This window comes from Uloborus diversus, chromosome 4 (assembly GCF_026930045.1).
Source record: "Uloborus diversus isolate 005 chromosome 4, Udiv.v.3.1, whole genome shotgun sequence".
In the NCBI taxonomy this organism is placed as follows: Eukaryota; Metazoa; Arthropoda; class Arachnida; order Araneae; family Uloboridae; genus Uloborus; species Uloborus diversus.
Genome location: NC_072734.1, coordinates 64278535 through 64342051, shown reverse-complemented (window position 1 = coordinate 64342051; position 63517 = coordinate 64278535). Strand labels below are relative to the sequence as shown.

The window sequence follows — 63517 nt, the reverse complement described above, 5'->3', positions numbered from 1 at the left end:
ACCTATGCGGTAATCAACGGAGTACCGTGGAGGAAAAGATAGGGAAAATGAGGGATTTTTTTATGCTTGTTTTCGCTTTTTCTCCGATTGCGTAAATGCGGAGGAGGGGGAGGGGATTTGACAGAAATTAGATGCAAAATCAAACCAGTGGGTGACATTGGAAAATCCAGCATTGGTTCACTCTTTTGTAAATGGATTTCAAATCTTTGTAAAACCTTTTTCTCTTTTTTCCTCCCTGCTGCGCTGCAGCCATCCTAAAAAAGCGTCGAATTATCTGCTATCTCAACCCTTCACAGTCGACCCCGTCAAGGGCGGCTGTGAGGCTGCAGCCGCCCCTAGACCAGAATTAAAGTTTTTTTTTTTTTTTTTTTTTTTTTTCAGCAGTAGCACATACAGAGAAAAAAAAACATACAGAAAGAAAATTCTAAACTAAAAATTTTGATTTGCTTTTAAATTACAGCTCTTATTTAAATAAATAATTACAGTGATATTTTTACATCCTAATTTGTTTTGGGAGAGACTAACTCATTTCTCGATAACCTCAGTAATGGTTAGGATTATTTGGATATTCATAGAGTCCCTATATGAAAACGTAGTTTTCAGAGTTGCGACAACAGCTACGCTCGGAAAGCGCAACCGGTTACAGGAGAAAGATAGGGTTGCCGCCGAGCTGCAAGATTGGCTCCTTGTTCGCTTTCGAGTTTCATTACAAAAAAATAGTCACAAGCGGGAGCGGGAAGAGTGGCAGAAACGGGTTCTGAAGGATGTAAGCACGCGGATTCGAAAATGCATGCTGTCAATAAATGAAACGCTCGATTTTGATTCAAACATTAGAAAAAGACAAAATGGCCCTGTGTTAGCAGAATTTAAAGCAGATTTTTTCTTTAACCTTATTCTCTTTAATACGATTAATTTTAAATTAATCAAAAGATTCTGAGACAACGAAAATTATATTATAGTTTGAATTGATTCAAAATGAATGAAGGAATAAAAACTGATTAAGAAAATGAAAATAAATAAATAAGCAACAAATAACGAACATAAAAAATTGCTTGTTTTTGCTACATTAGTTAAGTTTTATAAAGATTTTTGAACATAGAAATATTTCTTCAATTGATATCAAAAGCATTGCTTATTTATTTTTTTTTTCTATAAAAGGAAAAAAAATACAATTTTCTGATTTAAATGGAAAAGTTTAGCATTAGCTTAAAAATTCCGAAAGGAAATATATGCCTGGGATGTCCACCTACGGGGGGGGGGGGCACCCATGTATATGCAAAGGAATGTTTGAAAGAGTAATACTAGAAATATGCAGAAGCTTAAAACAAGGTATCCTATCCAGGCCCGGATCTATATATTTTGGGCCCCCCAGCAACAAAATCTCTATAACCCCTCCCCAGAGTCCATCAGTGTGTATTTGTAACATTAAATAAGTCTTAGTGCTAGGTTTTTTTCAATTTTTTTTTCTTCAATTTCATAGGCCGTTGGACCCCTTAAGACCTGGGACACCCCACACTGTGGGGATCCTATCTCGCTCCCCCCCCACTCCAAAAAAAATTAAGAACCTCTGAATATTTCAATGGTTTAGTGGGCACACCTAGTTAATAGATTAATTTGTATTTAGTTGAAAACGAAATTATATTAATCAGAGGTCATTTTTATTTGAAACTAGATGCAGATAGAAATATTCAGAAATGAATTGGGAAGTTAAGGGAGGGGGGCGTGTATTTTGACATATATTTTTTTAACATTCGTATATGCATAAGAAACAGATGTCTCCATTGTTTTATATTTATTTCTTGAAAGTACACTATCTATTATTTAAAATTTTCAACAACATTTTTATACCAAAACAATACTAGAATGAAAGGTAGTTAGGTAGTAGACATTTTTTTAATGAAACAAAATTAAAACAATTCAGAGCACCAAAAAAGGACTTGTACTTATTTTGAATTTTTATGAGAAAACAAAAACTAAAAATTAAAAACAATTTAGCATGAGGAAAACTCATTTATTTCATGCATGAAATAAATGAGTTGATGATGATTAATAGCATGATCTTATAGTTGTTATCTTGTTGTTGTTGTAAACAACATAGATCTCTGTTGTTCAATTTATTTTTTGGTGTTATTGTATCTATAAACTTTATTTAAAACACAAAATTTCCAGCATTTTCATCCGAAAAAGAAAACATTAGTTTAATTAAAAACTTCAGTCACTAATGGGCTAATCTTCAAAAAGTGCAACTTTGCTGTCACATGCCTTTTACAGTTAAAGCTAAGGAATAGTTTATTAGTTTTTAATTTCAGCAAAAATATATCCATTTAAATCTGCCGACAGTTTTTTTTTTTGTAATAATTTTTATTTATTTATTTATTTTTGGGAGTTTGCAGCATGTGAATTCTTACCTCCATGTATTAGAATTTAATTAATTCAAAATAAATGAAGTGATAAAAAAAAGGTAAGAAAATGAAAATAAATAAATGAACGACAGATAATGCACGTCAGAAATTGCTTGTTTTTGTTTCGGAAAGGCAAGCGTTATAAAGAGTTTTAAATCTAAAAATATTTCCTGTAACCATCTAAAAAGCAATATTACTAATAAAAATGGTTTGCTATTAAAAAATTGCGTGTTTAAGTTTACCCTGTACAATTTTCTGATTTAAATGTGATTAAGTTAAACATTAAATTAAAAATCTGAAAGGTAAATATGCAAAGGAAAATTTGAAAGCTTAATACTAGAAATAGGTAGATGGTTAAAACGAGGTAACCCCCCCCCCCCCCCCAAAAAAAAGAGAAAGAAAAAATACCAAGAACCTCTAAATATTTTAGTGGTTCAGTAGGTAATCATGGTTAAAATATTAATTTGAATAAAATTTAAAATTATTACTTTAATTTGATGTAGATAGAAATATTCAGAAATAAATTGAGGAGTTGAGGGGGTGTAATTTTAAACATTACTTATTTTCAACTCATATGAATAAGAAACAAATGTATCTATTGTTATTTATTTATTTCTCTGCATCATACATCTGTTACTTAAATTTTGAACAATATTTTCACATCAAAACATTATTACAAAGAAAAAATCATTCACAGCACCAGTAGAGAGAGGACTTGTACTTATTTTCAATTTTTGTGGAAAAGCAATGTTTACATTTAATTTTGACAGATATTTTAAATACAACTTAGCATAAAGAAAACTCATTAATTCCATACTAAGTCTTCAGGTCATTACCACATAAAAATTACAACCAAAGTATCTAATGTTCAATTTATTTTTTGGTGTTGTTACATCTGTAAACTTTATTTCAAATACAGAATTTCCAAAATTTTTACACGAGGAAAAAAAGAGGAAACAAAGACATTTTTCTCAACTAGGCAATCAAACTCAAATTGAGGGTACCGAAACAGGATTTGTAGTTTTTATAGATTTTGGGACACACTATTATTATCAATAACTGCTTAAGTAACAAAATAGGCAAAGATTAATCTTTGTGTTTTCTGAAATGCAACATAACCTCAAAATATTTAGATGTTCAAAATGTAGTTATTATTACCAAATTTTTAAAAATTCCTTACTCCAAAGTATCATTTCCTAAAATTAATAATTATGGACAAAACATTAGTTTAATCAAAATTTTCATTCACTTATAAACATAAAGAAAATAAATTTTGTTATAGGCTTTTTTCCCATCTACTCAATCAGGGAGTTTCGATTAGACAGGGCAAAATATACTGATGCTTGTAATTTATTTTCTCTTACACTATTCGTGAAGTGAATTTTTATGAAAAAAAACTCCCTTGATTGAAATAAATTGAATTTTTTGTTCAGATTTTTTCATATAGATTGTTATTCCATTCATTACCCCATATCATGGATGGATGAACATGACGTATGTTCTAATATCCTGAAAAATGCTTCCAGAACTCAGTCAGAAACAGAACAGGTGCACTGACAGTCAAAAGTGGACTAAGATAACAGTTGCTACCAATCCCTTCCAAAATTGGAGCTATTTACAGTTATTGAAATTCTGTCCCGTAGTTTAAGTGGGGAGAAAAATCTCTTTTTGAGAGGGGGGAGGTTCTGGATAATTACAGGAACAGAATAAGCAGAAATGAACTGTTTATTTAATGCTGAAATAAGATATAACAATAAACAAACCTAAATACATCTTTCATAATTTTATGTATATCTAAATTTTTTAGCCTTGCTTTAAATACCAAAAAATTTATTATAAATCTGAATTGAAAACAATATTTTTTCATGACAAACAAGCATAAACCTAAAGAAAGCACTTGATTTACAAAACAAATTCAAAACTCTAAATTTAGAGAATCAAAACAGAACACCAGCTACTATTTCAAAATTTCTGTTGCAAAAGTATTGTTTGTTTAACCTCTTTACATTTCAATATTATTATACTAATGAATGATAATAAATTTGATAATAACTGTAACAAATCAGAAATACAGCATTGTCTGTATGAAGAAGATCAAAATTTCATTTAATTACACTATTTAGCATTTAAACACAAAATTTTCGTTGGTTTGTATGTCGTTGTTGAAAATCCAAAGACCATTTCGGCAACAAATTTCCTGAAGTTTACAACATAACAAACATGAATGGCATATTATACTTGGAAATTTATTATTATTTTTTAAACAACTTCATTAAAATTAGTTTTGATAAAGCTGTCAAGCTAAGAAAACTTCGAAAATGATTTCTGGACATCCTTGTAAACTTAATACTGGAGATCATTCTATTATACAATTTTTTAAGCAAACAGTACAATATTATCATGAGTTTTCTAGAACATCTGCATCAGGGCTACAATTCAATTAGTAGTTGAGCTTTCTTTAAGTTGCAGAATATCTGGAAGAAACTTAAAAAACATTAAGGGCAAATAAATTTTAAAGCTGAAGTAAAACTCTTCAAATGTGCTAAATCATCAGTACGGCTGATGTTTTGAATTGGCAGGAATGTTTTTTAAAGTAGTTCATAAAATTATAAATGGAAAATAAATAAACACACTTTAATTGAAATAGAGCTGTATTTCAACTACTTTGCACTAAGTGTGTTGTAAAGTTTAATTTCAAATAACAGGGTGTTCTAAAAACGCATGAAAAAGTAAAACACATATTACAGGGAATATTTTAATTCACCAATCTCTTTTGACTAGCATAGATTATGTTTTTCATTAATTTATGTACATAATATTATGTACATATTTTTTAGTGTGCATCATCTTTGCTCTTAAGAAGAGAAATCATCAGTTTATGATGACTAAAATAAGTAATGATTGTTCGTGATTCCAAATTTTATAGGAACCGTGAGAAAACTTGCTTGTTTTTTCTGCATTTCACTTAGGAATATCCACAGCAAAATTGTAGGGGTAGGTGGGGTATGTTGGACAGTGAGGCACGTTGTTCAAGTCCCAATTATTTTAATAATATTAATATTTTTTATTTTATTTTCTGACCAACAAATAGCTCCTATGGTCCTACAAATCCTATCACGAAATCACATGGCACAGTTATATTGAACAAATTTTTTTCCAGAAAGTGTTATTTCAGCAGTCCTGAGTAATTTTCAGAAAACTAAAAATTAATTTTTTTAATGGTTTTAGTCAAGATTGAGGAGAAAAAAAATTAAACTCCTGTCTTAAACTTTCACGTGAATGCCACTACCTCATCAAAGAGCTTACTTGTGCTTGTGATTGAAAAAATGTGAGTGCATACTGTAGAAACTATTTATAAACTGTTCTTGTTTGGCTTTAACATATAAATTTAAGTGAAGTAAAAATATAGAGAATGCAATATAACTGATGCTTAAATTTATTCTTTAAAATAAAGCCACATTTTTCAGTAAATTCATTTATCTATACCAGATATTTCAGCTGGCCACATGAATCAGTTTTGAAAGCCATATGTTTTCAAAATTGTCCATTTTCACCATTGTCTTAGAGCATTTGAATTCCCCTTTATTTCAATGTTCTATTTCCTGACAAAAGTATTGATTTTCTAAAGCCTTTAACAAATTAAGATAACCTCTGATAAATTAAATATTTTTTATTCATACATTTATTTTTATGAGTGGTTGAAATGAACTCAGATGCAATTGAATTACCTTTTGAGTGGGTGAGGCAAAATCACGAACATGTAATAAATGAATATAAATAATGAAAGAAACATTACTTTTAAAGTGGATGCATTTATAATAATAATAATATAAGAGAAATAAACAACTCTGATTTAAGGAAGCAGTTACTAAAGACTTTATTTTGCATTGATTGAAAACATCGGATAAATATAAAAATATCCAATATATATCAAAATATCGGATATTTTCGAACCCTGATCTTTACGGATAATCTCAAAAACCCATTATGACAGCCTTTATTTTAAAATGCCACACTAGTTAAAATTTAACTCCACATTAATCGAGATAGGATTATTTAAAAATCATTTTTCCACCAAATATCGAAATTTTTACGAAATTGATGTGGGGGTGAGAGCTTCATGTACTTTATTTTTCTGCTGATCTAGAAGAGTAGAATTCTTCTAAAGTTTGATTCCAAGAAACGGGTTGTGTCATAATGACAAACGATAGACGCGAAACATGTTAATTGTTCATCAAACACTTTTGAATAGATTGTATTTCTTATTCATTTTCTTACATAAAATTATATACATGTGTCCACTTATAATGATCATCTTCTTCCTTCTTAAGAAGAGAAATGATCTGTTTACGATAACTAAAGTAAGTAATTACAAATGTACATATTGATCTCCGCGCTGCCTAAACGTAGTACATGCAACCATACAAAATGAGAAAGAAAGCGAGAAGAGCGGAAGGTCTCACTTTCCTCCAATATCTGAAGGCAAGCAAGCCACTATTTTCCTTCTAACCGACATTGCTTATCCCCACCACTTTTCATCACACAAAAAAGTTGGATATAACTTCAAAGCCCTTGCATAAAAAGTTTCACTTAAAAAATCTTTGATTCAGCATTTTATTATAAAAGTATTGATATTTCAACTCGCAAAACTTTAAATGTACCTAATTTCTGACAAACAAGAGCTTTGTGGCTGGGAGGACTTTTACAATCTCAAAAACCCATGATAACAGTCCTTACCTCAAAGGTAATTCAAAACTTGTTAAAACTTAACTATGTATCAATCATGGCATAATTATTTAAAAATCATTTTCTCAATAAAAATAGAAATTTTTACGAACCTGAAGTGGGGTGATAGCATGCACTTGATTCTTCAGGTGATAAAGAAATAGCAGGTAAAGGAAATAACAAGGCAACCTAAAAATTAGTAAACCCTAATTAGAGCATAATAAAACGTACCAACACACTACTTGAACCGAACTGTTGAACACCTCAGTTTTCTGTTTATGATGGAACACACAGCGACTGGCATGCTTGTTGAATAAAAAAGAGTAAATTACCAAAATAACCAAAACTACCTACAATTCATTAAATTTTTAATAAAATAATACATTTTAAATTGGCTCGCTCAACCTAAAAAATAGATAAAAACTGTACTGTGTGTCAAGCAAGTGTTGCACTTCATATCCACCTCAAACGCTTTGGCAAATTCATGTGGTCACATTAATTTCATAATCGAACTGATATTTTTTTAAACAAATTTTAACTAATAAACATTTAGCAGAATATCATAACAAAACGTTTCCATAAATCAAAATGTTATTAAAAGATACTGCCAGCAAGCACTGAAAGTCCTATAATTTATAAGCATTTTATTTCCTCTGCATCTCCTTTCAAAAAAACAAAAATTTGACACTGTAAATACTTACGTTGCATAAAGAGAAGATTTAACTTGGAGTTTTATAGCTTGAAGGAACATTAAAAACGATACATTAGTCAATTTTTGTCTAAGAAATGATCAGGAAAAATAAAAACCTTAACATTAAAACATAAGTTAAAACGGGTTTTAATATCAAGTCACATTCATTTAAAATAAAAATTTCCGCAGCATAAGGCATTTATAATACAAATCACAAGTTAAGATCTCTTCACATCACAAGTGTATGTTTTGTTTACTTTCACTCGTCGCCAAGCACGAAATTGATCGCGCCAAACCGAATACAGAGATCTATCGTTAAAAAAATTTAATTTACACAATTAAAACATTTGCCTTGTCTTAAAGTGTTGTTTTTCAATAAAGTTGTGATTGGAATCATCTATTTAACAGAAAAAATAACTATAAAAGACCCAAATAAAGTGTCATTGTGGAATTTTAGCACACCGGAACACATGTTCTTGATATAATTACGCGATAGTTAAAGAAATAGGAATGGACTCACTCAAGTAAAGCTACACACGTATAATTTGAACATTGTAGAACAGTAATATGAGCATTAAAATCCTGGACTCACCTTTAATTTTTCAGATTCTGGGTTTTTCCACATCACTGTCATACGCTCCATGTTAATCCTACGGGAGAAGAAGAAACCTTGCCTCAGGCGGTCTTCGACCAATAGGAAAATGATACCGCGTTGTCGCAACTCTGAAAACTACGTTTTCATATAGGGACTCTAGATATTCATGCGGAAGGTCACGATGTCACCAAAGTTCTGTCTTTGATGTATCCCTACCAACAGGGTCATTCGAGTGTCAATCAAAGCTTCAAAGCTGTGACGCCTGTAATGTTGCTAGTCGTCTTTCGTACTGTGTTTCTTGTTTGTAATCTGCTAAATACGAATAAGCATTTGCAAATGAGATCTTTATTTGAATGTTGCTGACAAAAACAACATTCTTATTTCCAATCAATTTCATCCTTTGCAAAATAAATGAAAGCTGCCTTTGAGAAACTATGCTTCGAAATAAAAATAGGTGGCGCCATCTTTAAGCAAAAAATGCATGTTTTACGACAATGTGTTAATTTAAATTGAATTTTTTTTTTTACATAATCCCCACGGTAACTTATTTTGTTAATTAAAAAGCGAATTTCGCAATTTTTCATATTCTTAATGATATTTAATGCAATTTAAACAGCTGTTCGTAAAGAAATTATTACCATTTATGTTAATAACAAATACGTATTGTGAATAATTTTATACATGCAAATTTTAATATAATTTGCTCTTGTGCATGTAAATAAATTGTTTATCGTATGACTTTTTTTTCTCGTTGCTATATCTATTGTTTCACACTGTATCTGGCTGATATATTATGTACATCTGTTCTACAATATTTACTTTATTTTTATGTGAGTTTAATATGAATAAATTATGATTTTATATTATTGGTTTTCAAGTACATGTGACTGGACTAGAAAGCCATAGTATTATTAAAATAATAATTCTTCCCCATCATATGAAGAGAAATTACATTTTCATAAAACAGTTGCGAAACGATTCAGAACCAAAGAAGTTTTGTAACACACACCCACACAGTCTTTTATTAATAAAATATGTACATCAAAGGGGAAATTGCAAATTATGAAAGTGTGTTCATCCTAATTTTCAACTTTTCAAGTACTACGAGAAACACAGAGTTGTAAAACAGCTTGCTTTAAAGACAACTTAAGTTTATTACAAAAAAAAAAAGAAATATTTTCACAAGATGTTAAATTTAATTTTTTTTAATACTTTAAAATTTTTCAATTAATGTATAATATTAAGTGTATTTGAATGATTACATTCAACTGGTTTCAGAACTATTCATGAAACCACGAAGGTCTTATCGACGATAAAAGGCCGAAGGTTTTTGCTACTTTTGCTGAAAATATTAAGCTGCTACTGATCTCTTCATGGGCCCAGTCTAAAAAAATAAGTTGCATTTATTACAATACATTAAAAGTCATAGATTGATTTCAAAATTGTAGCAAGATACAAGTTTTTTGTACATTAATTATTCGTTTAATTAAATATTTTTTTAAGGGTTTTTTTTTTCTTTTTAAATAGCGCAGAGCATCATTGTATTTTATGAGTAATGAAATTAGTATGTGACGTGACAAGAAGGATGTGTTCGCCAGACTCACTCAATATTCAATTGGAAGTCTTATTCTCGGATGCTAACTCATATTCAATAGAAATTAGCTAGAAATTAACTGGCACAAGATAAAACTATATTTGAAATTATTCTGTATCAAATTACTCACTAGATGTATTAGATTATTAACTTAAATGGTAATCATTTTTTCTTAAGAAGAGCTGTTTAAATTGCATTAAATATCATTAAGAGTATGAAAAATTATAGAATTAGCTTTTCCATCAAAAAAATAATTTACCATGAGAATTATTTTAAAACCAACTTCAATTTAAATTAAAACGATGTCGTGAAACATGCATTTTTTGCTTAAAGATGGCGCCACCTATTTTTATTTCTAAGCATAGTTTCTCAAAGGCAACTTTCATTCGTTTTGCAAAGGATGAAATTGATTGGAAATAATAATGCTGTTTTTGTCAGCAACATTCAATTAAAGATCACATTTGCAAATGCTTATTCGTATTTAGCAGATTACAAACAAGAAACACACTGCGAAACACGACTATCAACATTGCAGTGGCGTCACAGCTTTGACGCTTTGATTGACACTCGAATAAGCCAATGAGAGAGCCTGGAATTTTCCTATGCCCGAACAGGAGTAAAGTTCGCTTATATGCCACCGGATCCACGATGTTTAAAGGATCATCGATCACCTGACTTGAAGATTTTTGTAACTTTAAATAACTGTACAGATCCACGGAAGTTAGTTCTTTTCTTTAAATTTTAATTTTATCCAACCATAGAGGCATAATTTTTAAAGATATAATTTACGAGCTTAGTAGTTTAGTTTGAAAAATACACAAGAATAATTAAAAATGTCCATCCACCAAGTTCTTCCTAAGGTAATAATATTTAATTTTACAATAGTTGAATGCTTAGTTCAGTAAATGTTCCTCTTATACACTACGATTGTTGAAAGGGTTATCAAACTGGTTAGTGAGTCGGTGGGTAATTTGGGATGAGACAAGATATGGATTAATGTAAAAAATTTTATGCTCGCGATCATCAGTAAAAATTGAGTCACCAATCGAACTTCACACTTTGATTCAAACGTAGAAACTTGTTTAAAACAATATAGTTATTGTGAATGTAAGTTACTTAACAAATATATAAGTAAGGTATATATGACTATACTCTTCTTGAAAATTGCAGGGTGGAGTACAAAGTACAACCACCTACTTGGGGTAAGTTCTGGGTAGTTAATGCAATAAAATATGATTACATTTCCAGAAAAGAGCTGTTTAGTGAACATTTAGCATTAAAAAAAAAAAAAAAAAAAAAAAATCTGGGACTTAAAAGAGGAAATATTGCAGTGTGCAAAATAAGATAAAAACATCGAGTTTGGGCAAATTTCACGTAAATTTGCGGCTCATGAGTCATCTAAAATTTGTAAAAGAATACAAATATTTTGAAAGATTTATGAAAACACTATTAAAAGAAAGCATTTAAACAGTACTAGAACAAAAAATTAACATTTTAATTTTTATAAAAGTATTTGAAAATTGACCTTTTTTACCTTTTTTTCAAACTTTGCTGCCAATGTGCGATCTGAAGACATAAATATTAATACTTTGATATTATTTTTCCCATGTTTAGGATGGCAATACACAACCTTTTATTGCTCTTAGAAGTTGCTTATCGAAAATTTTCTTTTTTCGGCCCTCGGCCCACCCTAGTAAACAAGTTGACCTGTTCACTAACTGCCGTAGTTCGAAGCTTCAAATCTTATATTAACGGAAGAAATTTTTTTATAGCTATAATAGTGTTTCTTGATTGGTAGTCTTTTGCGTTGTATAGACACCCAACTGTAATCCAACTCCTTTATGTTTTGCCTTTAGTGTATTGCCGTGACCAATAACAGTTTCTAAACAATAACAGAGTAAGCATTTCTTTGAATCATTGGATCCACGATCGATGTTTGGAAGATTATCACACATCTGACATGTAGATTTTGAAACCTTAAATAAGTGTACAAGTCCATGTTTCACAGAAGTTTGCTCTTTTCTTTCAAATTTTAATTATATTGAACCATAGAAGCGTAATTTTTAAAGATATTATTTACGCGAGTGCCTTCATTCCACTACTAGTTTAGTTAAAACTAGTTTAGTTACTAGTTTAGTTATTATACAGCCCCAGCACTCCGTTAGCACACGTTAACGAAAGCTAATTACTAAAACGTCTTAGTTTTGTGGGAGCGAGATCAAAGTCACATTTTCCTTCCTGTATTACATTAACAATATCCATCACATACTTTTTCTCGCTTTTTAAGTCAGTCTCCGAAATTTCGAGTTCTTTCTAAGTTAACAATATTTAATTTTACAAAAACAGTTGATGCTTTACCCATATATCAGTAAATGTTCATCTTTTACACTTCGGCTGTAGAATGGCTTATTAAACCGGTTAGTGAGTCGGTAGGTAGGGTGTCTTGGAATGAGACAAGATATGGAATAATGTGAAAACCTTTATGCTCGCGATCCTCAATGCAATAATTGAGTCACAAGTCCACTTCAAATCTTAATCGAAACGTAGAAACTTGTTCAAAACCAAATAGTGATTATGATTGTAAATTAATGACTAAACATTTGTTACTTTACATATGTACATACATTTGTTACTTTACAAATGTATGAGTCCTGTCAAAAACCATTCCTCTTGAGAACTGCAGGGTAGAGCACAAGTGCAATCACCAACTTGGGGTGGGTTCTGGGTTGTTAATGCTACATAATGTAATAGTAGTTCCAGCAAAGAGCTGTATAGTGTACATTAACTGTAAAAAAAACATAACTGGGATCTAAAAGAAGAAATGCTGCAATATACAAAATAAGCTAAAAACGTCGATTTTTGGTTGATTTCACGTAACTTTTGCGGCTTATGTGCGAACTAAAAACTGTAAAGGAATGTAAATATTTTCAAAGATATATTAAAAGACTATTAAAAGGAAGCATTTAAACGGAATTAGAACAAAAATTTTGAACATTTGGATTTTTATAAAAATATTTGAAAATTGACTATTTTTTACTTTTTGAGCAATTACGATTGCTTATTGCTTTCATTTGACTGTATTTGGCGTGCTATCATTTTTCCCACCGGCGCGGCGCCACCCTCTGCCAGCACCACTCGTCGCGTCGGCCGGCCTCACGATGCTGCTCCTCTAGCGAAAACCGTCTCCAGGTTGCGTCCATATCCTACACACACACGCATACATACACGCACACACAAACACATACACAAACACCACCATACACACACATACCCCTACACACATACACACACGCATGCATACAGACAGATACACATAGAAATACACACAACTGCTCACGCATTCATGCCTGCACACAGACAAAAACACATATGCTTACACACACACACACAAATACACATACCCCGCCCCCACGCACACAAACACTCATACACACAACTACCCACACACTCATGACTGCACACAGGCACAAACACACATGCCTACACACATACACATACCCCCCCCCCCCCACACACACATACAAACACACACTCGTGATTGCGAAAAACATAATTTGAATTCAAGATGACAAAATTCAAATTAATTTTTTTTTTTTTTCAAATTTTGCTGCTAATGCGCGATCTGAAGACATAGATATTATTTTTTTTTTCATTATTTCCCCCCCATAACTAGGAAGGCAATACACAACTTTTTTTTTTGCTATTAGAAGTTGCTTCTCGAAAATACCCTTTTTTCGGCCCACCCTAGTGTTTACTTCCTCCGCTTCAGTGATAATGTGAAAAACAAGGATATTTTATCCTTTCTAGAAATTATACATTTGCTTGAGTATGTATTCTTAAAATTCCCATATCACACACGGGAACACAGTGTTTCGATTAATACAAGCTAGCTGAACAAAAGTCAAGTTCAGAATTCATTATTTCATCACACAAAATTAAAGTGTTCCTAAATTCACATGATTTAATTGTTCTAGAGGGATATTATTTATACTGGTAAGTGCTTTTTTTTCTCTAATTTAATTACTCTGTCTGATAGTTAAACAATATTAAAAAATTTTTGAAGATAAACGAAGGAGTTTTTGCTCGTTTAAAACTTTTCAAGTGATGGTAATGATATTACCCGGTTGTACCCGTGCCAAATTCTCTGTATATAATAGTTGCACTTTTCCCATTATTAATAAGGCGTATTATAGTCAGCTAGCTTTCTAGAGAAATAAAAACTGACTTGTTGCATTTAATAAACAAAAAAGAAGAAAACATTTTTTAAAAATTATTCAAAAAAGTATTCTATATGAGTTTTTAACTATACTTGGGGCAAACATAACCGAGTAACATTGTTAAGACTACGCTGATCCAAATCCATTATGACATTGCCAGGTTAGGTTTGCCCGAACTATACTTATGTTGAGTTTTATAAAGATGCATTATTAAAGAAGAATATTTAAGATTCTCTTACTTCAATTGGCTTAAAAATCGTTATCGTCGTCATTCCCAATCTCCTGACAACATCCAGTATTTATAAAGTCGTGACTATCTGCATCATATTCTTGTTTGGCACATAAGCTAACAGATGTCAGAACATGGCAGGTTGACAACCGAGCATGGAAATACTCCTTGTTACCACTAGAAGACGGTTTAGAGTCAATTGCGGTACGTTGTAGAAAATAATGTACTCGTTGAACTCGAATACCCACAAAATACAACGTCCTTGCTCCGCAAGGTTAAAATCCCTCAAAGGTTTGACATTCAACGAAATTGGAAAATCATCTTCCAAAAGATAATTGAATGCATCAGTTGCCAAATCGATTAACTTCATTTTTGAAAAAAATCCTCATTTCTACTTTAATAGTGCTTTATCAATGCTTAGCATGTGCATTTATATTAAAGTGTTGGTTCAGCACATTTCTGACCATGTGATGGCAGAAAATGTAACACGAGGGCCTATTCACTCCTATGGATAGCAACATCTTCTTCATCACTTTTCTCGACTTTTTGTTTTATGGAGTTAACCGATTTGGCAAGTGATGCATCCAATTTATAGTCCTGGAAGAAGAGTTGATATAGTTTCTGACAAGTATAAAACTAATTCTGTTAAAGATTTTGAGCTAGCTCATCATCAAGATGATACGATTCTAGCATTGTATGTAAATATCAAAAGAGGTTTCAAATTTAGATCTTGGCTACAGTTTCTTACATTGAGCTCCAATAAAACTAACTTGATTCAGTTCCTGTTGAATTCGTGGAAAACACCTGCATACCAGTGTCAATTACAGGGAAGACAATTATTCTTTGCTAGTGATGAGAAATGCTGGAAAATAACGTCAAAAGGAACTACTGAATGCATAGAACTATCTTGCGACCTCGAAGAGGCTGACACAAGAAGAGCAATACATGCCTCACATGTTGGTTAGAGCAACATCCTTGCAGTACAGTTGTTCATTCGGACGGAAAGGAAGTCCTTCTCATTCTGATGGCGTTCATTCATCAACTGAACTGCTAAGTTTATGTTCGAATGGGAAAGCAAGATAAAGACCGGATGATCTTCCCTCAGAATGTTGTCAGAATCAGCTAAGCTACCAGATGGATGCACCAGTGTTGGTCTGATGGAAGTTATACTTGGATTTCTCAGCTTCAAAGGTTGTGACAGCATTTCGGCGTTTATGGAAAAGATAAAAAGGAACCATTTAAAATAATGGCCACTGCATCATTTTATACTGAAACCTTTAAAAACCTTGGTGAATAATGGACCGTAAGTGAACGCTTGAATGCAAGCCTTGAAAGCTTTGTATGTGAAATGTACGACGGTTCAAAAACTGGAGACATGAACAAAAGCTGAGGTATGATTCATATTGCTCTAAAGGAGGCCATGTTCTGCCTGAGCTCTTGCCTCCTTGTATTTACAAGGAATAGAATCTCCATGTCAAGAGAGCCAACTACCAGGCTGCAAATGGAGAAAATCTTTTGTTCAATATCAATTTCTTCCAACGCCACACGAACATGGTTGGAATGCTGAAAACGATAAAATTGTTATAACTTGGCTTGGGAGTCGACCCTCACCCAAGGAAGTCATTGAAATGATATCGTGCAACAAATGTAAAAAGCTTGCCAACACAAGTAGTATGTCCATGCTCGGATGTCAGCCTGCCATGAACTGACATCTGTAACTGCTTATGTGCCAAACAAGAATATGATGCAGATAGTCACGACTTTTTTAATACTGGATGTTGCGAGGAGATTGCGAATGATGACGACAGCGATTTTTAAGCCAATTTTAGGTAAGAAAATCTTAAATACGTTTCTTCTTTAACATTGCATTTTTTGAAAACGAGACTTAAGTATTGTTCGGGCAAACCTAACCTGGCAATGTCATAATGTTGAGATTAAGATCAGCGTAGGGTTCACAATGCTACCAGGATAGGTTTGCCCCAAGTATAGTTAAAAACTCATATAGCATACTTCTTTGAATAACTTTTAAACAATGTTTTCTTCTTTTTTGTTTATTGAATGCAACATGTCAGTTTTTTTTTTTTTTTTTTTTTCAGAATTTAACCACCCGTTGCAGGCGGCGTTGGGCCACTGTAGGTGACGAACGGGGGTTAGCGAGCGAATCGAGCATAGGGCTGAGTCCCCTGTATGTAATTAATTGCTGACTGACGTTGCATTTATTAAGTGTAACAAGTCAGTTTTTTTTCACTAGAAATTGCCAATCGTTGCAGGCGGCATTGAACCACCGCCGATGGCGGCGAACGAGAGTTAGCGAGCGAATCGAGCAAATGGCGGAGCCCACGGTATATAATTAAAGACTGACTAACTTTCATTTGGATTTTTTTCAGGTAAAAGTCACTCTAATTGACAAAAAGTCGAAACTTCAAAAATTGATGATTTTGATGCTTTTTTTGGCAATTACTGTACAAAAGCTACCGATTTCGATTTCCGCCTTAGCATATTCGTAATCTACGCAAAAAACCGAAGAAAATGACTGCTCACCCAGCTTTATCGCAGAAATGACGCTATTTTTCGGTCTAGCTGATAGTAACTTAGCAGCTTATGCACGAACTAAAAACTATAAAGGAATGTAAATATTTTGAAAGATATAATAAAAGACTGTTAAACGGAAGCACTTAAATGGAATTAGAAGAAAAATTTGGAACATTTGAATTTTTTATAAAAGTATTTGAAAATTGACCACTTTTGACCTTTTTTTCAAACTTTGCTGCCAATGCGGACTGAAAGACCTCTGAAGACTGAATAATAAAGATATTAATTATCTTTATTATTTTCCCATGTTTAGGATGGCAATAAACAACTTTTTTTTATATTAGAAGTTGCTTCTCGAAATATCCTTTTTTCGGTCCACCCTATTAGCACCCATGGATTAAGGGTAATGTAGTTTTTATTTCCTTTTACAAAAAAAGGAAGTATTGTATTCGCGAAAAAAATTTCACTCAAATATAGGCCTTCGTTTCCATTTTGCTCACCCCCAAATGAATGTTGAGGTTTTTTTTTTTTTTTTTTTTTTGACCCGATCACACGTACATATGTACCTAAGACCGTATAGACGCCCGAAATATCCATTTTGACGTTTCCCGAGTTAATTACAACGAGTTTTCTCGTGACGTCTGTATATACGTATGTATGTGCGTATGTGTATATGTGTATGTATGTCACATAACTCAAGAACGGTATGTCCTAGAAAGTTGAAATTTGGTACGTAGACTCCTAGTAGGTTCTAGTAGTGCACCTCCTCTTTTGGTTGCTTTCATGTGTTTCTAAAGGGGTCTTTTGCCCCTTTTTGTGGGGAAATCATTGTTAATTTCGATGTAAACTCAAGTGGGGTTATGATTAGGCGGACACTTGGCGATATATCGCCAGCGTTTTTTTCGCCCAGTTTTGTCGCCAACTTGGCGACAAATTTGACGGATTTTTTTTAATTTTTTTATTTTAAATCTGGTTTCAATTTGGCCACTGTTGGTGATATTTAGAGAGTAAACTATTGAATCACATTAAAATTGCCAGTAATGGGGAAATGACATTAAATTGGAGTAAAAGGAAGTCATGTGATGCACACATCAGCTCGTTAAAATCAGCTCGTTAATATAAGTCTATTTTTCATGATGTATGGAGAAAGGTCAGGTTTCGGGGGCCGGCCACAAAATAAGTTTTGAAAATAAAGCTTAAAAACCAAAATATTCTGTCATTACATACGTATTGAGAAGTTTTCTAGCTCTTCGGCTGTCCAGCCTAAAAATGCACCTTTAGGTAATGTTTGCTTACATTAAAGGAAGTGTGAAGGTGCTTAGAATCCTTCCTTCCTGGAAATATTTTGCCTTTGAGGCTTCAAAAATTTGATTTTTAACTATATTTATACATATTTTAGAAAGGGATGGAAGATTTGTGAGCTCCTCCAAAAACCTCCTTTTAAAGCTATCATCACGTTATAAACTAGGGAGAGAGGGGGTCCTATCAAAAATCGTTTGTAATTGAAGTCCTTAAAAATATTATTTAAGTTGTGCTTTTAAGCAAGTTAAGCGATAAGGGCTGGATAAGCTAGTTTCCGTTGACATTTTTTCCAAATAAAAGACGAACAATTTTTTGCTACATATCAAGGCATTTGTGAAAGGGCATGGGAAAATGAGATTCTCTCCCTAGTTTCGAAATTAAAGTTATAAAAACGAAAATTTAGGCTCTCTTTGATCTTGTGAACAATAGGTTATACTCTGAGAACAGCAGCATTTAGAGATCGTCCAAGTGTCTATAGTTGGAATCAAGAAATGATGTAAAAGATGGAGAAAAATTTTGGAAATAAAAGTTTTGTTTTGAGGATAGGGATATAATTTATCTTCCAATTAAGGCCTATACATCTTTTTCAGTAAAACAGATATGTTAAATTTTGTTATCTTCTCATAATATTTTTTTCTTGTTTTTTTCTTAAAAAAATTCCTACAATCATAAGGGGGCCTATGAATTTCATGAAAAGTGATTATTTTGAAAAATATGTTTAATTATTAATGTAAATTTGGAAAAAGATGAAATGTTTGTTTACTATGTGGATATTGACACTGTGACTACGTGAATGTTTGATCGATCCCTATCCTAACTGTTGGCTGTGTGAATACTTGATCGATCACCAAACTATTGACTATGAATATTTGATGGATCACCAAAGCAATTAACTTTGTGAATATTTGATCGATCGCAAAAACTACTGACTATGTGAATGTTTGATCATCACCAAACTATTGACAATGAATATTTGATCGATCACCAAACAATTGACTATGTGAATATTTGAAAGAACAAAAACTACTGACTATGTGAATGTTTGATCCATCACCAAACTATTGTCTATGATTGTTTGATCGATCATCAAAAGGTCTAATGAACTGTGGCTACCAACAATGACTTTTACGAGACCAAAATGATGACTTTGCTCACTGATAGAGACAAGGTAACTCTGATGACTATTCCCTGATGATGTTCATTGATGATAATGACGATTACTGTTGACTAGCGGTCGAATGACTCAGAATTAACTGCTTCTGAGCCTCTTCAAAGCTCGTTTTCTTGCCTAGTTTTTCACTTCTTGCTGCCTTTTTCCACAATAAACACATGTTTCGAGGGAAAAAATTGATTAGTTAAAATCAAGATAGACTTTTTTAGAAAGATTTGTAGAATTGAATGCAAATTCCAATCAGAAATGTGATTGCATAACCGATGAATCTCAACAAATGTAACGCAATGAATTGCTCAAAATAAACTAGTTTTTGACAAGAGATTTGTCTCTGTTGTTGTTATAATGTAATACGCGACGTAGTAATAGTAACGATGAAAGAATGTTAATAACTTTGTTTCAGTGTAGAATCAAGAAGGTATATAATAATTTCCCGTGATAATTTCTTTAAGGTTTTCAGTTCTCCAGTATGAACAAGTTAATTAATCAATTATCTTTTTTAAACACTTTTGTGTTACTTTCCTTTTTAATCATTATTTATTTCATTTGCAAAAGAGGTTAACCTTGTTTAACTTTAATGCTGCAGATTAAACGTTAACACAAATACAGCAATAAAGCAGAAGTTATTCCAAAATATAAGAGACTTCTCTTCCCATTCACCAACATTGGATGTGTAAAAATAGCCATTATATGGCTCTGGTTCATGGTCAGGGAGGGAGGGGGGCACGTGTCCCTCTGTCATTGCTTACAGACAAAATCACTCACTTCAGAAAAAAATATCAACTAAATTCTTGGTTTCGAAATTCTAAGCTCTCAGTTTCAAGTTGATCTGTTTTGAAATATTACTTTTTATTCTCATTGTAGTCAGCTACAAGCAGAACGTAGGCCAATACTGTGCCTCTTCTAAGTACAAAAATTAGAGAAGTGTTATACTTGTATAAAAAAACATCAACAACATAACCAATTAAAATAATTTTAAATAAACCAATAAAAATATATATTTTTAAAATACTAAACTTCGTTAAATTATTTTTTAAATGGTCAAATCCTTTGTTTTTAAGCATGCTCTTTCAGAAAAAAATACTTTTAACATTTTGGAAAAGACCCCATTCCCCTGGATGCTAAGCACTGCCGGACTATTCAGCGATTTTTTCAGTATTGAATTTTTTAAACAAAACTTCATTTGGCTGAAAAGAGAGTGTGGGAATCCCACAATTCAGAAAAATGTTCAAGATGGGACAAAATTAAAGAGGGAGAACATTGTGTTGATGCACATAAAAAAAAAATTTAGTTATTCATTTTGTGTGTGTGTGTGTGTGAGTGTGGATGGGGAGGAGGGGGGACGGGTTTAACCCCTAAAACGCTCCTTGTGGTCACGGCCTTGTTACACTACAACCCTCTCCGTTCCATCAATATCGTATGACAGTTCTAAGATCCATTACTCAGTTATTAGCTTATTTGCATTCGAGATACATAGTTATTTCTGTTTTTAAATGTTGTGTGAAATAATTCATAACAGTGTGACGAAATTCCCGTCCTTGTCAACAATGAAATTCACGTCATTCGCTTTGAAGAATACGGATTTCGAGAGCGAAATCAAAAAACAAGAACTCGAAAGTCATTGGAAAAACGCCTACCATTAATCCGATGGGAAAATCGGCACTTTTCGTTCGGAGGCGATTAGATAACCGGTCATGGAGAGGCATAGTCGTCGTATTTGGTCTTGAAGTTTTACCTTTCGGACATCAATTTCGGAAATGACTTCAAAAATATTGAATATTTTATGCAAAACAACGTGGATGAGCAGCTTCATCTTATTAACGATGTCGAAAGCAGTGCTGTGGAGAGGTATGAGTAACAATTCCGATATTGGTTTACATTTTACTGTATGCATATTATTTAAGATTTATTTTATGTATAACTAGCTGTGTCGGCCAGCTCTCCTCTCTCTACCTCGAAAATAAATGTTATGTCAAGTGACGCGTGTTCAACAATCAGGATTAAACAAAAAAAAAAAAAAAAACTGTAAAATTTCCCGACGGATCGCGAAAAAATAACCAAAAAGGAAAAATTTTAAATCCCCTGATTACAGGAAATGCCTCAAAACAAAAGAAAGAGTTTTATTTGTTCGCAGTCGAGATAAAAAAAAAATGACCACGGATCTTTCTTCTCAATGATTTTATTCACGCGAATTAAAACTGAGCTCGCGGCAAACGACAAATTTCCGGTTTAATATTGATGTTCTTCGGCTTAAAAATGTTTAAACTTTTTTCTTGTCGAAAGAAGTAAATCTACTTCAGGGGTATTTTTCGCGGGCTTTCGATTGAAACTGAAATTAAGACAATTGGATAATTATTTAGTGTAGAAAGGGCCATTTAATGCCATTTTCGGTACCTAAATTTAAAATTCTAACGGTTCGGTACTTTTTTGAGTTTGAAAGTCTCCCCTACGTTCCTTCTTGGGTACCTAAGTTCCTCCCTGCCAAATTCGGTCGAGATCCGACGTAAACTGTGCATTGTTTTGAGGTTTATCTCCTCACGTTTCATTCTATTCTAAAAATATGTTCAGGAAAATTTACAGGAACCATTACTTTCATCCCTACCATTTCCGTGGGATACGATCGGCCTCCCCCCTAACGAATTTTGAGCCAAATTTTACGATTATAAAGATGGAAAAAGAAATGTGACCCATAATGGAGGAAAATGTAAATCAGTAAAGAAGACCGGAACAAATGTTCAAAAATGCACAAAAAATGTATTGGAAGAATGAGGGGAAAATCATTAAAAGCTAAAAATGCAAATGAGATACCAGATGACGAAACCAACAACTTTTTCATCTTCAAAAACGCCTAACACCGAAAAAATGAGACAACCCAAAATAATGGCCAACAAACAAAAGTGATACTCATAAGTTTTATCATTTTTTAAAATTTGTGAGCGTTTGTTACAGGCGTTCTAATTGACTTAAAAACTTTGAACCAAGATCATCTTAGTTAAAAAAAAAAAAATCAAATCCTTACATTAGCACGAATACATAAAACCAGAGGCGTAGCGCGACCGAAAATTGGGGAGGGGGGCACCAGGGCTTTCGCCGAGAAATTGTTGCTCCCCCCACCAGTTTTTCAGAAATCGGGCCACCAATTTCATGATTAAAAAAGAAAAAGAACATAAAAGAAACCTTTTCGCGATCTTAAGAAAATGGAATAGAAATAATAAGTGAGCAAAAAGAATAAAAGTTTCAAAAAGGGTTTTTGTCAGCGAAATTCTGCAATCTTTGAACATTATTTAGGAACATCCAAGGTTCTGCATTATGATTTACCTAACAGAAGGCCGAACGAAACGAATGTTTCGAACATTTTTATTAACCAAGCTTCAGTCAAATAAAAAATGAATTGGTGAATAAACCTTTTTTTGCCTTTTTTTAAATAAAAATATTGCGGAAATCGCAATTAAGTGGAGTAAAATATATATGCCGCCAAAATACGTTTTGAATAGAGAAAAAGATGAAACAGAGTAATTAAACAAGAATTTTACAGGGATATTGAGGAGGCATGACATATAAAACAAAAGAAAGTGAAAAGGAATCGTTGAAAAGAACCATATCAGTTCTAAATGTTGATTTTTTAATAATAATAAAAAAAAACAGAAGCAGTACTTAGACCGTGGATTTATTTTTCGTCATTAGCAGATACGATAAACTTTAAAATGAGGAGTAAATCATGGAACTTGATCAAGGAATAAATAAAATCTCGCGTAGTGACAGCAAAACAGGCTAGAGGATTTTTTTTTTTTTTTTGATGTTCAATGATATTATCAGGGTATATTCAGGAAAATAGCCATAAAGCTGGAAATTGAAAATTTCAGTATGGAAAAACCAAAGCAGTCAAATAATTTTGGAAAAGAAAAACTCATGGAGACATTTTCAGAACATTTTCATCAATAATTTAATCAAACTAAAAGGATAGAGACATTGCCAAATAAAAGAGGAGGGAGAGAGGTCCCGAACTCGATTCCTTCAACTTACACTATCAAACCTAGCCTTAGAAGCGCAATTTTGAAACTTTGACTTTGAAAAAGTCTCCGAACCCCACGTCTTCTCCTATGAACCTGCAACAGTTTGATATGACTTACAGGACAAACTTGCTGCAAGTTCAGTTCGTGGGGACTACAAGGCTTGCATCAGACTTGCAGACTTGTCGCATCCATTTTGATGCAAGTTTGCAGAACTTCAAAGCAAGTTTGCTGCAAGCAAAAAAAATGCTATACAAATTTGATATGAACTGGTAGCAAATTTGATATGACAAAGTTCAGTTTGAATAGAGTTTGAAGCAAATTTGTCACAGCAAAGCTTCAGTTGCTTTGAACTTGCAGCAAGTTTGATACCACAAAAATGGCTTTCCTACTGGTTTGCAACGAACTTGCAGGAAACTTGATAAGACTTGCAGGACAAACTTGCTGCAAGTTCACTTCGTGGGGAAAGCAAGGCTTGCATAAGCTCGCATCTCGTTTGCATCTGACTTGCAGACTTGTCGCATCCAATTGGATGCAAGTTTGCAGAATTGCAAAGCAAATTTGTTGCAAGTTTGCTGCAAGCAAAAAATGCTATCTGGGAAAGACTTCCGATTTCAAGAAGCCTCCAGGAGTGCGCCCTTGCAAAAACTCTCGAAAAACAGCCATGCCACATCCCCTTAAACATCGTCTAAAATTCTGTTCTTAGGACTTTGGGTAAATTCCGAAGTTCCTCGAACCTTTCCTATCTCTAATATCACCAAGGGCGGTCTAAAATTTCGGTAAATTGACGGTAAAAAAAAGAACGGTTCGCATTTATGAATTATTTTGATAATATTTCTGGGAAGAGTCACCGAATATACCCTGATAATATCATTGAGCATCTTAAGCCCTGGTTTCCTAGAAGCGAAATCACCGAGCTTTGACGTCGCTCCTCGGCGTGACGCTGAAATCAAAGTGATTCCGGCGTGCCACTCACAACGCCGATTTTGCTCGGGCGCACATGCGCAGAAGAATCAAGTTTTCCTCTCGGCGAGTAGGAAACCAATGCTTTATATATGATTCCTCTAGCTAGTTCTTTTGCCGCTACACGAGATCTTATTTATTCCTTCACGAAAGTTCCATGATTTACTCCTCATTTTAAAGCTTATTACGTCTACTAATGACGAAAACTAAATTCGCGGTCTAAATATTGCCCCCCCCCCCTTTTTTGTCAAAAGCTGTTCTTTTTCCTGTTTTTATTGCACATTACATCACAGCCGAGAACGAAGACACATTGGCTCGGTCGGTTAATGCAGCGAGGGGAAGGGTTTGGATAAGGGCAGATTCAGGGGAGGGTCAAAGGATCAGCTGACCCCCTTGTGGCATGAATTTTATTATGATTATTACTAAACTTCAATTTTCAGATCTGAAAAAATAGTACATGAAATCAATGATAACCTTTTTTTGCTTTGTTCTATATGCAAGGTATTTCTTCTGTGCAAGTCATATTTCAAAGGATTGACTGAGTTCGGTTACTGGGCTATGACTCTTTTGAGATTTTTGTTCATTTTCAAAAGAAAAATACATTCAAAGTTTGCGGCAACTTGTCCAGCTTGTTTACCTTAAGAAATATGACTTTTACTGAAAATTTAATGGAATATGATCCATGGCGCAAGTTGCACAAAATTTATGGAAGGGGAGGAGGTGGCGGGATGGGTAGTTTAGAAGGATAAGAAATTTGATCTCACTTCAAAGTGGTGCTTCGCAGCATATGAGGAGGTGTGCCATCGTCCTTGGGGGTGGGGGCATCCCTCTTAACTGATACTTTTTTATGTTGGAGGTATAACGCTGGCCACTGAAACTTGACCCCCCCTTACAAAAATTTCTGGATCCGTCCCTGGTTTGGATTCAAATTAGGGTCGAAAATATCGTTTTAATATGGTTTTTTTCTTCAGCAGAATTCTTATCCAAATTCCCATTGATATACGAAATTATTCTCATAGCAAAATTCTAAGCTGCAGTTTTGTTGTTGTAAAAATCAGGAAACAAAACATAGATTTTAACACTGTCAATCGCAGTTTAATTTTCAAAAATATTTTAACAAAATAGAAACGTAAATTTCAATTTATTTTGCTGCTATGCTACGCATTGGTTTAGTCTATAGCATCTCGTGGTTGCATTGAAACCAGAAAATTCTTCCTTTGAGTGCAAATGCTTTACGTGCGTCAGCCAGTCATCTAAAATTGCGATTCAGGAATTTCAATGTTGGAAAATTGCCGAAGACAGGCCTCGAACCTCTCCTCCCACTAAAATTACCAAAAATGGTCTAAAACTGCGTTTTAACAACTAACTTCGAAAATTTTATGTGGGAGCTTCCGCCCCTCCCCCTCTTGCCAACATCATTTAAAATAGCCTTAAATTTCGTTTAAGCGCTTGAATTTCAAATAATTACAGGGGTAAAACTTCCGAACCCCCCCCCCCCCCCCCCCCCAACGTCATTGAAAGTCGAATAAAATTGTTTCTGGATCTTTTCCTCCCCTGCAAATCGTCGAATACTCTTTTTGAAATACAATTTTGAAAAAAATTCGGGGGAAACCCCCAAAGTCCCCACTTCTTAATGTAAATAGAGAAACAATATAACATTTGTGTTTTTCAAGTTTCAATCGCGAAAAATGGCAGGGGAAACGCCGCCTGACCGCTTTTCCACCCTAACATTAGCAAAAATCATCTAAATGCATTTTTAAGGCCATACAAATTTTTAAAAAATTGTACTCTTCTTGATTTTTGTGCTAATTTATTTATAGTTTTGAGGAAAACGGTTAAGTGTTCAGCAAGTTAGGGGGGACCCCCCCGCCGACACTATGCCTATGCATAAAACTTGGGAAGCATTTTTGCCTTCAAGTTAGGAAATGGATGCTAAAATGTTGCTTAAAATTCGAATGAAAACAAAGCAAAATAAAATTTTCAAGAAAAAAAATATATGTACACCTGTGGCACAGTACTCTCCGAGTATTCATCCTCTTCATTCCTTTCAAGGAATATTCATTCCTTTTATATTTAAGCCTTAAAATGTAAAAAAAAAGGATGCAAATCTTTTTTGATGTTTACGCAATATGTTTTAATTTTTTTAGATTTAGGCATTGAATTTCTTTACATGCCATTCCATAACATTTTGTAGGTGTGTAAAAAAAATGTCTAAAAGTGCATTTGGTTTCCAAGGCTGCGCTTTCTAGCGGATTCGCATGCGTCTCCGCTGTTCGTACCGGAGATCCTTCTGCGCATGCGTGCACCGTAGCGTCCGCTTCTATTCGACGCAGATAGTCCAGGATCTGACAGCACGTCAGTAGGAAAGTCTGAGTAGGGGGATTTTTTTTTTTTTTTTCGAAAATGTTTAGTAGGTGTCCTAGAAAGAATTTTGGACTTGGGTGGACATCGGCCACCTGGTCCATTCTCCTGTTATGACGTCATCAAAGATGACGTCCGTTCGTACTGATAAATATTCAGCGCTTCTGTCGGAAGTTCGTGTAGGCAAAAATTTTTTATCAAAAATATTTAGTATGTGACCTAGAAGGTGTTTTGGACTTGGTTGGACATCTGCCACGTGGTCTATTTTTCTGCTATGACGTCATCAAAGATGGTGACCGCGCGTTCTCATAAATGCTCATATCTATGTTAATAATTGGCCGATTTGACTAAATATTTGGTCAGTATGTTGAAATTAGGGTTTTTAAGGTGAATAGCAATGTGTTTTAACTATTGCTATACATTAATAAATTAATATATTTTTATATAAGATTTATTTCTTTACAAATAGTAAGAGACGACTAAAAATATGTACTAAATCCGTCGAAACACGTTCAAATTTAAAAATAAAAAGTGTATGGTAAGTAGAAATATAATATTTAATACAATCTAAAAGGTCTATTTCAAAAATATTGTTACAATTTGATTGTAACCCTTTACTGCAACGCTTTCAGAAAGAGCAACAAGTTATTCAATTTTCTGTACAAGTTCAGGAGCGTTGGCACATTTTAAGCAATTACATGTCCCAATTAAATCAGTTGGATGTGTCTGTAAAGTCTCTTCTGGTGTCAAATCAATTTTTATTACTGAAAAACCAAATTTATATTAGTTTAAGCCAACAGACCGTTTGCTGACAACATGTCGTTGAAGGTATGTGTTAGAATAAAATATCCAAAAATGACCATTAGCATTTTTGCGGTCTTTGCATGACGATACAGCTATAATCTAAGATAATCTAAAGATCTAAAGAATAACTCTTTGTATACTTGCACTAATTATTTTTCTGTCGACTTTATACTTTGTCCTATGTAATTCCAGTCAGATGTTATTCCAAAATTCTCCAAGTATTTTAAAGATGCATAATGAAGAGTAGCTTTTTTTCTGTGCCACAATAACTCATGTTATCTGATCAAGATAGTGCATGAATGACTAGAAGCATTGAACATAACTTTTTACTACTTTTTCCGTGAATATCATGACCAGCCAAAAGTCACGTGGAATCCCCAGTTCAAATGCGCAGCAATACCAAATCCTTGAAGAGAAGTCCAGTAAAAATAAACTAACACCATTCTGTCCATATCAGAACTGACAAGAACGATTTTAGGATACTCACAGAGGGATAAATGATTTGAATGTATCATCATTTTCAACAACTTTATTCCGGGTGATTTATTTGCTTTTTACTTAGCACTGATGTACAGTTGTACAATACCTCACCTTTTTCATCGCCGTAAAAGGCCTTAAAGATGTGGTTGGTATTGCACAATGCCTGTATTGTCCGTTTTTCACTAGTTGAGACTTGGCCACGCCCCCAACACGTGGTATCGGAAGATTCTATATGCGCCATTTGGGGATGAGGCTTCAGACCAACACTGAGAAAGGTTGCAATTGGCCATCGTTATCGCGCTGTAAGAAGACGAGTGTTCTATAATTTTCTAAGAAATTACCTCCCACCTTCTTTCCCGAAAAAAAGGTGTGCTACTAAGACAATTGTTCGACTTAAAAGTATTTTAAGATTTGCAGTGTATTTCTATACGTTTTGGGTTAATTTATCATTGATTTTGCGAAGGAAATCCTAAATTTTCTGTCTTTCATGCTAAGTAAACATTTTCTGAAAACACGGTGAACAGTTGCAGGTGAAATTGGAAGGAAAATTTTTCCTTCTATTCTGCTGAAACTTTCACAGCTCTCAAACGTGGGTTTTTCATAGGTATTCTAATTACAAATCTCTAATCGCATATTGTTAACTTTGCTGGTCAACCATTTCGCACCTTATTTTCGATCCGATTTTCTTCTTTAAAGCGTTTATTAAATATTACAAAGTGCTTAGGGATAATGAACTACTTTTGCAATATTTCGAACTGTTTTACTTCGAATATAATGAAGAATTAATGCGTTTTCGAATTGTGTTTGTTGTTACTTTGCGAATACGAGTCATTTTTAAAATAATACGTAGATTTGTAAAGTGAACAAGCAAAAATTAATGCCAAAGGATTTTTTAACTATCACTGCATTGAAAAAATAACAAAAAAAAAAAAAAAAAGAAAGAAAGAAAACGACAGACGATAACTTTAATTTCGAATTTTTCTGAAAATATTTTTCTGTCACCTCATTTTTGGTCCATTTCAAACAGTCAATATTTTGTAAAAAAAAAGTGTTGAATTGATGCAATCATGTAGAGACAGTATGAAAAAGTATTGAACTACTATTTCGATTCCTAGGCACTTCATTTTTAACCATACACATTTAACGCCTACGAACAATTTTGGAAGCCTCAGTAGGTAAGTTGCACTCTGTGTGACACATTTCAATACTTTAGTACTATTTTTTTTTTCCCAATATGGCTTTTATTCTTCAGAAATGAAAAAAGGAACAAAACAAAAATTAAAGCTTTTCACATGCCAATATGGTTATCTACAGAATAATTGAATAAGTGCCTGAAACAACGTTTTATGTTACTGTTTTAACCTATTTATTTTTGTAAATACGAAAAAATATACATGCTTTTTTTATTCAAGTTTTTTCGATTACTCTAAAAGTAATTCAGTTCTTCCAGTACTTTTACGGAACAGCGTTACGTGTGGGAATCATAAAATAGGCAAAAGTTTGTTGCCCGTATTCTAATACAGATCCGAACAAGGGAGGGGCGATGGGGCGACCGCCCCTTCCTTGAGTCGAGATGCAGAACTCTTCCACGGCATGTCTTTGATACTGAAGTTGAAAATTGTTTTAGCCTATCTTCAATAGTTTGACGAAGCTCTTGCTGTCTGGAAAATGAAAGTGTAGCACGTATCTTATTCTTAACACATTACTGATAGAGGTCTGAACTTTGTATAGGAAGTATTTCAAAGTTCCAAAAACTCAATTTTAGAAGATTTTAGATGATATTAAATAGGGTTATAGGGTTCAAGGGCTCTTCTCAGGAAAGTTTGGAAAATTGAAGTCCCCCCCCCCTCAAAAAAAAGAGGAACTTTAATGGGACACCTTTGATGGCGTTAAGGTAAGGGATGGGGTTTGGTACACTCCTCCGCAATTTTGTAGAAAAGGAAGTCCCTCCCCTTCCCAAAATAACTGAAATGAGACGATCTTTCATGGTGTTTGGAAAGGGGGGGGGCGGAGGTTTGCGAATTTATAAAAGGGTAAGGGTGTGAAATCAATCGCCCCCTCCTTGAATAGTTTCTGGATCCGTCCTTGGCTCTGAATGTAAAATGCGTTATTTTTATCAAGAAACGTTGCTATAGTCAACCTATTCAGTTGTTCAACATATCCCACACTGGCAAGGAAACTGACTCAACCCCCACAAGAAAAAAAAAACAGCAATGGAGAAAATTAAGGCTTGACGCAATAGTAATTTTAAGTGATTTAGTCTCAAACATTACAATATGCGCAGTCAACTTATCATGTGATGTTTATAAATTAGTTTTTGAAGTATAGATACATAATGCATACTTTAAGCTCGAAAAATATTCTTCCAAATTATGAAATTTTAATGATGTGTCATTATTGATAAAATCGTTTCAACGCCCCCCCCCCCCCCCGCACCATTTAGGTGAGCTAACTTTGCGGTTTTTGTGTCGAGAAAAAGCACTAAATTTAGATTTTAAATCAATAGCCGGTACGGTTTTCCCAGATTTTGAACTGTGTCACTTTCCTTGCCGGAGTGCGATATGATTCCTTTTTAAAAACATACATGATCATAAACAAATTGTGACTAGAGCTATCCAGGAAGGAGGGGGGGAGCCGGTCTTTTCCCTTAAAACAATTGTTACTGCGATTTTGGTGACTTAGAGCAAACTTAAGGAGAAGTTCACAAATGATGTCACGCTTGAAAGGGGTAGGGAGAGAGGATTCGGGGTTCATGAACTTCGGACAGTTAGTCTCAAGGGGGAAGGAGGGGATTATAAGAAATATGACTTCACATATTTTGGTCCAAATAAAAGCGTTCGTTATAGCAATATGTTCATCGAACATTGCGGGAGATGTGACGAGGGGAGAGGCTAAGGTGAAGAGTAACGTCCTTTATGGACAATCCGTGTTTACGTTAGGCTACTGTGTACTGAAGTGTTATAACTAACTTCGTTTCTGCCTCCCCCCCCCAAAACGAAGTTGGTTACCTCCCTCCCCCCGCCTTGAAAATACTTGCCCTGGGGGTAGTCGTCATCTCTTAAGCCGGACCCAACCGATGAACCTGTAATTTTAAAACAGTATTCAAACCAAAGACACTTTTTATAACGCATCGCAAATTATTACATATTTATAAACATTAATATTCATGCAATACTTAGAGAAATAGCCTTGATTTTAATAGTCAATTGCTTTAAATATTTCAGATTGATTTTTCATTGTTTTCTCATTTACTTTTATTTCTCACATGTAAATCCTTTCTGGAACAATTGCCCAGTCCCCGCCTCCTTTGGTTCAACCAAGTTTTTTTTGGGGGGGGGGAGAGGGGGGGGGCAACTTTTGTTCGAATAATGTTTTCATCATTTTTCAAAAATAACTGCTACTGTAGATCTACTGACTGTATATCCGCTCTATATGATCTGAAATTTTGTACAATCCATACAGATGCATCAAAAAGACCCAACCCGTAAGAGCTACTGAGTCACCCCCCCCCCCCCTCAAGAAAAGGGAGAGGGAGAGAAATATTAAGTCTTTAAAACGAACGCAACCCTTAAGCATTTCAATGCCACAGTCTGTGTGGCAATGAAGTTTTCCTGTCCCCCCCCCTTTTTTTTTCATCAGCGCACTTGCAATTTCGAATATAGGACGTTAGTGTTTAAAAGGATATCGTTCAAAATTCAGAAAGCCTATCCTTAATAGAAATGTTTCAATCGGAAAACAAATACCTTACTTTTTTTGTAAATACAATATTTTTGTTCTGAAATTTTCAGTTTAAAAAGTATAGATTCCCCGTAGACGACAATTACGCGAAGCTAGAAACGAAAGGAAAGAACACAAAGACATTTTTACAAATTTAAATGCCCGCCAAATTTAGGGTTGTCTCAATTGAAAGCGGTAGCGATCACCCCCGCGCTAAACATTGCTTTGCTTTCGGGAAGGCGTTCCGAAGTCTCTTCTCCTCATGAACGCACAATATCTCTGATGTGGTTGGTATTATATTGTACCTGTATTGGCAATGAAGACCAGTAAAATAAGTTTGTTTCTTGATGATCCCCAAAAAATTGCTGAGTTGGACATGCATTGGAACATCTTAAGAGATTTTAACGACATCTATGTACACCATTTCAGATATTTCAAAAAGAAAAGTGCGATAACATTTTTTCTGTGATACTGCCAATGCCTTAAGAAATGCAGAAATTGCTTAGCCAAAGATTTTTTTTTAATTTTCCATAACCTTTCGAAAAGAATTCAGAACGCCCACTATATAACAGATTTTTTCGTCAGACATGAACAAGGTGTCATTGGCAAATTGTCATCTCTGGTGCTAACATAAGATGCGTCTAACCATTTTCACAATGCAGTTTACTTGTGGTTTTATCATTAAATGATGAAACGTCTTCAGATATAGTTCATGCTGAAAGAATTCTTGCATATCATATGAATAAGCTTGAGCTATTTGTATGATGCATTGAGATTAACTGTTCGACTTCTTTTTAGTAGTTTTCCCAGTAGCACTTCAGTTTTGTGATTTGTTGCGATGAAATAATGGATATGACTGGTACTTGAGATTTTTAAGGGTGTTGTGTTTTGAGCAGTGTACGATACATGTATTCACCGGTCCGACTGAGTCGCAACTGTAGAATCAAGAGGGAAAATTGAAAATCCTTTTAAAAGCCTTATATTATTAAAAATCAATGTCAAGTATTTTATTTGATGTTAAATAGAAACTAGCAACAGATAAAAATTTTAAATCATTGCTTTTATTAGCGTGGATAAAGGCTTAGTCGTTGTTAAAATCTGCTTTAAAAAAAACGTAATAATTCGAACTATGGAAGTTCCAAACACATTCTATCAGAAGCGGAAAAAAAATATCTTTATTTTGGCATTAAATTTTAAAATTTTTGACTATGTTTTCACTGCAAAAATTGCGAAAAACCTTTTAGAGGTTTTTAATTAATATCTTCGTTAATTAATGTCATCCAAAGATGCAACCTAGCTAAGAACTAGTGATGGGCATAATCGAGATCTTTTGATAATCGAGATCTCGGGAATCGAGTACTTCTGATAATCGAGTGATTGATAATCGAGATCTTTTTAAGTCGATCACTCGAGTGATTGATAATCGAGATCTTTTGAAATCGAGAACTCGAGCGATTGACTTTTCGAGATCTTCCGAATCGACTACTCGAGCGATTGACTTCTCGAGATCTTCCGAATCGAGTACTCGAGCGATTGACTTCTCGAGATCTTTTGAATCGAGTACTCGAGCGATTGACTTCTCGAGATCTTCCGAATCGAGTACTCGAGCGATTGACTTCTCGAGATCTTTTGAATCGAGTACTCGAGCGATTGACTTCTCGAGATCTTTTGAATCGAGTACTCGAGCGATTGACTTCTCGAGATCTTTTGAATCGAGATCTCGAGACGTTTGAATCGAGTACTCGAGTAGTTCATTTTCTGAGCTTTTCCAAAATTGAGTTGACTGCTACGGGGGTGCCCACTAAAAGGGGGTGGGGCATGGCGCAGTCTGTGCAACTAAAATTTTTAGAGCCGGTTTTTTGAGAGGGTTTTTTTAATCTCATTTTCGAAAGGGGGGAGGGGGGTCCATGTCGCAGCCTGCGAAACCGAAATTTTTAGAAGCGGTTTTTTTAGAGTTTTTTTTTTTTAATCTCATTTCGGGAGGGGGGGAGAGCTCTTTCTAGACGGATGCTCCGTAACATTTGAGAGGGTGCGCCATCGCCCTGCGAAAGGGGGGAGGTGGACTCCCTTGACTTCAGTTGAATTCCCGAGTTGTTTTGGCAGGGGTGCGCTCGAGATAGGAATGTGACATTTAGCCTACCATTTAGGGGTATAATAAGGGGTGAACCCTCCTGGCTTTTAGAAGTTTTAGGTTAAGTTGGGGGGGGTATTGATACCCCCCTTTTAGAAGGGGAATCAATACCACTCCCCCCAAATTCCATGAAAAATTCTCGTTTTTACATTTAAGTGGGTTTAGTTTTTTGTTGTTTTCCGATAAAATTAGTAGATACATCTTTTGTCCCCTTACCCTCCGGTAAAGTTCGAAATGCAAGCTTGTTTTAGGGGGTCGATTCGATAGATTTTAGTCTTCATTTTGGGGTCGCAATCCTTGGGGGATGCAGGTTCGACTAGATTCCCCGTTAGCTTGTCAGAAACTAGGAGCTCGGCATTTGAGCGACTGAGTGATTTATTCGAACGGTTATGCATTTAAACTAATGATTTTCATTTATCACGTGATTATTTCGAATGTGGTTTCGGACTCTCAAACACGAAGTTAATAATGTAAACAAGTAGGGGAATAGTTGCTCTGCGCAAAAGTACTCATTCTTTCCTAGTTTATAGCTTTGATTTTTTTTTTTTTTTTGATGTTCTTGTTGAGAGTAGTTGAGTATATTTATCTGATTAATACATGAGGAGGGAGGGTAAAATATTTCTGATTGCGTTTTCCAGAGGATTGGGATTCCCGACGCATTGAAAAGTGTACAAGTGTGGCTTGAAGTGCATTGAAGTTTATGATTTTTTTTTTTTTTTCTTGATCCGCTCTTTTTTATTTTTATTTTTTATTCGTCGACTTTAGGAATATGCAATAACAGTAAAAGTGTAGGGAGTGAAGTTGAAATGTTTCTGAGTGCATTAAAAAGAAATATTGAAGTTTGTCGTGTGGGATTAATTTTAGCTTCCACTCTTCGGCCCAATTTTTAAATAAAAATTACATTTTATACAGATTGTTTTTTTTTTTATTTAAATTCCATACTCAAGATATTTGTGACTTCTTGTGTGCGTAGCATTTATTTTCGCGTGGGTAGTTAAATTTAAGTATTTTGCTTGTTTTACTCGCTTCTGTTTATGTCATATTCCTTATAGTTTCGTAAATGTTGATTAGTATATTATTTACTCAACTTAAAAAAATTTCAGTCAATTAATGTGCTGATTTTATGTTTTTTTTTTTTTTTTTTTTTTTTTTTTTTTTTTTGTAAAGTTGAGGCAAAACTGCTGAAAATGCTTAGGCTCGCAACGGTCCATTTCGGAACTTAAGGTTCCGTAGCTACGTTTCATTTTCCGTGCGCTGGTCCTCAAATAGGTTAAAATTGATTGTCAAGTTTCTCTGAAAAGCAAATTACGTATTCGGTTTTCAAATCATCCGAGATGCTCGATAACCGAGTATTCCACAACAAACAATATATTATACAAGAGAGAGCACGGGGGAGGGGGGTAAATGGCGCAGACCGCGCCATTGAAGTTTTGAAGAGGAGAGGGTAACTTAAGCGGGCTTTAATTTATTTTAGGGGGTTCAACGTCGCATTTGAGGGATGAGTGTCATCGTCAGGGGGGGGGGACCACTGAATTATAAACACCTTGCGTTTAAACATTTCATAAACGTTTTAACATGGCTGTCACAGCATTAACAATCGCTTTAAAACGTTTCGACACATTTGAGAAGCAATTATTTGATTCTAAAACCTTATAGAATGACAGGGGTGTCCGTCCGTCCCCTGTGCGAGCTTTTTATGACAATCCCCCCTCCCCCCCGAGAAACGATAATCCGAAAAAGGGCTAAGACTACATTAAATTTTCAATTACACGGTTTGTACCATACCGGTCAAGGGCGCCCATATGCAAAATTTTAAGGGGGGGGGGGCTCAGATATTCTCCCCATGGTTTAATAGGATATTTTCCCCATAGAAACGGATTTCAGTACAGATTAGAGTTATTAAAATTTGACATTTTTAATAACTTATTGATTAATTGCTGGAGAAGAAATGATTTTACATTTTTGCAAAAAAAAAAAAAAGAAAAGAAAAAAAGTACTAAAAGCAAAGATGTCCTAATTTCAAAGAAGGGGGAGGGGGCTTGAGCCCCCACTTGCCCCCCCCCCTATATGGAAGCCCTTGATACCGGTTTAATATATTTTTAAGTTTAACAACTCTCAAGTTTAAACCTGCTAGTGTCGCCCAACGACTTGCCCATATTATCATTATCCCTCACTTTTTAATACAAATTGTACATACGTACGTATTTAATCTTAATAACTGTCAAGTTCAAAACAGTATGGAAAGCGTTTCTCTATCCTTTGCTTCAAGATTTCACCACCGGATCACACCAGGGGTGGATACAGAAAACCATTTGAAGGGGGGGTGGGGGTCATGCTGAAGAAAGCCCTTCCCCATGAACGAAATTCCCGTTTTAAGTACGAAAAAATTGTGAAACTTTTTTGGGGGTCAATAAAAAGTCCCAAATCGGTCAGGAATAAGGCACATAATTGGGGATAAACGTTGCAAATTAATTTCATAAGCAATAAAACAAAGTAGTAGTTCAAATATTTTCTTTGAAAAATAATTAATTTATTGAAAAGATAAGATACTCTCATCGTTTGCATTTCATGCATAAATTATTTGAACACAATGTGTACGGATACCATTCTCGAGAGTTCAGGGGGGGGGGTCATGACCCCCACGACCCTCCATTGTATCCGCCACTCACACAACACATGCCCCTCCATAAATCTGCTCATATGATAATTAACAATTTTCGTTCTAAAAATATCGTTCGATTATTAAGGAATCTCTCAATTATCGAAAATTCGAAGCCAAACATTCAACTATTACCCCATTCGAATAAAGCAAGAGAAAAGCAATTATTCGATTTTAAAAATCATTCCAAATCTATCCATTACAAGAGTAAATAGCACCACCTATGAAGCTCTTCCCCCCAAAAGCAATACCCTCAAAGGAGACAAAATCCCCTAAAAATTACAATCCCGCAGTTTACCGTCAAAAACTCCCCCCCCCCCCTCCCCTCTTATTTGCACCCATAGGAATGAATTTCACGAGAAGTTAACCACTTGTTTTATTAAGAAATAACTAAGTACCTTTGTGCCGAGAAGTAACATGAAATAACAAACGTTTTGTATCCCAAATATACAGAGTACTGCAGAAACGTGTTTTGGAGTTTTAAGGTACCCTTTTTTTCAACAAAATAGTAAGCTTTTACATATAAGGGGCCATTCCTTTGTTACATATGGATGATTTTGGCCATTTTTGACCCCTTCCCCCCATGTAAGGGTACGTAAGGTTTTTCAAACCCCTCCCCCTACTCTTACGTAAGATTCCATTTCGTTTTTAGAAATAATAAAATAACTAATCTAATATCACTGGAATCGAAATTTAATTCACTATTATTAAATTAAACCTTTTTGCGTGAAGAAATATTTACTAAAAAGTTGGAATCTAGACTGAATGTGTTTTCGACATTTTTTTGTATATGATGCGATAGTAGTTTAAAATAAAACATGCCATACATAGTGCAATTCTTTTATTATGTTTTACATAATTAATTCTTCGTAAAACATAAATAAAAAAGTCATCCTAATACGTTTTTATTTTCCAGACGCAAATGAAACATCGGCTTGGAAAATACTGCTTAAGAATGCGTTTGAACCCCTCTCCCCCCCCCCCCAAAGTATGCAGACATTTCCCCCCCCCCACCCCCACGGGACCCTTACGTAATTAATGAATGGTCCGTAAAGACATCCAGTAATGTCCTTACATCCACAATCTCACTATTTTGCGTTGAAAAAAGGGTTCCTTAAAACCCCGAAACACGTGTCTGCAGTGATCTGTATATTTGGGCTCTAAAACGTTTGTTATTGCCTATTACACTTGTATCATTACCCAATCGTATAGTCGAAGGTGAACGTAAGGGGGAAGACGTCCCCTCAGGTTTTCAACTTAAGTATTCCCCCTTTTTACCTGAACTATAATTTTAATGCCTCTCAAGTTAGAACCTTATATAAGCGCCTCCAACCTTTACTTCCACCACCGGGAGACACAACACATGTCTCCCACAGACCCGTCCATGTGTTTATTCATTAACACCTTTCGCTCAAAACATATCATTAGACTACCAAGCATCCCAAAGAATCATTTGATAATCAAGCATTCAACAGTATACATTCGATTTATAACAATATTCGAATGAAACATTCGAAAGGCAATTATTTGATTGTAATACCATTTAGATCGCAAGGGGATCTATTCCTCAAGTGTGCTGGCACACTTTTTAAAATTAGGGATCCTCTCTCCCCCTCAAGAAGGACACTCCCCTAAAAAAGTCTAACGTCCATTAGGAATTTCAATGGCTCAGTCTGCGCAATGACCCACCTCCCCCTGTGGGTTCCTCAGCGCAGCCCGTCTTTCTGGGGGAAGGGTTAAAAGGTTTCAATGCAAATTTTTGCGGAAGACGGGAAAAAAACCATGCTCATTCATAAGTAAAATCATTAACTTTTCAAAGCCAGCCCTTTGACCGCCTAAATGACGGATCCGCCCCTGCAACTAAAACACTTCAGAAGCAAGGGTGCTCACCCGCCCCCTGAGGTCAAGCCCCCCCCCCACCCTCAATATCGCAGAGACCTCCCCCCAACAAATGAGAAAAATAGCCCTTAAAACACCCCCCCCCCCCCTAAAAATGTCAATAGCACAGTCTGCGCCATGCCCCCCCCCCCCCTCCATAGGTGGGCACCCTTGTCAGAAGTCAACTATATTGAGAGGTTCATTCGATTATCAAATCGATCGAAGAATAACACTGCTCGAGTGATTGACATCTCGAGAATTCAAGATCTCGAGAACTCAATATCTCGAGAACTCAACATCTCGAGAAGTTCAAAACGAGAACTCGAGCAGTTGATCGCTCGAGAACTCGGAAAGTGACAATCGAGAACTCGAGAAGTTCATCGCTCGAGAACTCGAAAAGTGATAATCGAGCACTCGAGAAGTTCATCGCTCGAGAACTCGAGAAGTGATAATCGAGAACTCGAGATACGATAATCGAGAAACTCGTGGTAATCGAGTTCTCGAATGATCTTGAATAATCGAGTGATTCGATTATGAGAACTCGATTATGCCCATCACTACTAAGAACACTCTCGATCATCTCTCCTTTCGAACAATTTTTTTCTTTTTTCAAAATCGGTCCATCCCGTTTAGGCGCTAGAGTGCGACACACAGACACGTCAAATTTATAAATCCCTTCCTTTGTAAGTCGGTGGTTAAAAATAGGTTTACCATATCAACTAATTTTTTGAATAAGAGTATGACTGTCATTATAAAATTAAAACCAAATTTGATTTAATCTATTTACATTGCATGTTTCAGAACTGGCGATTTTTAACCTGGACACTCCCATTAAGGAAGTTTTTTTCCGCCTTTGAATACAAGCCTATTTTTTTTTTTTTTTTGGGGGGGGGGGGTTTGAAACGACATCTAACAAGAGGCGTACAGGGGAAATTATATGGTTACACACAACAGTATTTTATGAAAAAGAAAATATCTTAAATTATTCAGTTTTTAATTAAACATCTGAAAGCGAAAAGCTCCGTTCATGACGCAACTTAAATTTTCGTCCATTTTCTAAAAACAAAAAAAAAAAAGTCTTGTTAATTCTAGTTTTTTTTTTTTTTTTTTTCTTCTTTCAAGGTTTATCAGACGATGTTTTGTTCGAATGTAACTTCTCGCAGGACAGCTGTCGAATGGAAAATCAAGAAGTGACTGAAGCTCAATGGCAGCGCACTTTTCTCAACGAGGGAGGCATCAGTGGTCTGTATGCTTTAGTGCGCTAGTTGCACTGTATTTAGCTTTTGAATAAAATTTCAATACTTGCTTTCTTTCCAAGGATATGCACTCGTGGTGCGTGGAAACGAGGCTCAAAATCACATCGCCAGAATTCTAACTCCGAATTTGAGTACTTTGGGGTTGAGAGAAGGCTGCCTCAGTTTCCGATACTATCTCGAAGGCATGAAACCGGTGTCGTTGTCTGTCATCAAGCAAGGATATGTCACGCAGTACGTGTTTTCGACAGCATACAAGACAGAAGGACACTGGAAACAGGCCGCAGTGGACGTACAATTCCTAGGCGATTATGCAATGGTAAAATACATTTTTTAAAAAAATGTAAATGTGTTTTTTCTGCTGACATACCCCGAATGTTATAAAAACAACATATAGGTAAAATTGAATTGAATTCCTAGTATCCTAGCATATATACTGAAAAAAAAAAGTAAATAAATAAGTAAATGAAATAAGGACGAAAACGTCAGGGAATTTAAAAATTATGACAAATACCAATAATATTTTATCAATCAAGATACACTAGATAGAAACCATGACAAAAAAAAAAAAAAAAGATTAAAGATAAATAAAAATGTCAGAATATTATAAGTGTAGCCTAGTAATACATTGTGAAAAAGATCGTCTGGTAGTTAAGAGTATTTTTGCAAAAATAAATTCTTTGTACTCGTCAAAGAGGTAACCCTTTTCAGCCTACTTTCCCAGTAAAAGTCAGAAAAAGAAGAAAAAAGCATGAAAGAAGGCTTAATGCATCTTAAAAATATCGCGAAAAACAAAAAGTCAAAAATAAATAAAATAATTAAATAAATATTGAAAAATTAAAAATTGGAAAGTATGGTATTGAGATGGGGAAAAACGTCTGTCGGTCTGTCTGCCCCCCCCCCCTAATAACTTTTGAATGAATAGTCCAATTCGAAAAAACTTTCTTTTGCTCGAAAGATCTCGGCGAAGACACCTTATTCCCACATTTCACTTTTTGATTTGAACTATTTTTTGATCAATTTTGAACAGTTCAAAAAAACTTAACATTAGCGCCTACGGAGAAATTCAAGGCAATTCCGAACTGTGAGGCGAATTTGCTTCAAACAAACTTTGTAGGAAAAAGCTTTTGATGAAAAACTTGTATATAAAATATCTTTTTGATTTGAACAATTTTCCGTTCAATTTTGAACAGTTCAAATCCCTTAACATTAGTGCCTACGGGGAAACTGAAAGTCAATGTAGATTCCGTACTTGAAGGCGGATTTACTTCAAACAAATTTTGTTGGAACTAGCTCTTGACGCCAAACTCCAGACATCGACTCCGACTCCTGTGTCCGACAATTAATCGGACTCCGACTCCCCGACTTCGTAGCTTTGGCAAAAATTTATACACGTAGGACAAATGACTGACTCCGATTCTTAGATATTCGACACCGACTCCTTTACCCCAAAATGAGATTGACTCCGACTTCGCAGCTATGGTTTTAACTGTGAAATAATTATTGTTGATCGGACTTGTTTTTATTTTTACGCTAAAGTTTTAATTTAGGTATTCAGTTTTCGGCGAATTCGGAACTCCTCAGCGCTCGAATACGCTAACCCCCTTGCGGTGATTTACAAAACTGTAAATGAAACTAAAACATTGCCACGTTGCGTTCCACGTGTGTCTGTTGACGTAAACACAGGCAGTTTGTTCTGAGTATTTATTAACGCAATCGATGTGTCTTAGTTTGCTTTCAGCTACAGAAATTAATTCGTCCCTTAGTAGTATTCTCGAGCTTCTCAAAATAATGTTAGTTTTCCTTATTTCTTTCAAAAAAGTATTAAATGGTGGAAGCGTAAACAAGAAAACTCTGGATTAACAAAATTGGATAACGTTATACCAGGTAAATTTTTTTATTGTTTTGTATGAATTTGTAAGAATATGAGTTTTTTTTAATCTTAAATTAATTTAACTAATCATATTTTACAGCAGTATTTAGTTGGAATGGACAGTATGCAAAATATTTTCTTGAATTTATTATCGTAGAATTTACTTTATTCCTTTTATTCTCAGCTGAAAGGTTTCGCCAAATTTGTTTAGGGTTATAGTTTTAGTATTGTGCGAGCAAAGTAGCCTTAGCGAGATTTCGCGTTTTTAGTTAAACTATGTTTGAAAACATTTGCGATCTTAGCTATTTTTGAGAATATTGATTAGGTACTAGAAAGTAGTATGGGTATACGGGAAAGTAGGCTCGTCTAGTTCTAGACAGAACTTCTTGTTAGTTTTGTGCGAATAAGGCAGAAATGTCTCATTGGAGTGATCATGTCCTATGTCAGTGGGTTGGTCTTGGTTTTACCTCTTACAGCAGCCGTTAATCAGCGAATGCCGTGCATTGTATATTTTATTTGAATGGAATGGGGTCGTTTCCAAAATTTTAGAGGTATTTTTTTCTGAAAGAGCATGTTTAAAAACATAGGATCTGACCATTTTTTAAATAATTTGATTAAGATTTATATTTAAAAAAATATACTTAAATCGGTGCGCTTTTATTGTTTACGCTTCTGTTCAATGACGTCACAAATGATGAAATGCCATTCAGTTGTGTCCATTCACAGAGCAAAATATTTAATTCGCATCTTTACTCACGTGTATTGGCAACGATATGGTTGATAGCAAGCGTAACGAACAATTTCAGTTCGCTTGTTCATTATCATAACGTGGAAACGCGGAAGAAAGATTAACCCAAGAGCATCATTTGTGACGTCATCAAGACCTCGCCTTGTTTGAAAAATCGGACATTTTAAAAAAAAGTAATTAAAAAAATAACTGTCGAGAAAATGAAAGTATGTTTGGGGTCCATGTTATTATTATTATTATTTTTGCTTATTCTATCAATTTCAGTGACTAAAAGTACTACTTTTGACTGAAGTAAACAACCCCATTGTTTCCTTCAGTCAAAAGGACCACTTTTAATGAACAAAAAAATAACATGGACACAGAAAATACTTTTATTTTCCCAACAGCAGTTTTTCAATTCGTTCTTTTAAATGTCCGATTGTTTAAACAATGCGTGGTCTTTATGACGTCACAAATGACGTACTTTGGCACATTCCACTGGTGCGCTGAATGCTTACGCTTGCTGCCTACCGCACTTCCTGGTATGATAATTCAGAATCGAATGAAATACTGCGCTCTACGCTTGCTATCAACCATATCGTTGCCACTACATATGAGTAAATGAGTGAATTAAATATTGCGCTGTGCGCTAATGTCAACAGTGAATGGCAGTTCATCATTTGTGATGTGATGCGCAGAAGCGTAAAAAATAAAACTGAGTCAGAGCACCAATTTAAATATTTTTTAAAATATAGTTAATTTTGTCAAATTATTTAAAAATGGTCAAATCTATGTTTTTATGCATGCTCTTTCAGAAAAAAAAATAATTTTAAAATTAAGGAAACAACCCCATGGCGAATTAAACAGAATTATAATTTTACTGCTATACTTTTATTTGTCCACGGGTAACTAACTGACTGACATTTTTGAAGCAAAACAATACGTATTTTGTAAAACATTCAACACAAAATATGTGCTATGCCAATGATCTTTTGCCCTGGAATATTGTATTTTTTAAGCTGAATTTAATTACTGAAAATAATAAATAGTTTTAATTAAAGGATTATAAAATAAATTTTGTTATCCGTGATACAGAGCCAAAATCAATCTATTAATGTAAAAATTTGGCTTCACAAAAGCACGAAGTAATAGAATATCATAAAACAAAAGTAGCGGAAAGGTTGCAAAATGATATTGTCATCGCTAGATGGTGAGAAAAATCGCATTTTCGTGCGCTTTTGTGCACCATGTTTCTATTTTTTACATTTCCCTGATCACTCACTTTCCCACTTGTGAAAGTTAATTTCGAGTGCAATTTTGAATGCATTTGTTCTCTGAGCAATTTATTTCAATCATCAATTGCAGTAATACTTTTTGATTTCATTTTCAATTATTTATCTCAACTGTACTAAATTTTGACAAAACTTCTTGTTATCATAACAAATGGTAATTTGTTGGTACCAGTATTGGTTTGTTGTCCTGTCTCACTATTTGGCTTTACACTTTGCAAGATAATATTTGGAAATTATAAAGTGCCTTGAAAACTCGCATAAAGGTAGAGCATAATCAATTGAAACATATTTTGAGAAGGTTACATAAATATAATTGTAAAGAATTTTGAAAATTTAGCGAAAACGAATAAGAGAAACTAACAAGATCATGTTTAGTCAAATTTATCGTAAATTGCGAACTAAAGAGCTAATAAAAACCAAACACTAATCTCTCCTGCTCAAGAGAAAATGAAGTTAATATTGGAAAAGTATCGTAACTCGAAAATAAATTACAACTAGCTACAAATTGAGGGGGGGGGGATAATTATACACACAATATAAAAGAAACACACACACACAAAAAGATTTATCCAAAAAATAACACGATAGAGACCGAAGAATTTGAAGATTAAGGACTTCTAGACAATTAGATGAAGTGTATCGCGAATTGTTAACAGTACCACAGACCAGCGTGAGTTCAGAAAGAGTATTTTCAACAGTAGGAAAGTTGAGCACTGAAATGGATTCCGAGCTCAGAGAAAATTCAATAGATGCATTATGTTTTTTACTTTTATTGATTTTTTATTATGACATTTGTTCCTTCATTTTATATTTGTTCACAATACATTTTCATAAATACAATTTATGTTTAAAATTATGAAATGTGGCAACGAAACAATATGTTTTCAAGCTTTTTTTTTTTTTTTTTTTTCGTTTTTTGAGAAATTTCAAATACCGATATTCCGGTAACACGTTTTAAAAATATCAAATACAGGTATCGAATTTTTGATCCGGTATTGCAATCCCTACTCCAAAAAGAGCCTTTCCGTAAAATCTTTAAAGTTTGTGTAAATTTGCGTTTTTGAAACTTCAATTTCGAAATCTTGCAGGGGGGGGAGGAATTGATTTCAATCTATTTAAAATAATAATTAAAAAATGATCAGAAACAGTCTGAACTCCCTCACTTATCCTCACCAGGGCTGCGGAGTCGGAAGGAAAATGACCAACTCCGACCCCGACTCCGACTCCTGGATTTTGAAACGCCCGACTCCGACTCCAACTCCGGATTAAAAAAAAATAATTGTATTTTTTCAACTCCCTCGCTCTCTTCAGGGGAAGGGAGAAAACCTCTAAACAGAGATTGAAATATTAATTCCTTTTTATGGAAATTTCGCATTTTGTTTTTTATTGTAAACCTAAGACGCGTACAACGTTAGAAATTCAATTTAAAGATCAAATTTTCCAATAGTTACGAGTTAAAAAGTGAGATGACTTAAAAATCCCTTTTAAAAAATTTGAAAAGGATTATCTGTAATTTGCCCGCCTTTAATGTTTAGCAAATAGATATTGATCAAATCGTGTGCTTTCAATTTTTTCAAGCTGTAACTTGACAGAAAAAAAAGCTTTTTTTCTAAATCCAAGTTCTTGAGAGGGGGTGGTTCGCCCCGGGTGACACCCATCTGGTAGATGACACCCAAAGTTAATTTCAGAGTTTATAAAAAATACAAATACTTTAATTCTGAAAATTTTAGCGAATATATTTTAAATTATATTTTATCAATAAAATTTCAACGAAAATAGGGCACATATACGTCAGGAGCTAATTTTACACAAAATGCGGCGGTATATAAATTTGTACGAATAGCGGTTACTATACCTATATTTCTTCGCTAAATTTTTAATTTAAATTTAATTGGCTGCTTTGAATTAACCTTAATATGAAGATTTTAAGATTAACTGCAATTATTGAGTGTTGTAATCAAGAAATCATTTACACTTATTTTGTTCCATACTTTTTAGTGAGAACCAAGCTTATAGAAATAGTCTTAATAAAGAAAAAAACATTAGATTATTTCATCGAATCTTTTGGATTCGTACTTTCGCGCCAGAATTTCTTTGAATTTGCCGTTTACCCTTAAACGCTTCAACCTTAGCTACTGGCCTCAATTTACTAATTTGTTACGTTTCTTTTACTATTTTATAATTGAGATCGAACAAAACACTATATTTCTATTTTTATTTGAAAGTGATTACTTGAAAATGTTAGGCAACAAAACCGTTTGCTGACAGTTGCTATTAGTTAAGTTAAAAAGCAAGCAAACTAGGGGACAGCTACAGAAAGTTCGATAAGCACTCAAGCTAGCTGATTGCCATAATGGCAGTTATTTCCTTATTAGTATCTTTTTATTCATGTAATCGAACCAATTGGTAGTCCGTTTTTAAAAAATGCAAGGAGAGTCAGGGAAAAGGAAAGAAAAAAAGAAACCCGGAGTCGGAGTCGGAGTCGGCATGTTTTCTAACGACTCCGACTCCAACTCCTTTACCCCAAAATCAGTCCGACTCCGACTCTTCGACTCCGACTCCGACTCCACAGCCCTGATCCTCACGCCAATGAACTTGGCATATAATCGCGCTTTTAATGCTTCAATTTCTAGAAATTTCCGCTGAATTCTCTATCTTTTTTCTCCATAGCATCTGCAAAGAAAGTCTAAAGTTGCGTTTTTTTTAAACTAAAAGTTTCAAAATTTTGACCCCGGACTCCCCCCCCCCCTTTTTTTTTGTTCTATCAGTGTGCATTCTTAAAACTTTTTTCTGGTTACATCACCGCATGCAGGGGAAGAAATCCAAAAATTTGGTGGGGACTAGACAAAGGAAAATACCATGTTTGATTCTAAAGATATATTCTCAGAAATTGTATCTGCTTCAATGATACAAAAGAAACGAATGTTTTGGAGACTGAGAGAGAGGAATATTTTCGTGTCCTAGGAATAAAGAATCATTGCAGTGAGTCTCTATTTTGTGTGTCTATGACTGCGTATCTATAGGGCCGTTTCCGTGGACACTTTCGACCCCGGAAAAAAAAACCTACTTTTCACCGCATTCCGGTTATTTACGGGGTATATGTGGATTTTTTCTCCTCCTGCTTACTTCTGGGAAGCAAAGCGGAATTTTACCCAGAATGCATTATGCGGAACAAGTTCGTCTACTAGCCGCTAAGGATGCTGGGTAAAAACCTCTTTTTACATGGAAACGGGGAATTCTTCAACAGTTTTTTGCGGAGCCAGAGCGGGGATTTACCGGGTCGAAAATTGTGTTGTGAACGCGGCTTATGATACGCGAAATGAGGGGGCCGCAAGGCGTCCCTAACTTTATATGATAAGGTGTTCCATCAAAACAAGGGGTGCTTTACGGCACCCGGGGCGATTGCCCGCCCCCCTGGGATGGCTCTGAACTACGGTACGATGGGGAGGGGAGGGTGGAAACTGCAAAGAATTTTTTTTAATACAAAATGAATTGTTTAAATTTTAACATCCATTTTTCAAGCAAAATTCAATTTTAAAGCTCCTACTGAGATTGGAAAATAATAAAAGCAATTACAAACTTATTTGCTAATACAGGCCACAGAAAGCTCGAAAAAAAAAAAAAAAAAAAAAAAAGATGAATTAGTTACTGATTAACATGAAGATAGCCGTTTGAATTTGAACTAAAACAGCTATAACTTTAACTCAAACAAATTATATCTTACGCAGAAAAATCCGCTGATTCGAATGGTATCAAAATTTTAAATATACGAATATGTTTTTCATGAAATTTCGGAAAAGACTTGAATTTACTTTTTAATTAATATCTCCATTAACTACAGTTTTATAAAGATGAGACAAGGATAACTTACGATTCTTGGAATATTCTGAAATTTTTTTCTACCCGACTTGACCCGTAACAACAGGCTGTTCTCGAGAAAATAGCATGTAAACATATGTACTCTTGCTAACTTATGTGTTCTTATTTCACGTGACCTTCTAACAACCAATTATAAAACGAATTAATCTTGACATGAGGACCATGGAAAACGAAAGCAATCTTGATTGCGCAGAAATAAAAAACGGCGAAAATAAAAAGAAGAGTGGTATCTGCTGCCACTTCCGCTAATATAACCTAAGTGGATAGTTTTTTTTATGTTGCCATAACAAACGAGAGTGTTAAGTAGTGCCTGTAAATCACTTAGCATACAATAAAGAGGGACATAGGAAACAGGCCGCCGTGGAAGTATAATTCCTGGGCGATTAAGTACAAGATTTTTAAAAAAGATAAAAAATCTGTAAATCTGTTTTTTCTGTTGTCGTATCCCAACTGATGTAAAAACCACATACATATATGTAGGTTTTTAAAGCTGCCCAACCACTCATCCATTAGTAATAGTAAATCATTGTCAGTTTCATTATCAGCTAACTTCCAATCTATTGATGCTTAAACTTTTCCATTTGTTATAATTAGTGATGTAAAATACCTGGGTATTTATTTTTAGGGGTAAATACCCAGGGTATATACCCGGGTAAATACCCAAAATGGGTATTTACCTGGGTATTTATTTCAAAAATTTATATCCAACTTTAATACTTTTCTGTTTGTATTCCACTATGTATATATACAGGGTGTTTTGTTTTATCTTTCAAGACCTCTATTTTTGCAACCGTTAGTCCTAGATGCATACTTCCAATAGCAAAAATGTTCAAAATCAGATGCAGACTTAAGATATTAAAAATTTGAAGTAAAAATAAAAATGAGTAAAAAAATACAAATTTTAACTTTTTACACCAGCCCCAGGTCCTCTGACTTATATTTAGGGAAATAATCTCCATTGAAAAACAATTACAAAAAAAGTTTGACATGAGTAGGACAAATATTCACTGAGATATGAAACGCAGTGTTTTGTGACTTACACCACTTTACACTCGCCCTCAGTAACATCTTTTGGGGGGAAATATAGCAGTTAATGAGTGTTTATATAAAATATAAAATTATATGTGTGCAGAGTGTGATTTTTCAAATTGTTCAAGGTTTTGCAGCTTGTTTTGCGTATCACGGCATAACATTTGCATGAATTTTTGAATAGAAATGAAAAATGTAAATACCTTGTGTTTTTTACTTTGCCAACCTATCATTCTTCTGAAAGGGTAATAAGTTCTAATCTCATCTTCTGTAGGGTCCCTTAAAACTTTTAAATGGAATATCTCCTTGAGTTTTGATTGCACAAATGTCAAGTTTTTTTGTGTCAGTAAGTTTTAAATGCAGATCATTTCTCTAAATATAAGTTAAGGGACCTAGGGTCGTAGAAAAAGTTAAATTTTGTAGTTTTTGACTCATTTTTATTTTTGTTTCAAACTTTCAATATCTTTACTCTGCATTTGATTTTGAATATTTTTGCAATTGGAAGTATGCATCTAGGACTAGCGGTTGCAAAAATAAAGGTCTTGCAGGTTAAAACAGAACACCCTGTATAACCAACCATATATACAAAACAATAAATTTTTCTCTAAAATTTGTATTTTGATCGCATATTTAAAATATTATTGTGTGGAACAACTCAGCAAGCTAATATGATATTCACATATAAAAAGCCATTCTACAAAAAGTAAAAAGCTTAACTGGTTACAAAAAAAAAAAAAAGTTAACATCTTCTCCAATTATGGCATTGAGAAGAAAGATTCTTTGGTTCATGATATGTTTCTTTCATAATTTCATTAAGTGTTTCAATAAAAAATATTATAAACTGTGTAATACATATGTATGTATCAGTTTTACTAATTATTTCATATTTAGATTTAAAAAAAAAAATTCTCGCTCACTTTTTGCATTTTTTTGTAAAATACCCAGTTTTTGGGTATTTACCCAGCCCTTGGGTAAATACCCAAAAAATATTTACCTACCCGCTGGGTATTTACCCGATCCACATCACTAGTTATAATAGGGGTGTGGAAGGCCGGTTTACGTAGCAATAATTATTGGTCTTGTGCCACTCTAAAAATTTATCTTTCAACCCAAACAAAAATGAGCTCATTCAAGGTTAGTCACCAAGCTACCAGAGCCACATTAAAACAATTTCTTTTATCATTTTTAGCAAAAAAATGTCTTAACAGTTAGCACATGCTAGACACAGAGGCATTTTGTTCAGGTTCATAAGGTGGGGGGGGGGGGTACTTTATTCAAAAAGGATTCAAGGCTATAAGACATAACAATATTAATGCAACTACTTTGGTACACTGCGCTGAGGAATCAGCCATGTATGCTATCTGAAATATTTCCCATTCTTTACAAAAAGAAATTACGAATTCCGCCCTAGACATGGAAGCTGGTTAATATAACGCTGCATTGGAAGAAATTGTCAAACTAAGGCAAGCATTTACAGGTCTGTTAATTGGTCTTAGGTGGTATCCTGTTGGAGATAATTTGAAATCAGTGTTGAGCCTTGCAAGAAGTTTATTTGAAGTTATGTTGTGTCAGCATCCCTCGTGTCAAGGCAACACTAGCACTTAGGTTTAAAATGTTTGTTCTGATGATTTCAAGACGAGAGCTTGCAATATTTTAAGAAAAAATAAAATAATTATCCTGTTAACCTTATACCTATGGAGTGTAGTCTTTCGCGAGTATTTTAAGGATAGCGACAGGTTTTTTAGCATAATTTTAAATAAGGCATGAGAATGCAACAATCAGAGTTCCAAAAAGGTCAATTCAGGTTATGTTTGGACAAGTTAGGAGAGAAGGAGTGAGCAAATTGATCTACTCCGAAAACTTTTCAGATTGAAATCCTAGAAATATTATATGGAAAGGATGGGGGTTGGGGGCTCTTCCTAAGAAAATTTCCGAAATTAAAGGCACACACACACAAAAAAAAAAAAAAAAAAAAAAACACGACTTTAGACGATCTTTTTGCTCTGGTCAAGAGCAGGGGATCATAACCATTTCTGCATTCTTTCTCGCTTCTGGGAGGGGCTAAAGTCCTTTATCCTCCTCCGTGAGTGTGCCAATATTGGCACTAGTTAACTAGAACTAATTGCAACTAATAGTCAACTGGTATTTCAATTACTTTTAGTTTATAATTTAATTACAAGTTGAAACTAAATTAATACTGGAAGACATTTTAGGTCAAATATGTTTTTCAGAACAAAAAAAAGTTATTCTTATTCATTACTTTCGCCCAATCAGTCATAATATTGATTAAGTTATATTCGTAAAATACATTTAAAATCTCCAAAATATTTGAAGGTATTTTTTAATACAAGAACCTCTTTTTTTTCTTTTAAATCAATTTCTCGGGTGCTACCAGTCATAGTTTAGAAAATAAGATTCATAAAATACATTTAAAAAATTAAAAACTTTCATACTTCTACCGATACATCTTTGACACACAATTTTTGACGTTTGGCTATAGTTAATTTTGCATCTAAGTAGTAGTTAAAGACAGAGGTGAGAGGTGGCCTCGGTCTTTTAAACCTTATTACCAAAGGTTTTTAAACATGTAATGGTAATAATTGCATTTAATCATCATCAATAACTCATTCCCTTAAAGAGAACAATATTCCGCCGACAAGCAACAAATCCCGCTAAAAATTTGCCAACCAAATATGTTATGGAAATGACTGCATTTACTCATCATGACCCATTCCCAAACAAGCAACAAAATACCTCAAAAAATCTGTGAACTATTTACGAATTGGAATAATCTCATTTTGTGCAGTACTCTGTTAGAATTTTATTTTTTACTGTTAGAATGATTTAATTTTTACAAATAATTTAGATACAAACTGCATCTAAAATTTCTTACGAAGAGGTTATAAAACTAGTGAAAATACCCGTAAATCTTACAGCAAGCATTCATTTTCGAAAATTGCCTTGCGTTTTTACTCAGAGGTTATTTTTAAAAAAATGTTACGTACTTTTGCACATTACTTTATGAATGAAGTTGTCAATGGAGGCAGTGAGAAGCAAAAGGATGGCAAGTGGACTATTTTAAGTTTCGAGTAAAAGGCATTTAAAGACTAGATCCTAGGTAGGCTTTCATTGAAATGTTTTTCTAAATCATTCTGTACTGCAGCATCTACCAGGGCTACTAGAACAATCTCTTGCCTCCAGACAGGGGAGAGGTTCACCTACCATTTGTATGGGTTATCTCCAAATTTTTAATTTTGCCACTTGCATCCCTTGGCTTCTCACTACCTCAATTGCTCAAATTCAGCTTTGGCTTGCAAATCCTTTTTACAAAGTAACCTGCTCCAAAGAGTGTATGGCTATTTTAAGATTTTGGCCACCTTCACAGGAGTCTGTACCTCACATATCCCCACTCAAGCTGCGAAAAAAATTAGTTCACATGCAAAAAGAGTTTGTACCCTGTACTCGAGAAAGTAGCTTTACCCAGCATCCTTAGCGGTTTCACTCAGTTATTAAACAAACTCGTTTTGCAAAGTGCACTCTGGCACTCCCGCCCCCCCCCCATTAACTACAGTTGAAAATAGGAGGTAGAAAGTTCCATATTTACCCAGGAAATAAATGGAATGCAGTTTAAAGCAAGTTTTTTCTAGGGTAGAAAAGGTCCATGTGAATGGGGCGAAAAAAATTTGAAGACTGCTGAAGAGTGTACATTGTACTGAGAAAAAAATTTCATCAGAAATCTTTCATCTTTTAGTTTAAATGTTTTTATTCATATTTTTTTTGGGGGGGGGGTGAAGGAGGTTGAAAAGAAATTCCTTTTTGTGTAGTTACTAAGATCCTTGATAGCACTACCAAAGTCGAAATATTTTAATACTGTATTTCAGTGGTGCCATCTACGAACTACCTGATTAACTAAACAGGAAGACTGCATAATGTTATGTCAGGCAAAAATGTTTTTGTATTATCTTAGATAATGTGTTTAAAGAAAAAGAACTCTCGACTAAGAAATTTCTTTAAAATTAGCAAGGCTTGCTTTATACACATATAATTCAACACCTTTTTCTGCTTCCACAGTTCTATTTCGAAGCTGACACACAAGTTCAAGATTTCGATGACAGTCTTGTTGCCATCTCAGATATTAAAATAACTTCACAGACCTGTGTTGAAATGAAACAAAGAAGTGAATGACAGGAAAGTATACACAAAGAATTCTGGGAAGACACATAGTCATTTATAGTAAAGTGATGTTCCCATAGGGTATACTGGTATGCTCCATATACGCCGTATACTCTCAAACTTTTTTTAAACAGATAGCGTTATACCTTCAAGGTTCAAAAACTTTATGACATATTATGTATATGATTGCATACACTTATTGTGCCTAGAGAATTACTGGAAGTATACCCTCAGAAAAATTGATGGGAACATCACCGATAGTAAATAAACAAATAACTACTCTATCTAGTCTAATATGCAAACCGAGATATTGCTTGAAATAATGTAATACATACTGAACTTGTAAAAACCTCTTAATAAACAACAGTCCACCAGATAATTTAATAAAAGTGTGCTTTCTTGATGTCTTAATGTTTTCTATTCGATACCCTCACCTTCTTATGCCCTCCCAATTTATGTTTCATATAAGTTAGAAAATTATCTATTTTATCAGCAATGCTGCTGTTGGACTTGGAGCAGTTACCTTCGAACTTGGTTGACAGAAGGAATCTTAAAAATTTAAATTTTTTCTCCTGTAAAATCCCATTTCATACTCGGAAAAATTGGTTGCCAAGAGTCTTGACAAATGCATTGAAAATATAACTGCAAAGTTTTAACACATTACTACATTGAGAAGCAATCCTTAAGCATCAGATCTGCTTTAAATTAACACAAATTTTTATTTTATCATTGAACATTTAGCATGCAGCATTTAGTATCAAAACCTCTAAAAGCTTTGTTTTCTCACAATTTGATACTTCTTGCCTATTATGCTACAAAGTGAATTAAAATAAATCCAGCTCAATCAGGTCTAAACCAAATGTTTAAAACCAATTTCATTGCCAAACCAGCAGCAAACTGGAGCTTTTAAGAGTGTCCAAGAAATACAAAATTATTAAGGAACTTCTTTATCTTTTGGCTATGGGAGCTCTTGCTTATCCAAATGAGCTATTCAAGTGATTATGGGGAGCAAGTGGGTTTGGATTCCCTCAAATGCTATAGAGATGTAATGAAGAAAGAACCCTATTTAGTGACAAAATAATGCCCAAGACAACATTATGTGTTTCTCTCCAATTTTTGCTCTAAGTTTATAATACAATTTTACGCCAATTTAAAGAATTCTAAAGATTGATTTTTTTTTCATTACCTAAATATTATTTTATAGAATTTTCCCATCTGAGTATTTTCTTCAATATGATTTAATGTTAAAAATAAAATTTTGAACATTACAGTAGAAGACCGTTATAACGCCAACCTGTATAACGCAATTCTCTATAAACCGCACTACTTTTCAGAAGTAAACAATAGATTTTGAAGTTCAAAAAATCCCTTTGTTTTGCTTTGCAAAAATAAAAATTGTTAGGCAAATTAAATTTTGAAAGTTTTTCATCTTTCCATCTTATTTCAAAGCTTTTAAATTGAAAATTAGTACTCATAGTAAACAGAAAATACCAGATGGCTCTTGAAAATGCAGCTGTTATGTAAACCATGAAGCTAGCAGAAGTGCAGGATTTTGATTGTGAAACATATTTATTTGTGAATAACTAATTGTAATATTGGTGCTTTAATACTCATTGCAGATAAAACTCATTCTGACGTGCAAATATATAGATATATTCTGAACATTAGTTTCAAAATTGGTGAAATGATCTATATAACGCAAAAGCTCTGGTCCCAAGGTGTGCGTTATAACGGTCTTCTACTGTATTATAATAAATTACGTAATTAACTCGCACTTTTTGAAACAAAAGATGTAAAAGTTGCTTCTCATTTTTTCTCAAAACCAGTTCCGTCAAAAATTGCTTTTATCTATAAACTAGCTGCATTGCACGGTCTATCTCAAAAACTAATGTTGTGTCAAGTGACACAGGTTCAGAAATCAGTCAAAAAAAAAGAAAACAGACTCAAAATTTAAATTTATTCTGACTAAAATCTAAATTTAGACTTCTTTGCGTTAAAAAATTATGTTCTGAAAATTTCCGAAAATTGTTTAAATACTGAGACTGAAAGTAATTCTAAAACTAACATACATCAACTTTACAGTAGGGCTGGGCGATGCATCACCAAAAACTGGTGTGCATCCCATATTACTAAATTGCTCCGATGTACAAACACCGATCCACAATTTTTGCCATTGGGTCATTCCATGCGAAATGAGCAAAATTCGCAAAAAAAGTGGTGGCCGTATGATAACAGATTTTTGTGAAATTTGGTATACAGGTTCCTTTTATGCCTATATAAAAAATATCTAAAATATTTTTGCTTAAAATTTTTTATTTAAATAGTTACATGCGATTGAAAATTGGTCAAATTGAACAGCATTCTCTCATAAATGCTAAATGTTGCACTTTTGAAGGCTTGTGTCTTATTAACTATTTAATGAAAACATAAAAGTTATATGTTTTTGCAATCTATGGAGTAGGGTAATCAATCTGATGTAAGTAAAATTTTCAAAGTTATTATAGTTAACTTTGAACCGAGTTTCAAAAACTGAAAATATTTCAATTTTCTCATAATTAAGCATTTTATTTTTTAATCTCAATCTTTAAGGAATGCATTAGCTTTGATGAAATTAATGCCCAATAATGTGCTAAGTATCATAAAAGAAATACCTTACTCTTGAAGTTGTATTTTAACTCATTTGCCTTCAAAATCAGTTTTAAACTTAGTGATATTTTGTAAAATGATGATTTTCCCTTCACCTACACACAAAAATTTAAATGAGGGAAAATTCAGACAACTTTAAAATTTTTCAAGAATATAGAGCTGTGTTTCTATTATTTGCTTGAAGAAACTCGAAATTGGTTTTTGATTTCCAAACGTAAAATAAAATTCAGAAAAATAGCATTCTCTTTCTGTTTTATGGGTAAATCCATACAGGTTCGACGGATGGTTGCGCTCGACCATTTTTAATTTTTTTGAAATTCATATCCCTAAAAGCTGCATATGAAAGATGTTTTAAAACTCTTTTATTTTTTCTCTCAACTTTGATTTTTTGGAGGTCATCAAAAGTGATGTTCGTAGTCAAAAAATAGGACTTTTAGACCTTTGCATTTTGGACAAAAGCTATTTGAATTACATTTATGACAGTTAATTTAACGCTTTGATGTTAAAGTGCATAAGTGATAGTCTTACATGCTGAGTTACATAGCTATACGTTAATAATTAAAATAATGGCAACAGGTTAAAGTTCAAGACCAAATGTAAAAATTTTACTCATTTCAAAGGGGGATAACTCACGTAGGGGACGGAAACACAAAATGAAATACGGCAAAAACTAATCACTGGAACCATGCTAAAAAGAATATGTAACTGTTGCTGTGTGTTTGTGTACCCTTTATAGATTACAACCCCTCAAAATTCAGAAAAATGACAAAAATGACATTTTTAGACCCCTATAAACCAAAAGGGGATTGAATTAAAAATGAAATTTCCTGACCAATTGAATATTCCATTCAAGTACTATACATGTTATACATATTGTTTTTTGTATTTGGTTTGTAAAAAAGATACAGGTCTTTGAAATTAAGCAATTTCGCTATTCAATTCACACACGAAAACGGAAATAAAAGTGTAAAAACTTCATGGCACCTTCTTAAATTATGTATATTGTGCCCTATATAATACATTATACTGAAAAAACATATTGTAATTTTCAAAATAATTATTTTAATTTGATAACTTAGAAATATTTGGACATGAATGAGTAGTTTATACTGTGTAGAACCTGTATGGATTGACCCTTAGTTGAAACTACGAGAATTCAAAGAACTAGATAAACGACTAAATGACACAAAATCAAGTAAAATTGACATTGACTTCAGTTTTAAAAAATGTACATTTCAGCATGTACTTAATAAACATGCTTTTGAGAAAATGAAACACAAAAGAAATGGTTAGTTTTGCTAAACTTACAAAATAAAAAGAAGTAACTAATGAAATTTTACCTTAGTTCAAGTTACTCTAGTAACAAAAATATGCTGATACCAAAGATTAAAATTTAGTAGCATCTAAAATACACTTCAATATATTACAGGGTGGCGACAGGAACTGTGAAAAAAAGTTCCCTGACTTTTCCCTGATTAAGTTCACCAAATTTCCAAGATTTACGTCACCAATGATAATGGTTTTCTTTCTTTGCTCTACTTGAAATCCAAAGTATTTTTGTATAAAATGCAGTATTTTAAACGTTTTAAGTTGTGTAAAGTTATTGAACTAAAGATATATTTTAAAAAGATGCTACTTTTTTTAATAAAATAGTTAAAAAAAAAAAACATATCAAGTCAATTTTTTTGGGGCAAAAACCCTACAAAACAGTATATTCAATTTTTCTACATGGAAAGAATATAGAAAATTAAAAAAAAAAAAAAAAAAAAACTTAACTTCCAGAAACCACTTAGCATAACAATTTTAAGAAACTATTAAAATTACTCTTAAAAACATATGTGTACTTATGATAGAACTAAAAAGTAATTGAAATTATTTTGAACTAAGTTTTCAAACAGTAGAATAATTGTTGCAAGAATAACAAGTAATAGTGAAAGAATAGATGTAATGTAGGTATCCTTATATAACTAATTGACATATTTATGCAAAACAGATGAAACTATTTGACATTCATTCAAAGGGAGATTTTCTCCAATCAAGAACATAGGTTTTAATGAATGAATACAGCATTTTAACAATAAAAAAATAAAGATATTTACTTAAGTACACAAGTTAACTCTATTTCAAATGATTTCAGTATGTAACGAAAAAATCTTAGATTGCTTTTGTAACAAACAACTTTGAAATGCAAGGGAAAAAAAGCAATTAAAAAAAAAAGCAATTTTAGCAATTAAATTTAAAATGCGAAGAAGTAATAACTTTTAAGCTTTTATAGTATTAATTCAAAAAGCAAAGATTTGTTCTTGAAATCATGATTACAGTACGCTAATTACTTAGAGACAATGGAATAAAGGCAAAGGAGCTAAGGCATTAATGAAGACTTCCTCTTTGCATGTATGGTTGTTTATTTTATGAAGCATTGAAAGCGTAAAAGGAAATTTCAAGCTAGGTAAAATAAACAACTTTACAGACACAGAAGCAATCTTAAGAAGTTCTTCCTGTGGATAATAAGTAAGATGCAATACTTTGAGGTTGAGGAAAAAAGATGCACAAATATGCGGCAGTGTATAATCGCACCTCATTAATTTCACTTTTTTTTTTGAACAGATAATTGGCAAAAAATGCATAGGGAATTTGACTACTTAATTTTGTAAAGCAAAAAAAAAAAAATTTTTTTCTTCATAAAATCAATTTTCCCTGATTTTTTGTTATTTTTTCAAAATTCCCTGACTTTTCCCTGATTAATCAAGTTCCCTGACTTTTCCCTGATCTGTCGCCACCCTGTATTATGTAAAAAAATGAGTAAATTTAGAGCATTCCCTCATTTTCGGAAAAACATTTGAAATAGAGGAAAAAATGAAAGTTTTGGAAATTTTCGATTTTTTCAAGTACAATTTCGTCGTCAAGAAATTCATAAACAGTTACTAAATTAGAGCAGATAGTTAGTTATAGATAGTTTTTCAATCTGAATCATTTTTACTGTTATTTTTTCAATTAAAGAGCTAGAAGAGTGATTTAAAATCTGAAGTAAATTGGCAAAATTTCAATCTTTGTTAATATCTCAGATTCAAAAAAAGATCCGAGTAAATTTTACTTTGCTCTTTCTCAGTAGAGATTTGTTTATAAAATGCGGAAATATTTATTTTTAAGTGCACGTTTATAACTTATGGAGTTATTGAGTCACAAACTGGCAGCAATGAACTCTGAAAATTTAGGCTTAGCGTAAGCATCAACTTCTAATTTCAATAACAATGCAACAAACAGTTTTTAAACTTTCATACTTTGCATTCCCTCATAGATATGCATGGTTTACCTAAATAAAATTTTCATTGAAATCTGTGACATATCAGCCACAGCTGATTTGCTCATTTCGCATGGAATGTCTCCATTTTAATCTAATTTTTTTCACACTAATGTTAAATTTTAACAATGACAATTCGATCTTGCTTAACAACAAAGATGAATACTTTTCCTAAAATATGGAAGACAAGAACATTTGGTTTTACCTCCTGATGAAAAATATATTGACGTACTAAGTTTATAATATAATCATTTGAAAAAAAATGGGAAAAAAAAGCAAAATCAAAAGAGCAAAAATAGCAACAAAAATTGCAGACATGTATTTTGATATTACATGCAGTGCAGTCCCTAGCACAGGTGTCATGTAATACGTAAAGTCATCACCCTTCACCCCACCCCGCAAAAAAAATCTTTTAATGTTTTATGTAAATATTGAATTTTGTAAAATTTTCTGAAACTCATTCTTATTTCTGTGCTGTAGTGTCATGAAAGTTTAAATTAAAAGACAAATTTCAACTGCAAATTCATTTTATGAAAAATTTGCCCTAGACAAATATGTAACTTCCCCCTCCCCGCAATATTGGGCACGATTTTTGCTAAATTTTATAGATAAAATATAAATTTAGATATGTAGGTGGAAATTTTCAGAATTCAAGTATTTATGTTTTTTATAAACTATGAAATCTACTAACGATGCTACTAGTTAAAAGTAACTTCTTAAATGCAAGAAGATGTGAGCTTGTGAATGGAATGCATGTGACATACACTCAAATATTTTTGCATTGAAAAAGTAGGCTCATTGTAATTTTAAAGCATATAACTAAATTTTTTTTTTTTTTTTTTTTTGCTATTTTGCACTTTTAACGCTGCTTTATATATATGTTTAAATTATTGCTGGTGCTGGAATCTGTTAATACAGTCGGACCCGGATTTAGTGAATTCACCAGGACTGAAACTTTTATATGTTAAATCGGGGTTATTCATAATATCGGGGTGCAATTTTTTTTTCAATGCACTTACCTTATCTAAAACCCCTAAAAGCAACTGCGCAAAAATATCCATAATTAGAAAGTGTACACTTTTTATTCAGTATTCTATGACTTATTACTTAATTTGAAATTTTAAACTACTGAGTAATAGATGTCTGACAATTTCCTTGATACTTGACTCGAAAAAGTTCTTTTTCAACTTTATAGAGAAAAGAAAATACTGTGTCACTTGCAGCTGCTGCATGAGATTTTTTTAAAGTTTGAATTGAATGAAGCCATTGCCTGTTTGGTGATATTTTGATAGTTGATGTTGTAACTCCAGCAGGTAGCGTTCATTGTTGACCATTTTTTCGTTTTTCATTCCCCTGAAATGACACAGTCTTACCAGCAAAACAGTCAAGTTACTGGATCCGGTTCAGCCTTGTCACGATGAAGCCTTTCCTTGCATGTTAAACATTCCCAAAACATATTATCAAATTATCATGCTATAACACGAGTTTCATTGTTGAAACACACGGTTACTCGATTATCGGCTATAATTTATGTGAGGATACATACCGAATAATTTCTTTATTCTCTGTTTCTTTCCTTCCTCAAATCAATTCCAAGATATTTTTTTCAAAAATCCAAAGAAAAAAGAAACACTTAGTTCATTAAAATATTTCCTTTATACTTACAAACAGAAATAAATAAATTTAACAGAATTATTAACATCTAATAAGATTACATAACATTTTAAATTATAGAAGAAAAACTAATGAAACATACAGTACATACAAAATGAAGCAAGAATTGCAAGAAACAGCATATTCTGTTGTAAAACTACTAAAAAATTTCTTAAGAGACATAAGTTCATTAAAATTTTTAAAACAGTCGATGTTTATACTAAAGATGCACCAAATATATTTTGCTAAATACAGAATATTCAATTAAAATTAGAACTGAAAATTTGTTTAAAAATTTTTAACTATTATATTTGAATTTCCCATCAATTTAAAACAGGAAATACTAATCTATTTTTGAAATGTAAAAGCGTTTCCATTTAACATTGTAAATTTATCTACATTAAGTATAATTTTTCATGTAAAACAATTTATTTCAAAAGCAAAAACAAATTAACATAGTAAATGGCTAATTTCGTTTATGATTATCTGCAATTCTGCAGAAATGGATAATTAATTGCTTTCCTGACATATGATTTCATAACTGATAATCATGGTAACATTTATGTCATAAATAAATAATCTTACATTTACCTTACATACAAATCCAAGCAACTTAAAATATCATCGTAAATTACAATTTATTCAGATTAATTTTCTTATATGTTAATTTCTTCAGTAATTAATAAATGAATTATAGCATCATTAAAATTGAGGAATGAAATTCAAACATTGCCAAACATTTTTACTTTATCTCTTTAAGTGCAAAGGATTATTAAACTTCGAATACAATGATTAGTTTTAATTAGGGCATTTTCAAACAATGTTTAATATTCACATGGTGAAAAATTAAGTAATTAAAGTACTGCAAAATTTGATATAAAAGCGTTTTCCTTCTTTTCTCTAGCTGCACATTCTATGCTAAAAAATAGAGTTGATCTTAAGTAATAATAAATTTATTTTATATATTTATTATTACTACTTAAGATTGGGGGTTTTCCTGTTGATATGTCATATTTAAATGAGTTTGTAAAACCAAGGCTGTTACAAACTCAAGGCAATTCATGGGTAATAGGTGCTTCTATGGCCTTAAAAACCTATTAAATTCATATTACATTAGCATTAAAACTAAAATAATTCTATATAAAACATTGATAAGACCTGCTGTCCTGTAAGTGAATGTTGGGCTCTCAACAAAGAGCTTTTATTGATTTTTGAGAGAAAAACTTTAAGAAAGACTTTTTGATCAATAAAACAATATAAATGCTGGAGAAGAGCTTATAACCACAATAAGTATGATGAACCTAATATCTTAAAGGTTATAAAGGCATCTCGCATTAAGTGGTTGGGCCACATATTTCGATATGAAGATGCATTCCCCACAAAAAGAGTCACCTTCTCCAACATTGAAGGAAAACTCCCAGCCCCCCTGTCAGATGGCTGGATGGGATAGAAAAGGACTTAAAGGTATTAGGAGTAAACCGATGGAGGGCCAAATCAGGGGATAGGGTTAGGTGGGAAAGACTTCAAGAGACAGTCTTGGTCAGCAACAGGCTGTAGCACCAGCAAAGAAGAACAGCAAGGCTAATGTAATGTGTCATAAGATTCAAGGAAAATTGAAAAGCAATAGAATCTTAAATATTAAAAACCGAGTATCTTTGTATGTATTTCATTGCTACTCCTGCTGACATAATAATAATAAATAATGATAAAATTAAAAAGTAACAATTCATAGGGTAAAGCAAAAAAAAAAAAAAAAAAAAAAAAAAAACATGGACAAAGTTTGAATTATTGAATGGAAGTAAAATAATTTCTTTTTAATGTGTGTCTTTATTTCTTTTTGTCTCTCACTTAATCAGAAAATAATTTATGATATGTCACCCAGTTTATGTATTGTTTTTCGGTTTTCTTACAATTTTAAGCAAAATACTCGGTATTTCAAAGTTGTTTAACATAGGAGAATGAAAGATCGTTTGCTTGTTGTGCCTCGGCAAACAGTATTTGGTGCAATATTCCAATTCAAGTGACTTGGAAATGATAGTCGACGTTTAGGAAGTGTACGAAAATTAGCATTGAACATTTCCGTTAATCCTAAGGCCATCCAAAAGTGAGTTCAATGAAATTCTTGGGTTTCCATGAGAAAAGTCCTTTGTGAGACGGGAATTTGTGTCCAATAAGTGCGACTAAGGGTAAAAAGAGAGCTCTGATAGAAGCTTTACGAGTTCCAAAAAGTTGAAGCTTTTTCTGAAGGAAACAAATTTGTATGACTCCATAGATGCCAAAACATTTGAGGCGGGCCGCAAGTGCGAGCTGGAGAGATACCTTTCACTGATTCTGTAAACACTCCAAGCAACTTAGAAAATATTAAACATTGCCAAAATTCGAAGTCAGGCTTGATCTATAATGGAATCAGCACAAGCAACAAATATTTCTGTTTTTTTTTTTGGATGAAGACCGTAAAATGAATAAAAAAATAAACCAGAAGGACATTTTAGAAGCTGTCGTACTTATGTGGGCTTAAGAGCCCTTAAGAAATGTAGACTGAACATTTCAATTAGACTCCAAACCAGTTCATATGGCCAAAAAGACAAAGTGGTACCAGGCACATTGTTTTTGACATGATATCATTTGTAGAGTGGACGCTCTACTCGTCAGATCTCAATCCCATTTATTACACTGTATGGCCTTTTTTAGAGTCAAAGGTGTACCCTAGACTATGCAAAAGTTTGAACTCTCTAAATCAATTGCTTTAGAGAGAATAGGATTGATTAAAGGTGAAAGACTTGTGACCTTTGGCTTAAAATTTCAATAAGCAGTTGCATCTCTGTATCGCTGCAAAAGGCAGCCATTTTGAAACTAACTAAATTTATTGATTGCTAAAGGTCTACTCATATTATTATTCTTTGTGTTTTGTTAATATATTTATTTTTAGAAAAGTTACATGGAAAACTACTTGTTTGGATTTTTTTGCATACCCTGTAAGTTTCTTTTTTATTGTGGTACTACATTGCAATTTTCATTCAATGTATAAAAAAATATGTTTGTTTAACAATTATCAAATATTTGAATTTATTTACTGTTCGGTTGCCTAATGATGAAGTATTCGTTCGAACTGAATACTCCCTTTGCATGCCAAATATGCAGTATACTGAATACCCACCAAATATTCAGTGCATCTCTAGTTTATACTAATTTTACTCAAAATATTGTTCAATTGCTTAGCATTTCATAGG

General features: G+C 33.5%; 1 protein-coding gene across 1 annotated transcript; it reads left to right on the top strand.

Moving 5' to 3' along the window:
* The first annotated feature begins 21140 nt into the window (after positions 1-21140).
* Positions 21141-53098, top strand: LOC129221247 (uncharacterized). Its single transcript, XM_054855701.1, has 4 exons — positions 21141-21306; positions 39584-39703; positions 39780-40033; positions 52586-53098. Exons 1-4 carry the CDS (start codon positions 21216-21218, stop codon positions 52697-52699), a joined length of 579 nt encoding a protein of 192 aa, XP_054711676.1. The 5' UTR covers positions 21141-21215; the 3' UTR covers positions 52700-53098.
* The last annotated feature ends 10419 nt before the right edge of the window (positions 53099-63517 follow it).

What these genes read in the sequence shown, in the direction of transcription:
- LOC129221247 (XM_054855701.1), top strand. Translation starts at nt 21,216, where the DNA reads ATGACTTCAAAAATATTGAATATTTTATGCAAAACAACGTGGATGAGC. An exon ending in GAAAGCAGTGCTGTGGAGAG is followed by an intron (nt 21,307 to 39,583) that starts GTATGAGTAACA and finishes TCTTCTTTCAAG; the next exon opens with GTTTATCAGACGATGTTTTG. An exon ending in TCCTAGGCGATTATGCAATG is followed by an intron (nt 40,034 to 52,585) that starts GTAAAATACATT and finishes CTGCTTCCACAG; the next exon opens with TTCTATTTCGAAGCTGACAC.